Below are 72,089 nucleotides of genomic sequence, written 5' to 3'. Positions count from 1 at the left end.
CATACATATGAACATCACATCCAGGACCACGGATGCCATAGCTCTGTTGTACTCTACCCTTATCAGACCACTATTTGAGTACAAAGCTCCCTTCTCTCTGCACCTCACTAGACAACTGCAGCAACTGGAGAAAAAAATAGATGTTAGTGACTGGGAGAATGCAGGTTGTCCAAATATCACATACATGGAAAGACTACAAGACCTGTCACTGCACACAGTATCCTGCAAGCTGCTGAGAGGTGACCTATGCCTGACCTACAGAAAAGTCTCAGACAATGCCCTACTGGAAATGTTGGACATCTGCAAATCAAATGGGACAGGAATAACTTGGCCCAGGGTTCTCAACCTAGCCTGTGACATAAACAGAACATGCCGGGGAGACAGATATACCCCCAGTGACTCACAGTCATCTGTAATAGACTCCCACTGCATATGAAGCCATGCTTCTCAATTCCCTGTTCAAGCACCACCTTCACTACTGGTAAGGTTATTGTAAAGTCACCTCTGGGATGGCACCTATGTCCCTCATAGACAGGCCCAGTTGTTGCTGCTCACAAAATTGCTCTGCTAACAATGACCATCTAAATATGGTTAATAAGGGTACTTGTGTTTTTACACAGATTGGCTTCTGTTGCTTCATGTATACTGATACCCATGTACTCCTAAAACTTACAAATACAATATGTAAGACATGCAACTATACAATGAATCTGGAATAAATGCAGGTAACAACAAACCAGATATCAAATAAGTTGTCAGCACACACACTTCACCTTCTCAGTAAACCAAGTGCACAACACATAGCCCCACATACACAGAGGTACTCACTAGAAGCTTAAAATAGCATAGAGCTCAAAAATGAAAACTTTCTGCATATAGTATAGTTCCAATGAAACCCACTACACATAAAAACAAATGAATCAGTATGTCAGCCATTAAGCCCCTTAATTCAAAACACCTGAAAAGCAATGTTTTGGTCATAGGTAAATCCATAATGGTACATACTGATGTCCCACTCACTAGGTTGTACAAGTAGAAAGTCACAATCAGCTGCCTGTCAGTGCCAGAATCTGCAAAATCTTGCATGCACTCAAGTCTCTCAGCAATAAGCAGAGTTACACCTCTGTTGTACTCTGTGTTAGAGTAAATGACTTGAGACATACCTCACTGGACTATATGAAGAGAGATATGACTGAGCTCTGAGACTGTGTCCCAGACAGGTACGTCCGTAGCCCTAAGCAGCATTTTACCTTCACCCAGGATGATGCCGCAATACAAACAAAAGAATTATTGCCTTCAGCAATTGGCTTAGCTACTGGTGTCAGTCCAGGGAAATCCAGTATTTCTCAGCCTGGAATGATATGGTCCAACTAATTATAGGAAAGACACCCCCTCCACATCATTCTTAGCTACAAGTCCACCAACACGAACTATGAAAAAAACACAGTGCCTTCCTGGACCTACATGACTCAGTCATAATACAGTCAAAAACCCAAACACCAGAGGCATAGGTGACTTTAACTCATTCGAAGTAAGTGTGTCTCCAGGTGTTTCTGCAGTTACCTCCTACTGTGCCCCCAGGTGGGAAATATTGCTTGTTCATATCTGCATTAATAATCCCAAAACCATGCTACATACATGGTTTCAGAAAATTTTATCTTGAAGCATACATGATGGCAAACACAATTGTATTGATATTTGACCTCTGTCAATGAGTATTTGTTAGAAGCCACACCAACTAGAAGTTAAAGGTACATACTCAAAAGAGCTGTACTGGAGGCAATGGGTTAATTATCCCTCCATTGATTGGGATACATATATGATCTCAAACACACTCTCCTTAAGGTTGCTGCACTTTGTAAACACAAATGATGTGGAACAGTTAGTCAGCAACTCCACAAGGGACTGGAATGTCCTTGACCTAGTAGCCATCAACATGGGAGATTGCTGCACCAGCCCATGTGTGACACCCTCCCAGTTAAGGCCTGACCGTAAATCAGTAACATTCAATGTAACAATCGTACCTGACCTCCCCTCAGGATCCACAAGGTTGTAAAGTTTCTCCAAAGCAAACTATAGCCTCTTAAGTGATGGCATAAACAGTTTCAAACCTCCTGCCACCAAAAACAGTAATGGTTGCTATATGAAGGTGTACACAAATGTCCTATATACACACCTTTACAAGTGTACAGACTTAGCCATACCAGAACGGATTAAAACTTGCTCATGAAAAAACAAGCTACCCTGCTGGTCATCTAGCATAAATAGATTATACAACAAGAGAAAGAAACAGATGTCCAGGAACTAGAAGGAACAGTCTCAGTAGAAGAACATAGCTTGAACAAGCAAATGAGACATTTTTTAAATTCCTCTAAAGCTAGTTATGAAACTAAATTAGCATCCACAGCTAAGGATGATCACAAGACATTCCTTAGCTATGTCTGTAATGTAAAAGGGATGACCCAGCTTTGCACTGAATTCATAGTGGATAGTACCAGTCATACTGAACCCGAGGACTTCACCAACCAATTAGCAGACAGGCTTGACATAAATTCCACACCCCTGCCTCTTACAATCATACCCCAAAGAATACCTGACACCAGTTCTCTACCTATTATCTCCAAAGAACAGGTCATAACTGCACTCACTAGGGCCAAAAATGCAGCAACTATGGGATGGAATAGCATAGCAGGCTGCTTATTAAATGGTGTAAAGCAAGAGTTAGCAGAACCACTGGGTACTCTCTTCAACCACAGCCTAAGTACTGGCTTTGTCCTGGTGGAGTGGAAAACAGCAGCCGTAGTCCCCTTGCAGAGAGGGTGTCCCTCAACTGACTCAGGGAACTATAGACCCATAAGCCTGACCAGCCTAGTCTGCAAAGCCATGTAGAGTATCATCTTGGACCTTATCAACAAGGACATTGGTGACCTTTAAACCCTTGACCTGCCCTAGTTTGGCTTTTTTAAGGGCACATCATGCCTGTTAAACAAATTGTAATTCTTCAAGAGTGTCACCAAAGCCCTGGATGAAGCCAAGTCAGTACATATTGCCTGTCTGGAGTTGGCCACTGGCTCAGGCATCATTGAGAAACTAACCCAGTTGAGGATTAACCCATACGTAATTAGATGGGTAAGCAAATGGCTCACCAACAGAACACATACAGTCATAGCTGGGGATTCCACTTCTACCAGCAGACATGTTACCAGTGGTGTTCCACAAGAATGTCATAATGAGGCACATGCACAAACCAAGGTCATTATAGAGCATGTGTTTGGGATGCTCAAGTAATGGTTCTGTTGCCTTGACATATCTGGTGAAGCCCTGCAGTACTCTCCAGCCATATGTGCACACATGTTCATAGTATGTGCCATGCTACACAATATGATCCTGCACAAACAGCTGCAGCAGGAACAGTACAGGGAAGGGCCACACAGCCCACAACCATTGCCAAGGTCCCCACAGGCACAGAGGGGCTCACAAGAGGAGGCCACTGAGCCTGCTCCTGTAGGCAGACAGAGGCATGCCCAGCATGCTCAGGCCTTGGCAAAGAGGCAACGCATTGCACACACACTGACACTGTAGGGACCCCAGGGACTAACACCTCTCTCTGACTCGCACACATAGTAAAATGGATGACACACACATCACATCACCTGTAACTTACCATGTATAGGCAGTGTACTGTGTTCATCCAACATAGGCGGCTCTCAAGCACCGTCCTCACAACTGCCACAAGCACAAGATAAGTCAGTCCTTTAACAATAAATGAAGGAATTAGTATGTTCTGCTAGCATATCTATGGTACTATTGTATGCATCCAAGGGGATGGGGTGGCCTACTGGGATAGCAGCACACAACTGACAGCTATGTGGGACACCAGGAAATGTCTGGCCAAAACTGGCCTCCACACACTATGCAGTATATGTGTGGGGACAACTAACTGGGGGTCATAGGTCACAGGCATGGATGTCATGGTGGGGGTCCCATAACAACCCCTCACACCCACACAGTAAGTCAGCTGTAGAAAACCACAGAAAAATGTCTGGTAAAGGCACACAAATGGTAGCAATATTGAATTAACCCCCTACAGACTCACACAGTGATAGCACAGCAGGACCTGCAGTTGCAGTAAGGCTACGAAGGGTAAGAAGTCTGAACCTCAAATGTATGCCAGTACAATCGGACCTGGACTCTTTACTGATATGCCTCTAGTCCCCAAGACAGGGCACAGTAGTATGGTAAATGGAACCAAAATGTAAAGCAGTTATAAGCACAGCCTGTGCAAAGTGTACAGTTGACAGGAGTGCCCCCCATATGCCCACACAAATGCAGTAACATGTATATTTGCAGGGAAATAGCAGCATGGGACACATTGGCAGGGCTGTATCAATACATATGAAAACATGTTGCCTGTCCACAATATGCAGAGGTCAATGAATTATGTGCATGTGTGGTTAATACTGTCTGGATCTGGTCAGCAGGTTCTCCTGGCAGTCATCTTTTGGTGACCTAGGTACAGTGTTGCCTTTGACAGGACCATGTGCAGATAACTGCAGTGCCAACTGTTATGCATGTCAGTGACACCCACTGCTCTGCCACTGACATACATGGAAGTGAAAGTGCTATGTGGAATATACTACACATATTACTGACATCTTGAAGGATGTGTAACAGAGGTGCCAAGGATTTTGTGAATATAAGTGCTTTGTGGTACTGTTGCAGGGGTCATTCTCAATATTGCTTTTTTCTTATGTTTGCTTTTACATATAATGGACATGCCTGCACAGTTGAATGCATTCTGTACCAACACCCATAACTCCCAACCTTTGACAGCAAGATGTCTGGACAAGGGCAGAAATAAAATTGGAACAAAGGCACAATGATAGGCATGTGTTATAAATATCGACCTTACATACTGAGAAAGTTGGTAGGGTGAGGGGTTAGCAGTAGTGGGAATTGTCTGAAGGTTATGTATTCTGAAACAGTAATGTCTGCATTATTTTGTAACATCACACTTCAATTATATGTAACTAACTTGCCATAAAAACCCAAGTTTATGTAGAAAGGGTGAAACCTCTAGCCAAACACCTGGACAACTTGCCAAAAAAATGTACAGGTGAGAGGTATGCCCACACAAGGATATGACATCTCAGATTACAAAGATACCACACAAACAGGAGATCCCTAGACAATATATCAACAAGTTACTGGACTGTGTACACAGCCATGTGTCATTACTAAAATGGCTGTGGCCATACCTCACAAATGGCCTTGTTGGGCAAGAATTTCCATAGCTGACCTCATAATATTGGTCTATGCATCATACAACTAGTATTCTTCTGGTAAAGTACTATGATGATCTGAGGATGTTAGGCACTTGGTAATGACACAGTACATTGCAGTTTCAGACTACAAATATGTCAGAAAATGTCTCCTAAATAAAACAAGTACCCTGAGGAAAGTCTTGTGTACGCTTGAGAGATATTGTTGTAGCACACAAAACCCTGGACTAGAGTACACCTACCTCTGGAATGAAGTCCCACTCTGGCTGTAGAAGGCCACACTGGGCATGCTCTTACACTTAGAGAATCACAGGACATGTTGGGCCCCACATCGGAATATATGACTGCATTGTGTATATATGCCCATGCATACAGACAACTATGTACACCTCAACTGTCCACACACACACACACACACACACACACACACACACACACACACACACACACACACACACACACACCCACATACATCAGACAGGATTACCCTCAGCAAGCTGTAGGTGGCCCATATGTGATATATCTGCATCTTTTGTGTGAGATACATACACATATATATGGGCAACAGATAACAACATATGTCAAGCATATACACACATAGATGTGGGTAATTGAGAGACAGACAGTGGAACAGACACAGGGGAACACAGAGTGAGTCACACACATGGATACCCTGAATGGCATACAGTGATGTCCTGCTGTGGACAGTGGCATACCAGTTGTAAACAGTTGCATGTGGCAGTATAAAAAGTGAGCCCCATTGGGTAACAGTACTGAGGTTGGGTTTATAATATCGCATCACCTACCTGAGTGTGTTTGTGTGTGTCTGAAGGTCTTAATATTAGACTCTTCCAACTCAGTACACTTCACATTGCCCTACTTCACAAGATCTGCTGCTTTCATTCACCTTAGAAGTACAATTGGACACCAATCATCTCTATAAGCTCAGTAGCACATATGATAACTGTGTAACACTGTAATACAAATAACTAGATATGGGTTTCTTCATTTTGGCTTTAAACTATTCATTATTTAACTGACCATTAATCCCACTTGTTTCTTCATCAGTAATTTTGCTTCTTTATGATCTCAATACTGGCAATTGTGTGTGTGTGTGTGTGTGTGTGTGTGTGTGTGTGTGTGTGTGTGTGTGTGTGTGTGTGTGTGTGTGTGTGTGTGTGTGTGCGTGCGTGTGTGAAACAGTTGTGTATGCAAGAGTGAGGGAATGTGTTTTTGTTTGTTTGTAGGTGAAACAGTTTTAGGTCATTCCCAACTACAACACTTCCCAGTGCCACACTTTATCAGTCCTGCTGATGTTATTCCTGTTATTGGCACCTTTGGCCAATTGTCAGCCCAGTAAGCTCCATAGCGTGTGTGATAGCTGTGTAACAGTATAGTACAAATGACTAACTAGACAGGGGTTCTAATCTCAGATCTGGCAAATGGGTGTGTGTGTATGTTTGGAAGAAGTATTATGATAAGTCTCTCACCCACTGCCCTACTTTATTTATTTATTATTTAGTTTATTTATTTTACATTTGTTGACCGGGATAGTCCGACTGGATACATGTCCTTTTTCAGCGGAGGCCCAGGGAGAAAAGCTCCACGGAGAAAAACAAAATACAAGTAGGTTTACAAATACAAGCATGAGAAGGAGAGACAGATACTAATTCACATTAATGATGCTTTCCTTAGATTAGAAATAGTTAGCAACTAGTTGTTAAAATCCAACTCAAATATACAAAGATACAATTCAAGCAACAATAGTGTTACTATAATCAGATACAACATCACAGCCATTGTATGATTCAAAGGGATCATAAAGAAGCAAAATTACTGATGAAGAAACAAGTGGGATTAATGGTCAGTTAAATAATGAATAGTTTAAAGCCAAAATGAAGAAACCCATGTTTGTTCAAGTGTGGTAGGATAAGTTTGTAGATCAAGAAGAAACTAGTCTGGATTTATGCATGAACATAGCCATTGTGCTTTAAAGAATTGAGTAAGATTTTTTTTTTAATTGAGAAAGGGAGGTAGTAAGATGAAGATTATTTGGGAGGGAGTTCCAAATCTTTCCTATAGAGTTGGCAAAGAGAGCATCACCTCCCATATTATTAGATTTGATGGTTTGTACCAAAAGTCTGTTAGAGGAGCGAAGACTACTTAGGTTGGAGTAAGGGGTCAGTAGTTAAGGGGAATTTATCACTCCTGCTGATGTAATTCCCCTTATCAGCACCTTTGCCAGTTGTTAACCCAGTAAGCTCTGGAGTGTGTGTGATAACTGTGTAACACTATAGTATAAATCACTAGCTAGACAGGGGTTCTAATCTTAAATCTGGCAAATGAGTGTGCAAGTTTGTGAAAAGAAGTATTTTGATAAGTCTACCACCCACTGCTCTGCGCTATCACTCCTGCTGATGTCATCCCCCTTATCATCACCTTTGGCCAATTGTCAGACCAGTAAGCTCTGTAGCACATGGGATAACTGCATAACACTATAGTACAAATTACTAACAGGCAGCAGTTTTACTCTCAGATCTAGCAAATGTGTGTGTGGTAAGTGTTGTAGGAAGAAGTAGTTTCATATTTTTCCCACCCAGTGTCACACTTTATCAGTCCTGCTGGTGCCATTCCCCTTATCAGCACCTTTGGCAGTTATCAGCCCAGTAAGCTCTGTAGCACATGTGATAACTGCATCAGACTATAGTACAAATAACTACATAGGCAGGGATTCTACTCTCAGATCTGGCAAATGTGTATAAGTGTGTGTGTAGGAAGAAGCATTTTGATAAGTTTCCCACCCCCTGGCCTACTTTATAGGTCATGCTGATGCCACTCCCCTTATAGATTCATAGGTGTGTACTAGCCTAATGGCGCACCCATTTTGCTTCCCAACATTAGTTTCCAGTGCCTCCATCTAGTAGAACCACTGGAGTGATCCCTGGGGTGAACTTTCTATTACCAATCTACTCATCAAGATTTCACTGGAACAGGGTCATCTAGGTGCTTTGCTTGACATGTATGGGAAGTCTATTCCAGGGCATGTGCAGTCTCTGGGTGATAAACCTGTCCCTCCAGCATGTTGTGTTGCTTCTGGTAATGAGGTCGAGGTCCCTGCAATGTGTGGTGCAGAGGGATTGGTATATCTTTAGATGTAGCATTTCTAAAAGACGGCGCAGTGGTGCAGCGGGAGCATTGTCACATCACAGCAAGAGGTTTTCTGGTTCAATTCTCGGCTGGGGTGCCTTCTGTGTGGAGTCTGCATGTCCTCCTGGCATTCATGTGGGCTTCCTCTGGGTACTCCGGTTTCCTCCCACATTGCAAAGATATGCGTCTGGAGTGTTTCTCCCTGGGCCTCTACTGAAAGTTGGCTCATTCTAAGTCAGACTTTTCTGGTTAACAAATGTAAAATAAAAATAAATAAAAGAGCTGGGTCAGACATGGCTTTGCAAGTCAAGTAGAGATTGCCTCTACATAGGTGATATGAGACAGGGAATAGCTGGAGTCTTTTGAGTCTGTCTGTGTAGGACATGTGATTAATGCCAAGGATCCTCGTTGTGAGGTACCTCTGTGGCCTTTCCAGCTGTTGCAGGTGTCTAGTGAGGTACATGTCAAATGGGCCATTATACTTGATGAGTGGTCTAATGAGGAAAGAGTACACAGAGATGATGACCTCTTTCTTCCAGGATGAAAAACCCTTGGGAATGAAATGTGCCACATAGAAGGCTTCCCTGACCACAGTTGCAATGTGGTGGTTAAAGGTGAGGTTGTTGTAAACCTGTGTCCCCACATCTCTTATAATGCCTACAGTGTTCAGTGGGCTCCCATCGATGTGGCACTTAGTGGGAATAGAGTTTTAGCCAGAGGAGCTGATGATGCATTTTGTGGTGTTAAGCTTCAGGCCATGGTTTTCACACCAGTCAGTGGTCTCACTGAGACCTTTCTGTAGGATATCTGCATCACTTGTGGAGTTAATGATGGCTCCCAGCTTGCAGTTGTTTGTGAACTTGGTCAGCCAGAGTTCTTTTGTGTTGGCCCGTACTCCTGAGAAGTAGATGCTGAACAGGAGAGTACCCAGGAGTGATCACTGTGGGACCCCACTCATGACTGCCAAGCAGTCACGAGTGGAGTCCCACAGGGATCACACTCGTGACTGGTTGGCAGTCTGACTTGGAGCTCACTACTTTCACATGGTGTGTCCTATCTGTGACTCAATTTGCAAGCCCCTAATGATATAGGGGTTGAGGCCTAGTTTGGTGGGTTCATCAATAATACCTGACTGAGGAATGGTATCAGGAGCCTTGGCCAGACTGATGTAGGCTGCATGCAGTGCCTTACTGTCATACACAGCCCTGGTGACTGACTCAAAGAAGTCAACCAGGTTGAGCAGGCATGATCTCCCTTTCACAAAGCCAAACTGTGTGGGGTCCAGAGGTAGGAGATTACTTATATGTTTGTCAAACAGGTCCCTGATGATGCACTCCATAGCTGTACATATCAGAATCATCAGGCTAATGGGCTAATAATTCCCAGGGTCTGTAGTCACTACCCTTTTATGTAGAGGGATGACTGTAGCAGTGCACCATTTGGGAGGGATAAAGCCTGAGGTGAGGCTGTGACTGAATAGGACACACAGATGTAATGCCAGGTATCTTTGTAGTTCATGGAGAACACAGCCACGGATAATTCTGGGTCCCATGGAAGCTGTATTCTTGCCCATGGACGATGCAGGTTTAACCTGGGTGGCAGTAATCCTGGGTGCCTGGCATTCTTCTGGCATTCTGATTATTCACCTGGGGGGGGAGAGGGGTAAAGCTGGCACTGAATGTGTTGGGAAGAACATTGGAAATATCTGTTGGCTCAGTATAGGAGGTAGAATTGTGCAGTAACTCACAGCACTTCTGGGTATTGCCATGGAGGTTTTGGATGTAACTATCAAAGGTTTTGTGACTGTTGTCAGTGTCTGCTGCAATTCTGCTGTCATACCTGGCATTAGATGATTTCATGAGGGATCTCAAGTTGTTCTCGAGGCTAATAAGATAATTGTACCACTCTTGGGACTCCACCTTTGTCTGCAATAGTGTCTTCTTCTGTTGTACAGGTTATTAATGGCAGGGGACCACCAGATTGGCCTCCAGTGTTTGGAGGAGAGTGTCATGGATCTGTTGGGTATGGCTAGTTCCAGGTATTGATATACATGTTTGTACAGTGCATTTGTGTATGATTCGGCAGTCCTGCAGGGATATTCCATTGGCATGGGTGCTGTGAAGTTAGCCACCTCGGTTTTTAGGAGTCCAAAGTCGGCTTTGGAGAAGTTTTTCAAGGTGGTTACTTTTGTGGGGTGTGTGGGTGAGATGTGGATTTTCATGGTGATTACTCTATGTTGGATCTTACAAGGTAGGGATTTACTACTGTTGTCAAGCAACAGTCCCATATGTTAGTAATCAACACAGGTCAAGGATGGTGCTTCCTCTACTGGGTGTCAGAATGAGCTGGTCCAGGGCATTGAAACTGATGAATTCCAGGAAACATTGGGCCAGTGTATTGGTGCTTGAGTATCTTTCCCAGTTGATGGAGGGGTAGTTGAAGTCTCCTAGTATGAGAGTGTTGGGATGGACCTTGAAAGATTCCAGGGTGTTGAGGAATGTGGATTGAGAGTCTAGGGACATGGATGGGGATCTATAGCAGGCTATGACCTGGATTGCACTATTACCCAATACCAGTTGTATCTGAACTATCTCAGATGCATTATGCTGGGATACTAGTCTGGAGGCATGCATATCCTGTATGAATATAGAGACACCACTGCCTTTGGAGCTGTGGTTGATGTTTTGGGGCTAACAAGTGTGGAATGAGTTATAGCCTGGTAGTGCAGGGGCGCTGTTTTCTGCTGTAAACCAGGTCTCCATTACAGAACAAATGTCAATGTTCTCCATTTTAAGGAGTGCTTCGAGTGACTGCATCTCGAGATGTAGATGTCTAGTGTTGAGCAGCATGACCCTCAGATTGCATTTATGTATAGCTGTTAATGTGATAATTTGATTCAGAAAACCACCTAAAATGGCACTATAGGGGTGGCAAGACACTTAGCCAGTACCTGGAAACCAAGGGGTGACAGATGCAGGCCATCTCTGGCAAGCCATCGTATTTTGTCAATCATGTTCATAGGTTCATAGGTTAGTACTAGGCTATTGGCCCTAGGGCCTATACAATCCTAGCCATAACAATTCTCTGGCTATTTCTTCCCACAATGTTTACTTCCTTGGACCCCCTGTCTAGCAGGGTGACTGATGTGATTCCCCATGGTGAATTTCCTATCTCCCATCAAATCATCAAGGTTCCTTTTGAAGAGGACCAAAGAGGTGATCTGCTTGACATGTATGGGCAGTCTATTCCAGAGTCTGGGGAGTCTCTGGGTCAGGTACCTATCCCCTCAGCATGTTTTGTTCATTGTGATGACAAGGTTTAGATCCCTGGAGCATGTGGCTCTGAGGGATTGGGATTTCTTTAAGTGTAGCATGTCCAACAGCTCTGGGTTTGATAAGGCCTTGTATGTTAAGCAGAGATTGCCTCTGCTTAACATACAAGGCCTTGTATGTTAAGCAGAGATTGCCTCTGTGTAGACGATATACGACAGAGTATAGCTGGAGTTTTTTTAGATGGTCAGCATAGGGCATCTGCTTTAGGCCTATGATTCTTTTCGTGAGGTATTTCTGCGGCCTTTCCAGATGTTGCAGATTTTTTTTTTTATTTTCTAATGGGATTTTTATTCTTCCCAGTTCTTCTGAATGCTCTGTCATTGTTGACAGAAGATTTTAATACAAAATACCAGATGGACAAAACTTTATTCCAATATTTTCAACATATTTAATATTTACTCTGCTAATTAACTGAACACAATTTGGCCCTATACAAAGTCAGTTCTGTTTTGTTGCAATATTTTTCAAAACAATATATTAGATATTTATAAATTTCCACACGTGAAGCAGTGAGATGAAAGCTCTCTCACTTGCATGCACACACACACACATACACACACACACACACACACACACACACACACATATATATATATATATATATATATATATACACACACAAAAGTACACACTCATAAGCGTCCACACCCTCACACAAATGTTTTCCTGAACGACTTTCTATTGCAGTTGACAAAGTAAAAATTGGTCACTTTCAGTACCTAGTAGGAAGGAATGAACGTTTTGGTGCATAAAAAGATTGCCCCCCTGCAAAAGGCAGTCTAGGCCTTTTTGGGCCATAATAGGGTCCTTTGGGTCTGAAGTCTGGACGTGGGTGTCTATATGTCAATCCAGGATCCTGAGGTGGAAGTGGACCTAGAAGAGGATTAGAATGTGGTGGTAAGTGATGATCCCCTGAAGGTGGTGGTAAAACTATATTTTCTTGAACTCGTCCAAGAGGGAGAACATTTGGGTCATGCGGAGGAGGGGCCATATGGTCCCTTGGTGGATCCTGGTGCATAGTGAAATGTTCTTTTACAGTCCCTGGATGCATAGCAGCACCATGATCTTTTAAAAAATGGGTTTCCACTAAGTTCTACAGGAGGAGGAGGAGCTGAAAATGGAATGCCACCATGTTCCACAGTCAAATATGGGGAAGGGAGGGTGGTGGTGGCAGTGGTAATGGTAAAGGTAAAGGTGGAAATATAGTAATATGAGTTAAAGGAGTTGGAGTTTGTGGTTCATTTGAAAATGAACTAACTGGCTCCAATGGTGATGTGTGAGGTGGAACTGAGCAATCAAAAGTGAACAAGTTGCCAAGATCTATAGGTGGGATAGATGGGAGACCACCAAAATCTCTTTGTGGCCCTGGAGGTGGGGCATCTTGCTCTCTCTGATAGGGAGCACCATGTTCCACAGGGGAGCAACTGGATGTGGCAAATGATCCATCTAATGCTCAAAGGTAGAATTAAAGTTGCTGGTTCTGTAGTTGTTCATATGTTCCTGAAACTGTGGCATTGGATCTTCATACTGGGATTCAAAACCAGACATTACACTGCTCCCACCAACAGTAGGCAATTCAGAAGCTCTTGAAGGATCACTGTCAAATGAATTATCTTCACTGCTTAAATCAAACCAACTTCCTCTTGTACTCACTCTACCATCCACTCTATTTTCTTTACCAATTCCTTGTATAGACTCTACTGTCTGGATATGTTCTCTAGGAATTCTGTTTTTGAGTGGGTTATTGTAACAAACTGTCTCTCTAGGAGCTCCTTTTCCTTCAGTACTGTCTGGCAAGTCTAAGCAAGAAGATGACACTCTGGTCTCTATGGGGTACTGTTCTTATTCATGATGTTCTAAAGGAGAAAGCGAAGCACCATCATGTTCAACTAAGGTATCTTCCTCAATAAATACAGAACCCTGAACAACCTGTTTGCCATCAGATGGCTTCCGAGATGCATTTTTCAACATGTTTTTAAACTCATTAGCTGTCATTGCTGAAATAGGCAAGTTTAATAGTTTCTCTAAATTTGGTACAAGAGGTCTACCTGTAGAAGTTGCTAGGGCATTATGAGACTGAAATGTTTGTCTATGCTGGATTGAGTGAGGGGAATCATGGAACTGCTTCTGAGGTGCACCTGTGGAAGAAGCTCTTGGCAAATTATTCTGTTTGGAGTCTGATGTGAAAAATACATCATGTTTACTAGGTGATGCTGATACCTCTGATGCCTGGTCACTCTCTCTAGGTAGAAAAATCACTATAAATATCAGGTGGAGACTGCTCATTGGAAAAAATTATATTTCATCATGGGAAGACATCACTGGAACAGAATAATCAGATGTGACACTAATCTCCAGAGATCTCTGACTGAAGATGGTTTGTACTGGGTGGTATTCATCACGGATATCAGAATCTCTACTTTCCTTCAGTATTGATTTGACAGGCTTTTTCTCAAGATTTGTTAATGCAACTTCTGGTGGCTCAAAATAATCAAAGTTAGGATTGTCTTCATCTTCAGGAAAAGAAGTATCAGGAAAAAATCCTTCCTGCAGAGAGTTTATCAGTGATGAGGGTTTCTCCAAATCATATGTAGACCATCCATAAGCATTAGGAGATAAATCCACAACTTGGTCAAAAGAACTATAGAAAGCCACTGAGCTGGACAATTCCTGATTAAACTCAGTATCTCTGTTCTTAAGAGGTGACTTTGTGCTGCTGGGAGTTGTAGATCCAGAACTAATAATAAGTGATAAAGATGTGTCAATATTAGTTGATGTTGGCTTATCCATCATCTCATCTTGTGTTGGCATCCCACTTCTTTCATCTCGAACAGGTCTTCCGTCCACATTGTCCATAGATGTACTAGTAGGACCACTATGAAAATCAGAACAACGTTCAGCTGCAAGACCGCTGGATCCCAAGTTGTTAAGAATTGGAATATTCAAGTTTAAAGTATTAAAACCTGGATTTCCCTTCAAGAAGTTATGAATTTTTATTTCTAGACTTGATGGTGAAGATGATGATTCGTCCTTTTTATCCTGCTTCTGGTTTGTTTTAGGAGTCTCTATGAGATGCTGTAAATCCCTTGAAGTTTCTGCTAATAGAGGAGGAATGCTCTCCTGCAGAGAGCTAGAAAAGCTGACTAAACTTGACAGTGGTTCAAAACTGGTTGTTAAAAAGGCTGGGCTCTCTTCAAACAGTGGTTTACTCATAGATGTTAAAGACACTTCAGAAACTGAAGAATTAGGGGAATATGCAACAGTTCTTAGAACAAAACAGTGAAGACTTGAAGGGACAACTGTATCCTTAATAATGGAAATAGATGATGCTAATGATGTTGAGATGTTCCGAGCTGGAGTGTTACTTGAGGCAGATGCATTTTTAGCAACATTATGAAGTATAGGTGACAAATCTTGCAATGGAGGTGCAGCTGTTCCTAGTGTTATAGAGAGAGCAGAAATAATGGATTTGGGTGCTATCTCTACCTTAGTGTGGGCAGTTGTTACTGGAGGCTGAGCGACATAAGCAAGTCCTTGAACTGGTGTCTTTGGTCCACTGGAAAGTGTCATTGGGGTGATTGGAGTAACTGAAGATACTTTAGCCCCGGGTTTACTCCTGTATTCTTCATTGCAGAAGTCAGACCGCTGAGAAGGGAGCTGATTTTTGCTAGGTCTACATTGGCCAGGTTTGGAAGAGGAAGTGATGATGAATTAACAGAAGAGATTCCTGTGCTTTGCACCTTAAGAGAAGCAGTGGGACCAGCAGAGGAAACTGCAGCAAAAGATGATGTTGAATAGACAGTGCACCCAGATGTAGAAGAAGCCAGAAAAGTAGCTGTAGAAGAAGCCAGAGAAGCAGCTGTAGAAGGGAAAATAGAAGAAACAGTGAAAGGGACAGCAGAAGCAAAAGCAACAGCAACTATGAAAACAGCTGGGGTAGTCAGTGCTGCAACTGTGGACATAACAGGCACAACAGCTGGTACTGGATCAGTGGCATGAGGAACAGGATCAGATAAAGGTGTAATAATTGTATCAGTAGTAACTGCAGCAGCAGCCGGTGTATGAATTGGAGATACAGCTGATTTATCAACTGTTTGATGTCATCCCAAGTAGACAGATACTGGATCCCCTGAGAATGACTCCAGACACTTAAGCCAATTGTTGAAGTCAATTATTTGTTGTTTGTACTGTGGTATCATTCTGGGTGACAGTAGTATACTGCTCAGAGCTACTGTCATACCTGCCTAGCCCACATAATCTGAATGCCCCACCATGTCTCTTTTCATGTAGTCCAGGGAGGTGTGTCTCGGGTCATTCACACACACATGGACAATGATAGAGTGATACTTGTAGTTGTTTTGGAGTGACCTGACTGGGTGTGTTGTGTGTTGGATTCTGGCACCTGATAGTCAGCTGACTGTTACCGTCTCCATGTTCAACCTAGTGAGTGGGACATCTGTGTGCCTCACTATTGAGTCACCTATGATTACCGTATTAGGCAAGGTGGTTAGCTTTAGGGGCTTAGGTTGGGGGGCACACTGTGTAGGTGAGATATGTGTCCTGTGGTTTATGCTGTGCTGTGGTGGTCGAGTGGGTGTCTGTCTTGGTGGTCTCTGCTGTTTTGGGTAAATGTCTATTGAGTTCCTCTGTGAAGGTGTGTGTGTGTGTTTTGTTTGTATGTCAGCTGTGATACTGGGTGTTCTGGAGGAGTATGTGTTCCATGTGGTGTGGTGCAGGTGATGACCCTTCTCCTCTTGACTAGTTAGTCCAGCCCTCGCTGGGGAGTGCAAATCTTCCAGTTTGGTAATATAGGGGTATCTCTCACAAGTCTGAGTGTTGGGAGTTTAGAGGAGAGGGTTGTCTCTGTACATGAGGCAGTTGCAACAGTGCCTCAGAATGTCCAAGTGCACCAGGTTAATAGGCAAAAGCACAGAAAACTGCACTTTAATCATGCCAGGAGGGGTGATCATAACTACTAAGTACTGGAGCTAATTCTGTGAGGAACGACTACTGCTGATGGCTCTCAGGTGTGCTAGAATAATTGATTCAAAAACATATGGAAGTGCAAAGATATTAGGCTATTTGAAGTGCAAAAGAGAAAGAACTAGCAACATCCAAGGGAAAAACTGAAGGCAGACTTTCTGACACCTATAATAGTTTACCTCAGCTGTGTAGTGATCAGCACTTTTGGCCAGTTGTCAGCCCAGTAAGCTCTGTAGTGTGTGTGATAATTATGTAGCACTATAGTGCAAATACCTAGATAGGCAGGGGTTCTAATCTCAATACTGGCAAGTAAGTGTGTGTGTTTATATGGGAATCATATACTGTGTGGGTTATATCATTTTGATGTGTGTACCACCCTGTAAACTTCACATCACCCTAGTGTAGTAGACCTGCTGATGTCATTCACCTTAGAAGTAAATTGGGATGAGGTGAAATTATTTAGACTCCGTGGTGCATCTGATAACTGCAAAACACTATAGTAGAAATAACTAGATAGGTAGGGGTTTTGAATTCAATACTGGCAGCTGTTTGTGTGATAATCATATACTTTGGGAGGTTTGCCATTTTGAGTTGTGTACCACCCTGCAACTTTCCCATCACCCTAATTTACTAGGCCTGCTGATATAATTCATTTTAGAAGTACCTTGGGAGCAGGTGAAATTATGTAAGCTCAGTGGCACATCTGATAAATACTTAACACTACAGTAGAAATAACTAGATAGGTAGGGGTTCTAATCCCAATACTGACAACTATTTGTGGATGTGTTTCTGTGAGAATCATATACTGTGGGGGTTATACCATTTTCAGTTGTGTACCACCCTGTAAAATTCTCATCACCCTACTTTACTAGGCCTGCTGATGTCATTCACCTTAGAAGTATCTTGAGACTAGGTGAAATTATGTAAAACTCTGTGGCATGTCTGATAACTGCATAACACTATAGTAGTAATAACTAGATAGGTAGAATTTCTAATCTCAATACTGTCAACTGTATGCGTTTAGGTGAAGATCATATCCTGTTTGGTTGATACCATTTTGATGTGTGTACCATCCATGCCTGTTTACCACCTCCTGATGGCATTACTTTATATAGCATGGTAATGGCATCTTCCTCACATGCAGCATGTTAAACCATTGTGCAGGCCATACCAGTCCTCTGTACAGATGTGTATGGAATATCCAGATGTTTGCAACCTATATGTAGTCTGTCTCCCTTAACAATGCTCATGTTTGTGATACTGTTGCCAAATCAGCCACAGTGAATGTAGTGACACACATGCCAGCATCAGGTATCATACCTGACTGAAACATCATGCTAATACAATGTCTGCTACACTATCACTTATCCAGGCTTACAGGAGCAATACATGACTCCACATTCTATTTCTGGTGGGTTATCTCACCATCCATGAGAACATTGATGTGATGTGGAGAGCAACCCCCCTTCAGTAGTGCTGGTATCACTGCCACTATAGGAGTGTGAAGGTGCACAGCCCTGTAGACTCTCAGCTGTTGTTGGTGCTGTCGTACGTCCACATGGACAATGCCCATCTCCCACCACATGCTCTAGCACAGACCTGCCATGTTCAAGGATTGCCAAGGTCTTACCCCACCATTTATTCAAGACCTCAGTATTTTGATGTTTGCCCTCAACAAGGTCATGTATGTCACCACATAAATCAGGAAGAGTTGCATCCACCACCCTGGGTATTTGGTGTGGCATTCTCTATGTGCCTGTGCATCCATGACAGCCTGAAACATGCACCTGGTGACACCTGCTGTGGCACTTGTGACAGTGGCTTGATGAGCAGCAGTCCTTCTGTGAGCAAACCGGTCCATCTGCCTGTGTGGGACCTCACCTACACTCTGACTATGGACATTGTCTACACTCACATCTGCCATAGTCACCACACTAGCCTGTTCCATGCCACCACTTGCCAACTGTCCATCATCTGTGACCATGTGTGACAGGGTATGTGTGGGCATTGTGTACGGGAATGGTAAGGACAAGTGTGGGATGCCAACCAATGGCACAGATTCAGTTCCTGACAACCCCACCTGTGTCTCGCTATTCCTATCATTATTCTTACAGTCTGCAGAGACATTTCCAAGTGGGAGGGACCACAAACCCTATTGCCACCTGTGAGGGGAAGACAACATATGTAAATTAATTCCTGCACTTTGAGGTTGACTGGTACACACATGCTCACACACACACACACACACACACACACACACACACACACACACACACACACACACACACACACACACATACACATACACACACACTTACAGGTAAGGTGGCACAAATCTGTTACACAGACCTCACATTACCCAAATGGTGACATGCGTGACACACTGTCCTCAACATCATGCATTGCAGCCAGTTTTACTACATGTAACTAACAATATAGAACTCTGGGATATGTGATTAGTGTAATAGGTGATGGCCCTTTCCAAGCACAGACTACACCCGTGTACACATCATTGCTGTTCACATGTATAACACAGTGAGCAACTACTACAGAACATACCTCACAACTGTACAGATCCTCACTGGATGTGTAGATGTCTGGCTCATATGTTTACTCTGTTACTCATAGCCCCTGTGTTTGTCTGATACATAACGGGGATGATCTGAGGAGTGACATCACTGACTAATGACATACATTTGACTTTCAGACCTCCAAACCAGCAGTAAATGTGTGGTCACACAATTCCTGTTATACCACCAACCTTCTTTACAGTGGGTATGATAAGTGTACACAACCCTACTAACATGCCATGTTCTTGTAATATATAAGATGAAATAATTCTACTGGTCAACACTATTGATAGTATACCAAAGGAGTGAACTCAAGCCGACAAGCAATAATACCACCAATTTAATAAAAATAAAATAGCATATGCTCCAAATACATAACAGATTTAACGCTTTCATCCACTACAGTGTGGACTTCTTCAGAATCAATTAATTAATCAATCATTTGGCTCATTTATATGTTTTTAGGTGCCAAAAGTGTATTTCAAGCTTAAAGAAACATACTGAATAAAAACATTTAGTGTATAGTTTATATCGCAAAGCTGATCTACATGTAAATGCTGAATCATTGGAAATTACACTAATACTAATTAATTCATGTAATGATCAATAATTCTAAAAAAGCATATAAAAACTTTATACAATTCATTCATTTAAACACACAATACTAAATAACAAAAACCTAATTATGATACATTTATAACCCCTTATACTGCTAATAACTTCCTGTCTAATGTTATTTACTATATGTAAAGTACGATGAAAGTACATTTAATAATAAAAAAAAATTGCATTAATAATCCATTACATATAATATAAAAAAATTAATATAATATCTCATTTCAAATGAATGATGAATATATTAAAAAATTAACTGTATTAATAATGTTACAAATTAAATAATCTCAGTTTCAGTCTGGTCTATTTCATACACAAAAATGAACAAGTTATAATATTAAGTAATATTAACCTAATGTTAACCTAAATAATTCATATCTGTTGTTCACCTTTACTTATATGTACCTCTGTAACATATTTATCATTATAATTAACATTTATTGTTAAAATGAATAGCTAAATTAATTTTCCTAAGAAATAGTTTAATCTCAGTAAGACAACCCACTACATAAAATTTCTTTTTGGGTATATATTTGATCCCTTTGGAAAATAATTGTTTATAAAATGGGAACTAACATGAAGTTGACTTTAGAGAGGAGAATTTTAATAAAGGAAATAGTTCAGCGGAAAAAGGGAACTAAGAGATGTGGAAGCTGTGGACAATGTCATGCCATATTTGAAAAAGAAGATATCATATTGGAGAATATAAATAAGACCAAAGTAGTTTTCCATAATGGTAATTGTAACACCAGAAATATTATATATATGGCTAAATGTTTGACCTGTCCAAGTTTTTATATAGGAAAGACAGAAAGAATGTTCAAAAAAAAGAATTTATGATCATATTTATGCGATTAGGAAAAATGATATCACTAATGCACTTTCTAGACACGTAGCTGCACATGGGAGTAGTCATGAATTTCAATTTGTTATTTTGGAACACATAAATATGGGAAATAGAGGAGGCAATCATAAAGCCATCTTAGGAGAAAGAGAAGTGAGATGGCAAATATTAATGGATGCCTCAACTGCGCCAGGTTTAAATGACTACATAACCATAAAGCCTATGTTACAGAGGTACATATAAGTAAAGGTGAACAACAGGTAAATCCACAAAAAAGAAGGGAGAGGAGGCTACCAAAACAAGAACCCCACTTGGTCTTCCTGAGAACACTGGAAAATATGAAGGTCTCTCCAAACACCATTATATTGGGTGACTTCAACTACCCAACCATAGACTGGGAGCATTACTCTAGCTCCAACACCCTAGCCCAAAGGTTCCTAGAATTTATAAACTCAAATGCTATGGAACAACTTGTTACCCCTCCCACAAGATGGGAAAATATACTGGACCTGATCATCGCCAACATGGGGACTCTATGCTCCAGACCAAAAGTGTATCCCTCACTGGTAAGATCAGACCATAAACTAATCTCACTGGATATTCACATCCCGACCCCACCCCATGCCCAGAAAACCACAGTGAAAAACTTCTCTAAAGCAAATTTCACACTCCTCAAAACCGAGGTGGAATCCTTCAAAGCCCCCGGGCCTGTGGATAATATGGCCCAGACCGCAAAATCCTTTATAAACGCATTCTATGAACACCTTCAGGAATGCATGGATCATGCAATCCCAAATAAAACCAAGACCCAATCCTCCAAAGGCAGATGTCCTGTCTGGTGGACCCCAGCCATAAACAAACTATACAATAGAAGGAGGAAGCTACTACATGATAGAGCAAAATCCCAAAAAGAGAAGGCATCTCTGATCAGTATTAGCAAAAAACTACGGGCACTCATAAAATCGTCTAAGGCCAGCTTCGAGAGAAAAATTACACAGGACACTAAGGATAATCACAAGGCTTTCTTTAGTTATGTTAGGAACCTGGGTGGGAATTCCCAGATATGCTCAGAAGTAGTCCAAAATGACAAAAATACACCGAACCCACAGACATTGCCAACATCCTAGCTGACAGGTTCAGCGCAAACTTCTCCCCCCTCCCCACCAAAAGGGCTAATATCTATCCCAGCAGAGTGCTGCCCCCCTGACATCTCAGATGCTCAGGTAAGAGCTGCCCTCTCCAAAGCAAGAAACACAGCATCAATGGGAACAGACGGTGTTCCGGACTGTGTCCTACATGAACTCCAAGAAGAGCTAAACCCAAACCTAAAACTACTGTTCAATCTCAGCCTTACTACAGGATATGTACCCAAAGAGTGGCGTACAGCAACAGTGGTCCCTCTCCACAAAGGTGGTGCCTCAACATATCCTGGAAACTATCGTCCCATAAGTCTCACTAGCTTGGTCTGCAAAGCTATGGAAAGGATCATCATGGACCTTATAAATAAAGATATTGGGGATCTACAGACACTGGATCCTACCCAGTTTGGCTTTGTTAAGGGCAGATCCTGCCTCTTAAACCTGGTCAATTTCTTTGAAACAGTCACCAAGGCCATTGACAAGGGGAAGGTGGTCCACACAGCCTGCCTGGACCTCGCAAAAGCCTTTGATACAATACCCCACTTGGACATTATAGATAAGCTCACCAGCTTAAATATAAACCCCTATGTCACTAGATGGGTTGCAAACTGGCTCAAGGACAGAACCCACATGGTTAGAATTGCTGGAGCCATGTCAGACTCCAAACCAGTTACAAGTGGCATCCCACAAGGCTCAGTCCTGGGACCTCTCTTGTTCGGCATATATTTCTCGGAGGTACAGGCCAACATGGAAGGACTGTGGCTGACCAAGTTCACAGATGACTGCAAACTGGGAGCCATAATAGACTCTCCAGCCAACACAAGCATCCTCCAACAGGGCCTCATAGAAACAGACAACTGGTGCCAGAGCCATGGCCTCAAGCTAAACACCAAAAAGTGTATAGTCATCCCCTTTGGCAAAAACAAAGTTCCCACAAATTACCACATAGGTGGTAATCCATTAAGTACAGAAGAAGTAATTAGGGACCTGGGGACCCAAGTTAATAGCAATCTCTCATTCGACAACCACGTGGCCAAAGTGGTTAGAAAAACATTTTATATAGCCCACCTAATCATGAAGGGATTCACATCTAGATCAGGGGAGGTCATCGTGCCTCTTTACTCATCCCTCATCAGGCCCATAATTGAGTACAATGCCCCTTTTGGGATGTACCTTACCAGACACCTGCAGCAACTGGAAAGACCCCAAAAGTACCTCACCAAGAGGATCAAGAGTCTCAAACAGATGCCGTATGCTGCCCGGTTAAAGAAACTCCAGCTCTACTCAGTGGCATACCGCCTGCCCAGAGGCGATCTGTGCCTGACGTATAAAGCTATGTCCAACCCGGAATTAATGGACATGCTGCACCTCAGAAAATCCAAATCCCATCGAGCTACGCGCTCAAGGGACTTGAACCTCAGCACTGAAATAAATAGGACATGCTGGAGGGACAGATTCATAACCCAGAGGCTCCCTTCACTCTGGAATAAAATCCCAGTCCAGGTTAGGCAGAGTCCCTCATTGACTCTCTTCAAGAGGAATCTTGATGAGTGGATGGGAGATCGTAGGTTTACCCCTGGTATCACTTCTGTGTCACTGTTAGACAGAGGCACAGTATACTAACCTCGAAAAATGCATAGCAAAATTAATTTAAAATGGGTGGCGAAAGCCATACACACTCTGGCTAGGCTTATAAATGCCCTAGGGCAGATAGCCTAGTATGAACCTATGAACCTATAAGAAACCTTTATTCACAAAATGATGGTGATCGCTTTCACTGGCCAAAATGCGCCAGCTTCTTCAGACCAGACCAAAGGTGAACAACAGATATGAATTATTTAGGTTAACATTAGGTTAATATTACTTAATATTATAACTTGTTCATTTTTGTGTATGAAATAGACCAGATTGAAACTGAGATTATTCAACTTGTAACATTATTAATACAGTTTATTTTTTAATATATTCATCATTCTTTATTTGAAATGAGATATTATATTAATTTATTTTTTCATATTATATGTAATGGATTATTAATGCAAAATAATTTTTTTATTATTAAATGTACTTTCATCATACTTTGCATATAGTAAATAACATTAGACAGGAAGATATTAGCAGTACAAGGGGTTATCAATGTATCATAATTAGGTTTTTGTTATTTAGTATTGTGTGTTTAAATGAATGAATTGTATGAAGTTTTTATATGCTTTTTTAGAATTATTAATCATTACATGAATTAATTAATATTAGTGTAATTTCCAACGATTCAGCATTTACATGTAGATAAGCTTTGCGATATAAACTATACACTAAATGTTTTTATTCAGTATGTTTCTTTAAGCTTGAAATACGCTTTTGGCGCCTAAAACATATAAATGAGCCAATTGATTGATTAACTAATTGATTCTGAAGAAGTCCACACTGTAGTGGATGAAAGCGTTAAATCCATTATGTATTTGGAGCATATGCTATTTTATTTTTATTAAATTGGTGGTATTATTGCTTGTCGGCTTGAGTTCACTCCTTTGGTATCCTATCAATAGTGTTTACCAGCAGAATTATTTCATAGTAGTTTGAAAACAATATATAAGATGAGACCGCAATAATGCATTCCAATATATTACCTACCTTTCCTGTGACATATGATCTGTGCAATCCAGTCAATAAACAAACAAATGTGTTACGTGTAAAATCTAATGAATGAAATATGTACAATATGGTGGTTGCATAAGTGTGCACGCCCTTAACATTATACTTTGTTGAGGCACCTTGTAAGTGACTTACAGCATTCACTCTTCTTGGGAAGGTGTCTGTCAGCATGACACATCTTGACTTGGAATTATTTGGCCACTCTTCCTTGCATAGGTCCCCCAACTTGTCAGATTGCAAGGGCAGCTCATGTGCACAGCCCTTTTCAGGTCACACTGGGGTTTTGCTATCAGGTTTAGGTCTAGGCTCTGGCTGGGCCAATCAATAACCCATGTGTGTGTTCAGCTGGAGCCATTTTTAGGTAGCTTTGGATGTATGCTTCAGGTCTTTATCATGTTGAAGTCTGACACACCCTCCCCATCCTCAGCGTTCTTGCAGATGCCTGACGGATGTGTGCCACACATGAGTGTTATTTTGAACTGCTCAGAATTCCCACCACTGTGACTACAGGCCTAGTTCCAGCTTTAGAACAGCATCCCCACAGCAGGCTAGTTCCACCAGCATGATTCACCATGGGTATGGTGGTCTTCAGGTGAAGAGAGGTGTTGCTTGTGTACCACATGCACCTTTTGGTATTGTGGCTGTGAGGTCAATCCATAGTCTCATTACACCATAACACATTTTCACACATGCCTTTGGGAGACTTGATGTGCTGTATTGCAAGTTGTATCCACCCCTGAATTTTTTTGGTGTGGGGAAATGCTTCCATCTTCTGACTCTACCCCATAGGCCAGATGTATGCAGAATATGGGAGATTGTTCTCACATGTAGTACACAACACCAGTACTTTCAAGAGATTCTTGCAACATGCTCAGTGTTGCTGTATGTCTCCTGGCAGCCTCCCTGAACAGGTTTGGACATGTCTTTTCATCAGTTTTGGAGGGACATCAGGTTCTTTTCAACAACACTGTTGTCCCATATCCAATCCACCTTTGGATGACTATCTCCACTGTGTTCCATGGTATATGCAATGCTGTGGTAATGTTGTTGTACCCTACTCCTGAATGATACCTTTCAAATATGAGATCCCTTTGCTGCTTTGTAAGCTGTCTGCAAGCCATGGCTGTAGGTGTTGCAGGCAACTGAGCAAATGTCATAAATATCCTGCTTGGACAGCAGACTGTTGTTTGGTGTCACTCAAAGTGCCTTTACTTGATGGCAGATTTGTACCCAAGCAGACTGAATGCTGTCAGCAAATCACAAGCTGCTGAAATAAAATATTATCTGAAGGGTGTGCACACGTATGCATCCAGCTTATTTTAAGGTTTGTATACTCCATATTCAGTGCCCAACAGATTGGTTGGTTTTACAAGTGAATTGTTCATGTTATGGGTCACAGTAAAGGTTGGAAAAGGTGTGAACTGACATATTGTTGTCTCACTTTGATTATATATCACACCTGGCATCTTAACAGGGGTGTGTACACTGTTTATATCCATTGTATATGAGTAATGTTTCAGACATGTCCCTACCTTAGGCCATTTGTTCCCCCATTTTGCTGGTCTCTGTCCAGAAGTCTTGCACTGAAAGGTTGTGAGGTATTCTAAAGGAATGTTACACTCTATTCAGATAGTCCCCTGTGCTGACCACTGTGATGCAATACAGTTAACCCCACCACAGGTGAACATGCACATAAAGCAATATGACTATGACTGACAATTGTGTGCATGGAAAAATTGCATGCCCTTCACTTGCCTGGGGTATTGGCAAACCACAACAGAACAATTCTATGCTCACCAGCTTCAGGCTGCTGGCCCACATGTGGGAGAGAGGCATTGTCAGCAAACTCACATTTGTCATTGGTACAGAATGGCTGCAGCATGTCTGTACATTTACAGTACACCCCTAATACTACACAATTTGCTGTCCTTCACCATAGATGTGGACTTCTGTTCATTAGAAAATTCCATCCACAACTGCAATCTGACCTGACACATGCACGTAGATACTCTACAGACACAAGTATGTCTGATACACTAGTCTAGTAATCTCTACTGTGGCCTTACCTGCACCCTCCTCATCCATTGTCTGTGTGCCACCCACCTGCAGCATGTGGGGGTCTGTACCCAGATGTTGTACTGGGATGGGTGCCCCAAGGTTGGTGAGGAGCTCCTCAGTGGGTGTCAGTGGGTGCTGCATGGCTGGGCCCCAACCTGTGGCTGTGCAGTTCCTGGCTATGGCAGCAGGCCTTTGCCGTCATTACATATGAGGTCTGTTGCATGATGCCGGACCTGCTCATATGTTCGTGCATGCAGGCCGACATTGTTTACTCTGTGGACAAGGTCATTGCACAGGGCGGTCCTCTCCCACAGATGTTGTGGTGTACGGCCAGACATTATACCATGGTTATCAATGATGGTTGCGATAATCAGAGTTGCCTCTGCCTCTGTGAAAGGTGGATTCCTCGCATGCTGCATTTCACCTGGAAAACATAAACTGGGAAACACATCACAGGACCTCATACAGTTGGTAACAGTATGGATAGAAATTGCACATCAACAGTGGATATTTGTAGCCACCACTCACAACCACACCATACCCCTGTAATCTATCAGCACAGTATCAGTTTGCATTGCACTCATGGCCCTGATGTGTCATATTCCCCCCAATGAGGAACAGTTAACTGCATAATCCTCTATTCCTCATTTATTTCTGTGAAGAGGGATGACAGTAGCCATCTTCCATGTGGATGGGTGTGGATGGTGCCGAGGCTGTGTTTGACTATAGTGTGTGATGCAGCTGGGAGCACATGCTTGAGTTCATGTAGGATGCAGACAGGGATGTTATCAGGCCCCATGAAGACTTAGTTTTGTTGCCTTTCAGTAGGCAATATGTACCTGCTCACTGTTGATGAGGAGAGGGGTGCGGGTGATGTGCATATCCACCTATACAAATGGCGGGACAGGGGGGGGGTGTTGTTACCACCTAACCTGTTTGATGCAGGTTGCCTACAGCTATGGCATGTGTGTATGAGATGTGATTGACCACCAGCACAGGGTGAATTGTGTTGTTGCCTCCGTGACTGACAACATATGTAGAGACAGCCTTGTGACTGGACTTGGTGTTGTGGATGTGTCTGATTTGTACTCATCGTTAGCCTTACAGTGATTCACCTGTGACCTTATATGCTTGTTCAGATAGAGGTGGACATGCTTCCAAGTTGTTGTCTGCACCTATGTGGCCCTGTATAGCCAATATAGCAACCTATTATGTGGTTTGTGTATTGCTGCTGTCCACCAAAGTGAATTACTCTACCTTGGTGGAGGTGGGTTTTGCAGGTCAGGTATTGCTGAGTCCATACAGCTACAGTGGATATATAAAGTGTACACACTCCTGTTACAATGCATGGTCTTCATGCTATGCAAACATGACACCCCAATAACTCATTTCAAAACAATTTCCGCCTTTAATGTGGCCTATAGCCTGTACAATTCAATTGAAAAACTTAACCTGTTAGGGGAAAACATATGCAAATTAAAATAAGTACAATAAGCTGGTAGCATGAGTGTGCACATCCTTGAACTGATACTTTGTTGAAGCACCTGTTAAAATAATTACAGCATTTAGTCTTCTTGGGTCAGAGTCTATCAGCATGGCACATCTTTACTTGGCAATATTTGCCCACTCTTCCGCTCAACAGTGCTCCAAATCTGTCAACTTGTAAGGGCATCTCTTCTGCACACCCCTATTCGGGTCAACCCACAGATTTCCTATTGGATTTATGTCTGGGCTCTGACTGGGACATTCCCAAACTGAAATTTTCATCTGATGAAGCCATTCTTTTGTTGATTTGGATATATGCTTGGGGTCATTGTCATGTTAAAAAATAGGAAATATTCTCTCCACACCGTCAAACCAAATAACAAGTCTATTAAACCTGACAAAGCTTTCAGATAGTAAGCTATCCTTCCTCTGTGTCTTACATAAAACAAAAGTTATAAGCAAGCATTTATACAAAAAGCACATGACACAGCCATAATTCAATGGTAACAAGAAAAAACATTTGTTATTATTTTTCCTAACCTTCCTTTGTTTTCTCTTTATCAATATTATTATTATGATCATCCCGATATGAAAGAATATGAATGGATAGTGAGACCTGAAGCAGATAGAGCCCCTAGTGTAAATAAACAGGTTAGACTAAAACCAGTTTTAAAGAGAAAACAAAGGAAGATTAGGAAAAAAATAATAACAAGTTTTTTTCTTGTTTCAATAAGGCTTCCCTGCAGTTGCTATACCTTTTGAGGATTCTTGGTACAAATAAACAGGTTATATTTAAACTTGTTTAGAAAGACCAATACAAATAATAATAATAAAAAGTTTTTCTGGCTTGACTAAGGCTCCACTATAGCTGTTATGTCTTTAAGAGTCAACTATGCGTTACAATTGAATTATGGTTGTGTCATGTGCTTTTTGTATAAATGCACTTTCTAGACATGTAGCTGCACATGGGAGTAGACATGAATTTCAATTTGTTATTTTGGAACACATGAATAATAATATTTTTGTATAAATGCTTGCTTTTAACTTTTGTTTTATGTAAGACACTGAGGAAGGATAGCTTGCTATCCAAAAGCTTTGCCAGTTTTAATAAACTTGTTAATTGGTTTGACGATGTGGAGAGAATATTTTCTATTTTTTGCTGTTTGCCTTGAGTTTTTTCTCTCCGCTGTACCACTGGTTCTACATTTTACTATTTGGTCATTGTCATGTTGACAGGCAAAATCCCTATTCATCTTCATCTTTATAGCAGATGACTGAATGTTTTGGGACAAAACTGATTATTTGGAACTGTTCATAATTACCTCCACCTTGACTAAAGCCCCATTTCCAGCTGAAGAAAAGCAACCCCAAAGCATTATACTGCCACCACCATGTTTCACCAGGGGGGTGGTGTTCTTTTGGTGATGTAAAGTGTTGTTTTGGGCCAAACATACATTTTGGAATTGTGGGCCAAAGGTTCAACCTTGGTCTCATCAGACCATTACACATTTTCCAACATGCTTTTGGGAGGCATGATGTATGTTTGACAATATTTGTCCAGCCCTGGACATTTTTCTGTGTAAGAAAAGACGTCCGTCTTGCAACCCTACCCCATACTCCAGACATTTAGGGAATTCAGGCAATAGTTGTCACATGTGGTACACAACCAGTACTTTCCAGACATTCCTGCAGCTCCTTCAGTGTTGCTGTAGGTCTCCTGGCAGTCTCCATGGCCAGTTGTCGTCTTGTCTTTTCATCAGTTTTGGATGCATGTCCAAGTGTTTGCAACATCACTATTGTCCCATATCTTCTCCACTGTTTGATGACTGTCTGCACTGTATTCCATGATATATCCAATGTTGGAGACAGTTTTTTCTACTCTTCTCCTGACTGATACCTTTCCACAATGAGATCCCTTTGATGCTTTGTAAGTTCTCTGCAAAACATGGCTTTGGCTGTAGCAGGCAACTGGGTAAATGTCACAAAAATCCTACTAGGACAGCTGAACATTATTTGGGGTTAATCAGAGTCTCTTTAATTGATGGCATGTGTGTACCCAAGAAGACTGAATGCTGTGATTACAGCAGGAGGTGCTTCAACAAAGTATTAGTTTAAGGGTGTGCACATTTATGCAACCAGCTTATAGTAAGTTTTTTATGTTTTATATTTTCTCCCTTAATAGATTTGCTTGTTTTTCAATAGAATTGTACAAGTTATGGGTCACATTCAAGGTGGAAAATGTTTTGAAATGATTTTCTGTGGTCTCGTTTTTGTATAGTACACAAACCTGCCATTTTAACAAGGGTGTGTACACTTTTGACATCCACTGTATGTAGGTGCTCATATAGCTGTTTGTGGTAGGCATGGACAGAGGGTCACAACACAGTTGGACACTTTTCCAATTACAACCTGATAATCATGCTTATTCTAGTACCCATATCTGTGTCAGGGCAATGCAACAACCAGTAGCTGTAGACATATATGTCTATTGTATGCACTGAAACTGATATTACACACATGTACAACATGCACAACTTATTTACCTGAGTGCTTGCAACCCATGTCAGTTGTTTTGTGCCTTCCAGCTGAACATATGCATACATACATGTGTTCAGGTGATACCTGGTGTACATTTCTGTTCTATGTTAGTATGGCACATTGTATTTACAGTCTTGCTGCTCAGTTATACCTCTCAACCTGTTATAGCAGGGCATCTGGACAATGGCATACATAAATGGGTGGCAAAGGCACATCAATACTGACACTGTATTAATATTGCTGTAACATGCATAAGTAAGTTGATTGCACAGTAGGCTTTGCCATCACAGTGATAACCTGGAGGATGTCCAACATTCATAACTAGGCTATTATGTTACGATGTCAGCATTCACAGACTTGTCAATAGTTTGCCTGACATAACACAACTCTATGTGTAAACGACTACAGATATCAAGCACACATGTGCTTATTGTCCAGCGGAACACTGTACAGTTGAATGGTATTACCTCACTATATCACACGCAGTTCAACACACACTTCTGCAATAGTACTTTTCTATGCACTTGCTCTGTGCAGGTCTCTTAGATTTACAAGACAAACATGTGTATCATATCTATATTCACAGGTAACATATGGATATGTACAACATCCCAGTAGCTGACCTAGCAGTGACACAGTCAGTAGTGTTTGACAGACACTCCAGTAGTTGTCATATGTGAGCTGTCCTTTCATGGGGTGAGTCAGGGGCCGGAGCTGTGACATGTGTCACTGCAGACACAGTCAGATGCTATGGCCATAGGTGCTGTTCAGCAGTATATCAGTACAGCATGTCTTGTTGAGACATATTCTTTCAACTTCCTATTTCCCATTATTACAGACCACCTACTGCATTCAATTACATGCTTACTTCTTTCACATTCCTTTTTTTTGGAAGTGGATTGGGTAAGGTAAGATCTTTGGTTTTGACTGTTGATGTCTTTCTCTGTGTTTTTCTCTTAGTTTGTCTGTGTCTCTCAGCTAGAGGTATACACCTGGTTTGAATGGGCAGCAGCTTGACTTTTGAAGGTAATGCTCATGACCAGGTGATGGTCTGTGCACCAGTTCTTCTCCACTTGCTAATTGCATGCAGATCAGCTATGTAGCTATTTCAATAGCCACTGTCATAACAACACACTCCTATAATTGAGTAGTTCATGTGGGCATTGGCTTTTTACCTTGCCTGCGAGGAGAACATCCTGGAGGTGTGTGAGCTACAGCTTTAGAGACAGCAGGTGGGAATACCTCTTACAACAAGACTTGTGGAGACAAGCCAACTAAATGGTGGAGAAGGTTCCAGATGTAGGGACAGAATGCGAGTATTACTGTTATATGGTTTGAATACTGCTAGTTTAACAGGGTTTGTCTGAACTTGCTAGTTTTGTGTGGATTTCAGTCTGACAATGTTATGTGTTGGCATAGTTCTCAACTGTAGGGCTATCCACATAATGGCCAGAGGTTTGCCTGTTATGTTGGATCTGTTCCCCAGACAGTTGCTGTCCTTGGCAAATCAGTAGCATACTCTGGGGATTGCTGTCAGTAAATGTCAACATCCATTTGTGTTTCTGATTTCATATCCCATAGAAAAGATATGTTGCAACAAACCTTGTAATGCCAGCAACTTTCTCAGTGTATAACAGCAATATTTCAAATATCCCCCTGTTTTTGGGCTTCTGTCCACCAATTATGTCATGCTTTATCCATATGTCATGCAGTAAGAGGTTGATAGTTATGGTATATCATTATTTAGTGTTGTCATTCCTGATATCATCCCAGTGATATTGTTGAATCCCACACATGTTGTGGGGTAGGGCAATAGATATGAAGGCAAAGGCTGGACAACATGTGGAACTCTGTACAGTCAAGAGGTCAGTGTATAGAGAATGCTCTTAGATGCCCTTGTAACAAATTTTATGTGGGGGAGAGTAAGAGGTGTTTTAAAATTAGGCTGTTAGAACATGTGAGGGATATTACTAATAAGAAAGTAGGCAGTTCTATAGCCATACATTTTAATAAAGTTCACCATGGGGACAGTAGTGGGTTACAAGGTACTGTTTTGGAAAAAGTCTGCTTCTCAGTTTGATCTAACAGTTATAAAAGACCAATTGTAATGTAAATAATCAATTTATATTTTTAAATTTGATACTTTATCACCTAGGGGGTTAAATTAGGAGTGTAATTGGAGGCTGTGTATTTAAATTTGTATTAAGTGTTAATTACTGCTTGTATTTAAGGCAAGTATGTTTTGTAATGTTTTACTCTTTGAAGGCTTTGGCCAAGACTTCAGAGTATAATCAATTTGTGTGAATTACTGGCTGGTTGTTTTTCTCTTTACTATCTTCAATCATTTTAGTTGTTTTGCTAAGAGGTCAGATTATGTCTGGCCATTGTGTATGGCATATCATGATTTTGTAGCAGCGTACTGTTTACTTAATAGTTGGACTGTGTAGGGGCCAGATGTCAGTGTCATGTGTCCTTTTGTATCCAATTGTGCATGCTGCTCCAGTTATGGGTGGTCTACCAGCAGTATAAGTTTGTATGGGCATTTTGAAACATGTTCCATACCACCCCACAATTCCAGCTACACTGTGACCTGGCACAGTATATTTAGGGGTATTGTGTGCCACTCATTGAGGATATATCTGTCCACACAGCCATTATACTGTTGTATATGGTAGGCTTATCGATATGTAGCTGTGACTGTGGTGCAATTTTTTGTGTGTATGCACTTTCACACTGGTGTCTGCTTGTCAGTACAGTTCCATCCCTGTAGTGTATGCTGTAGTAGTTAATGCATATGTAATTCCCCAAAGCTGTTTTAGGGTAGTGGTGTGTTGTACTGACTGTAGTTTGGATGCTTGTCAGCTCAGTGTAGTTACATAGCTGCACTCATAGATCTCAACCTTCCAGGTGTTAATAGGATGTATAGATGACTGCCTCATATATTTGGGCTGCTCTCCATGACAGGTGTGTATTGCTGACAATTCAGTGGGATAATGTGTGGAATATACTCACTACATGATGACAGGCAATTGATTTCTTAGACATCTGATATTGCATTCAACATATGCTAGGACGGATGGTGTTACTGCAGCAACTTATGCAGTTTATCTACCCAATTATTTCCAATGTGTCCCTATTTCCATACCCTGGTCTCCCCACTTTTTGACTTGGTCCAGACTCCTTGTACTAAAGTGTTCTGAGGTATGACAGTGCTGCATGTTATAGGAAAATTAAAAAAAAAAATATATATATATATATATATATATATATATATATATATATATATATATATATATATATATATATATATATATATATATATATATATATATATATATATATATATATATATATATATATATATATATATATATATATATATATATATATATATATATATATATATATATATATATATATATATATATATATATATTGGTCGTGTTCGTTTTATTTTTATACATTCCCTTACATATAGCTGTATCCTGATATATATATATATATATATATATATATATATATATATACGTTATATATATATATATATATATATATATATATATATATATATATATATATATAAATACCAATCATTAGTGATTCCACAGTGTCCATTCCATAAGGTAAACTGACTGTACTGCATGAAAATACATCCTAACATCCTGCATCTAAGATGGCCTAGTGGTAAATTGCTGTGACTATGGTGTACAGGGTCTTGGGTTCAAGAGCTATTTATTTTCTTGCTGGGCAGAACAGAGGCTAATGGAGACAGAGTGATTAAGGCACTTTTAAGCAGTTGTATGTGGGTTTGTGTGACACTAAGCGATGCCAACACATGGTTAAACTAATAGGTGCTTAACCCGTGTAGGCTTGGCTTAGCAATGCTTACCAGTGCACAAATCCACTTAGCTGAACTACCTGCTGCTTACCATTCATGTGTGAGTCATGCTTAAACCTGTTAAGCTTAGCTGAGCATTGGTAACCATTGCTTACATTCCATTTTTAGAAAATAGCAGAGTAATGACTTCCTTTAGTATGTGTATATCATTTCCTTTACATAACATGTCTCCATGTGCTGGCATTACAGATCAAGGGGTGTGACTATACTGTATGGGACACTTGGGTATACATGGGTAGTTTCACATGTTATATGCACTCACACTTCCATGTTAGACCGGCTACAGTACACTGACTGGCAAAAATCATTTACCACAAATTTCACTATTAAAATATTACATTTAACACTGCTTTTCCATTTAAAATTGGATTGCCTGCCTGTTGCAGTACTCAAGCCATGCAATCCTGCATGCAAAGCTGGGACTCTGAGCACTGCACAGTCCTGTTCTGGGGATTAGGGTTATATATTCTTATGTATCTTCTATTGGATATTAATATCATATTATTATATTAACTGTAGAGTATTGTGTTTTTTGGTCACGTCATTGAGGACTGCTGTCATGTAATAATGGCATACATTTCAGTTTCAGACTTCTATCCTTCAGAACATTCATGCTAATACATAACCTGTTTTCTATATACTTTCTATCTGTCCTCTGTGCAGAAGGGATGACAATGGTGCTCAGGCTCTGGTAGACTGCACTGCAGAATATGCCTGAAAAGCCATGCCTGTGTTCATGTAGGGTGCAGCCAGGAATGGTATTAGACCTATGGAGACCTCTATGTGTTGCTTTGGAGAGGGCATTACAGACCTGCTTTGTGATCATGAGGGTAGGGGGCATGTGCTGTACATGCACATGTGTACCTATTGGGGGACAGGGGGGGTGATGTTTACCTGTCACCTGTCTGCAGCCGGTCACCTATATCCTTCATGTGGCCTTGCCCCTTTCCCTTGCCTGTGCGAGGGACATTACAGAGGTGTGGGGGCTACAGCTTCACAAACTGTAGGTGGGAATACTACACAGGACAGGACATGTGTGGACAGCCCAACAACATGGGGGATAAAGCTCCAGAAATGGATACAGATTGCATGTCAGTACTGCTGTCATACACATGAAGGGTTGCTAGATTGACATGGTTCATCTGGACATGCATTTACTAAGTGGCTTGATTTCTGACAGTGATATGTCTCTGACATACCTCTCAACTGGCATGCTGTCCACAGACTGGCCAGATGTTCCCCTGTTATGTTTGGTCTGTTCTCCAGATAGTAGTTGCCTTTGGAAAATCAGTAGGGGACTATGGGGAATGCAATCATTAAATACTAACATCCATTGCTATTACTGACTTCATATTCCTCAGAAAGGACATATTACAACAACCCCAGTAACATCTGCAACTGTCTCAATGTATAACAGCAATATGTCCAATATACGCCTGTGTTTGGGCCTCTGTCCCCAAATTATGTTGGGTTTTGTCCAGATGTCATGCACTAAGAGGCTCACAGGTATTTAGTATAATTATGTATTTCCTTCATTCCTGCTACCATCCCAGTGCTGTAGTAGACCCAGAGACTTGTTACGGGGCCTGTACATTCTGAGGTAAACCATACATTTGATATGTCTGCCCATTGTTAGACTGTCAGGATTGTGTAGAAGTGTAGTGTGTACATGTTATTTGGGCTGTGTAAGGAGGGGTGTACATGTGAGTATTATGGCCCCTTTCTATCTGACTGTGCATGCTGCTCCAGTTTCTGGTTCCCTATCAGCTGTTATATGTTTGCACAGGCAGACCATGACATGTCCCATAACACCTACAGATTCCCATTACACTGTGGCTTGGGGCAGTATATGTAGGGGTAATGTGTGAGTGGAAATGGGGTATGTGTGTTTACACTGTCATTATAGTGCAGTGTTCAGTTTGCTTACAAGTATGTCACTATGACTGTGTTGCAATTGTTTCTGGGTATGCACTTTCATACCAGTGTCTGTTTTCCACTGGTGTTATATCCCTGTAGTGCCTGTTATATTTTCAAATGCATTTGTACAGCCACAGAGCTGGATTTCGGTAGTGTAATGTCAGTCTGCTTGTAGTTTGGACAGTGCTTGGTAGCTCAGTGCAGTTTCCCTACTGGTGTGTTATGTCCACATATTGGTAGGATGTACCATTGTCGGGCCAATACCTTTGTTCTGGTCCCCATAAGTGTTGTGTATTCCTGATGCATCACTAAAATGACGTGAGAATTGGGGTCAATAACTAATGAGAAGCAATTGAGTCCTAGACCTGTGATATTTAAGTCAATACATGTTAGGACTAACAGTGTCAGTACAACAACTTTCTCATTTTAACTACTCACTTATTTTGGACATGTCTCTATTGTCATGCCTTTGTCCCCTCACTTTGTCAGGCTTGGTCCAGATTCATTGCGCTAAGGGGTTCTGAGCATATATTTCCACTGCCAGGCTTTTTACAGAATTTCCAGATATTTGGCTCATGCTTTGGTTCTGTTCCAGAGTTTATTTGTACTTGTCTGGTAAATCACTGTGATGATCCAAGGATTTATGTCAGTGAATAATGACATAACATGTCAGTTCCCATCCTCATATCCTTCAGATGTTTCTGGTGAAATGCACCCTGTTGTTGTACAAATGTTTGCTTATGACAGCAATATTTGGAATATGTCCCTATACACCCCCCCTCACTTTGTACAGCCTTTGTAAAGGTTTCTTGAACTAGGAGGTTGATAGGTATGGTTTTAAGGTCTGGCTGCAATATATATAGATAGATATAGATATAGATATAGATATAGATATATGTGTGTGTGTGTGTGTGTGTGTGTGTGTGTGTGTGTGTGTATATATATATATATATATATATATATATATATATATATATGTATATGTGTGTGTGTGTGTGTATTTATATATATATATATATATATATATATATATATATATATATATATATATATATATATATATATTCCTTCATTCATACATTTATATATATATATTATGTATCTTCATTTTCATATATATGTTTCAACAGAAATATATATATATAATATGTGTGTGTGTGTGTGTGTGTGTGTGTGTGTGTGTGTGTGTGTGTGTGTGTGTGTGTGTGTGTGTGTGTGTGTGCATGTCTATATACAACACATGAATGATTCCACAGTGCTTTCTCACTATTGTTGTATGCCTCTGTTGCATGATAAGTTTGAAAAAGCAGCAGTACTCCCTACGCCTCAAATGGTGTAGTGGTGGTGCATTTTTCTGACTCTAGTGTAGTGAGTCTTGGGTTTTAGACTTGGAACTGATGTTTTTTTCATTAATGGTAAATGACCAGACTGCATGATAAGTTTGAAAAAGCAACAGTAATTACCCCAGCTGAGATGATGTAGTGGTATGTTGCAGTGATTATAAAACACAGCATTCTGGGTTTGAGCCTTAGCAGGGCTGATTATTTTGTTGCTGGGCAGAACAAGGGCTGTTGGATATAGAGTGATTAAGGCACTTTTAAGCAGTTGTAAGTCGGCTTATGTGGGTTTGCATGATGCTAATTAATGCTAAAACACTGTTAATCCATTTTAGCTTCACTTAGTGGTGCTTACTCCCGCTTACCCCACGCTAATTTCTTTGAAAGAAATGAAAAAGGGGTGATAGGAAAGTGATGAAAAAAGGGGCATGCAGAGGGACGTACAGTATTAAAGGTAGCTAGGGATGTGCAGGACGGGTGTAGGAAAGGTCTTTAGCTGTCCATTTCTTCTACAGGAACAGATGTGAATGTCTACAGAAGTTTGAAGTGAATTTGAGCACTCAAACCCCTGAGAGAGGGGTGAGGACAACAGTAATGTGTCATCATGCCCAATTGGACAGGATTACATGTGTCCAGTGGACACGTGCAAAATGGACAGCTATGTTTTTTTGTTAGGTGAGAGTGGGATGTTGGGGAAGGATAGTAGGTACATTTTGGGAGGTAAGTTGGGTAGGAAGACAGACAAGACAGCCGACAGAGGAGGTATATGACACATGTGGGGGGGTAAGCACCTTGGATGGGGAGGGTGCTTGGGAATCAGACACACATGAGCTACCAAATGGATACAGTGGGACTGAGGTCTCCACCCATGGACAGTCACCACTGCACTTTCATGGCCCTGAAGGTGGTTGTGTTGGGGGCTGAATAGGAGGGGTAGGCTGTCCCTCAAGTTGCGCCAGGCAGCCCTCAAGCTGGCACAGTTGAACAATGAACTTCGATTGAAGGACACTGCGCACCAATCTCCAGACCTGACTATGGGTGACGGTCTCCTCTACACACCTGCTCCTGGGGGGGCAGGTGAGCCCCATCCCCTGAGGTGGTTCCACCCAAAGGTGGTGCAGGACCAATCAAATAGGAAGGCCTGGGTTGGGTCCCAGACATACTGGGGCCCAGTGCCATGGCCAGATGAGGCGGGAAAGGCTGACACTGGGATCTGCCTTCCCAGATGTGCTATGGTGTTCAGGTTTTAAAAAATATGTTGGTTAGTCATGCACAACACATTTCAAGATTAGTTATAACAGCATGCATGGGTGTTCCAATTGACCCCATAACAGAGTTTTGAAACAGTTACATAGCAAACAGAACACATGCATACATGGAACCACAGTGGGCTTTATAGCAGCATGCAAGTTACATTGACAGCAACAGGCCACCAATTATAGTATTTGAACAAGGTTCATTAATGCAATTCAATATTTGTAGAACAATAAAACACAAGTCCCAACAGTAGGTTTGGAGAAAGACATACCCATTAGTTATGTGTATACATTATTGACGCAGATAGAGGTGGGAGAGAGAGAGAGATGGCAATTAACAACTGTATAGGCTTCTATTTTTAACAAATATACTGATCAGTACTCTACTCATTACTGTCCAGGTCAGACCTCACTTTACATGTACCTATGGTCTAGGGTTGGACAGTGGAAGTGTTGTACACAAAGTATATTAGTAATGCCTTCTTACGGCTACTACAAACATTTTCTTACCTGGCAGACCTGTGGGGGAAATTTTTGCTAACAATACCTGACTTTTTCTATACATAATCACATATTCAGGGTTACATATGTGACACTGAATGGGGTATCCTGTACTCATGCTGTGTGCATGTGTACTGACATACTTTGCCGGGATTTCTATCTGTCACTCTGGTTATTGGCAGCGGTGACCACTAGCCATGATAGCATGACAGTTGAGGGACATGTATCGGAAAAAAGCACTTGCTGTATGTACTTATCTTGCTGTCATTTGCAGCCTTGGGGTTGGACAGTGGAAGTATTGTACACAGTATATTAGTAAAGCCTTCCTACAGATACTACAAACATTTCCTTAGCTGGCAGACCTGTGAATGAAATTTCTGTTAACAATACCTGACAATTTCTACACATATTTTTGAGTGACAATATACATTCAGCTTATTACCACTGCCGGGATTCGAACAATGTCTATTTGTGCTAAAAAGGTACATCACATTTGTGTTTCATCACAATGAGATATTGAGGAATTGCTATTTCCTGCTTGCCTTTTTACTTCATACTACTCTCTGGTTTGCACAATCTGACCTTGTAGTTCTGACATTTGTGCGTGCCAGATAGTTCTTGTACTGTGTATTCAAACTTTGACATATTAAAATCTGGAAAGCAATGGTTAACAAAAAGGACTGCTGCAGGGGATAAAAGATTAGATTTTGCAGCTTACTGTTCAGGGTTCAGATCTTGGTGCATGGCACATTTCATATAGTTGTTCACCTGTTTTACAATCTTTATAAGATGAGCCTCACTTCATTCTTGCTGTCAGAGCCATGGTTGTTGTGCAGAATCTGTACACATTTATATTCCTACCATAACATAACAAAGTAAACACAACAGTCTGGAGTTTTTACTTTTATTGAAAGTTATGGATACCTTTATTGTTAAATATCCTGCACATCACTATTAATCTGCTAACAGTCATTTATTAATTACACACAGTACACACTTTACCTACTGGTAGTTGATATTCTACTCCTTTCTGTTTATTTGCCCTGAATACTGTACGCTAAATTTGTACTCACCAGCCTCCTGGCACAGCCTTAGCAGCCTGTTTGAATGTGTGTCCAAATTCACGGCCCTCTCATCTACAGCTGTACAGGAGATAACGAAATATTTATGCATACCTATCAATCACATATGCAGGCTGTACTTTGGAAACAAGTGATACTGATACTTATACACTTCTGGGACATTCTGTGCCCATACTTCTTGGGTCCACTTTTCCAAGAGCTCCCTCTTCCTACAGTTGAGGTCAGCATAATGGTGCCGGACCTGGTCACCAGTTCAAGGGATGCCAGTAGCACTGGTGAGGTCACTTATGAGATGGTCCCAGGCCTCCACTTTGTATTGTGAGCCCTGGTACTGGTCCTGCAGCAGTCTCCCCTCAAGATCTTTCACAGGGATTCCAACTATGACCCTGGACTCCTGAATGCCCCAACACTGTGCCCGAAAGCACATAACCTCACCAATGACAGCCACAGTGCCTGCAGTGATCGAGTACAACCTATTATGGCTGTATTCCTGCCTGTGAGGTTTAAATAGAGCCAAATTCCTGCCCTTTGCCATCATTGGACCATTTTGAATATGCTGAGCTAAGCTGAGCGATGGGCAAACCTGCTTAACTAAGGTTGGCAGTGCTTAAAGGGATAGATGTTGAGCACTGCTTACCAATGCTCAAATCTGCTTAGCTGGGCTACTTATTGCTTAGCATTTACATTTAAGCAATGCTTACACCAGGTTAGCATAGCTGAGCACTACTTAGCATTGCCCACATTTCATTTTAGAAAGTATAGGTTCATAGGTAGGTACTAGGCTATCGGCCCTAGGGCATTTATAAGCCTAGACAGAATGTGTTGGCCTTCGCCTCCCTTTTAGACTAGATTCCTGAGCCTCTGTCCAGCAGGGCCATAGAAGTGATCCCAGGAGTAAATTTAAGATTTCCCATCCACTCATCAAGATTTCTCTTGAAGAGGGTCAGCGAGGAGCTCTACCTAACATGGACTGGGATTCTATCCCAGAGTGAGAGAAGCCTTTGGGATATGAATCTATCCCTCCAACATGTCCTACTTATTGTTGTGCTAAGGTTTAACTTCCTGGAGCGTGTAGCTCTAATGAATTTGGTTTTCTTGAGGTGGAGCATGTCCAACAATTCCTTGTACGTCAGGCAGAGATTGCCTCTGAGTAGGTGGTAAGCAACTGAGTAAAGCTGGAGTTTCTTTAGTCGAGCTGCATAGGGCATCTGTTTGAGACCCACAATCCCCTTGGTGAGGTATTTTTGAGGTCTCTCCAGCTGTTGCAGGTGTTGGGTAAGGTACATCCCAAATGGGGCATTATACTCAATTATGGGCCTGATGAGTGATGAGTAGAGGGGCACAATGACCTCTCTTGATCTAGATGTGAACTCTTTTGTGATTAGGTGAGCTATATAGAAGGTTTTTCTAACCACTTTGGCAATGTGATTGTCAAAGGAGAGGTTACTATCAACTTGGGACCCCATATCCCTAATTACTTCTTCTGTACTTAGTGGATTACCTGCTATGTGGTAGTTTGTGGGCACTTTGTTTTTCCCAAAGGGGATAACTATGCACTTTTTAGCATTTAGCTTGAAGCCATGGTATCCGTCTCCGTAAGGCCCTCCTGGACGATGCTTGTGTCAGCTGGTGAGTCGATTATGGCTCCCAGTTTGCAATCATCTGCAAACTTGGTAAGCCACAGTCCTCATGTGTTTGCCTGTACCTCAGAGAAGTATATACCGAACAAGAGGGGTCCCAGGACTGAGCCCTGTGGAATGCCACTTGTAACCGGTTTAGAGTCGGACATGGCACCCGCGACTCTGACCATGTGAGTTCTATCTCTGAGCCAATTTGCAACCCATCTTGTGACATATGGGTTAATGTTAAGCTGGTAAGCTTATTTATGATGCCAGAGTGGGGTATTGTGTCGAAGGCCTTTGCGAGGTCCAGGTAGGCTGTGTGGACTTCCTTTCCCTTATCTATGGCTTTGGTTACTATTTTGAAGAAGTCAACTAGGTTTAAAAGGCAAGATCTGCCTTTAACAAGGCCGAATTGGGTAGGGTCCAGTGTTTGGAGGTTTCCAATGTCTTTGTTTATGAGATCCATGATGATGCACTCCATAGCCTTGCAGACCAGGCTAGTCAGGCTTATAGAATGATAGTTCCCGGGATCCATTGTGGCACCACCTTTGTGGAGCAGGATCACTGTAGCTGTATGCCATTCTTTGGGTACATAACCTGTGGTAAGGCTGAGTTAGAACATGAATTTATGTGAGGGTTTAGTTCATTTTGGAGCTCGTGTAAGACGCAGCCCTGGATACCATCCAGTCCCACTGATGCTGTGTTTTTTACTTTGGAGAGGGCTGCTTTCACCTGTGTGTCTGTGATGTCTGGGGGACTGCATTCTTCTGGGATAGACATTGGCCCTTTTGGGGGGAAGGGGGGGTAAAGTTTGCACTGAACATGTCTGCCAGGATGTTGGCAATATCAGTGGTTTCAGTGTATTTTGTGCCATTTTGCACCAGCTCAGAGCAGATCTAAGAGTTGCCACCCAGATTCTTGATGTAGCTAAAGAACGCCTTGTGATTATCTTTAGAGTCTTTGGTGATTTTTCTTTCAAAGCTAGCCTTTGATGATTTTATGAGGGATCAAAGTTTCTTGCTAGTACTGATCAGGGATGCCTTCCCTTTTTGAGATTTTCCTTATCATGTAATAGTTTCCTCCTTCTGTTGTATAGTTTATTTATGGCCGGGGTCCACCAGACTGGTCTCCTGTTTTTGGAGGAGTGAGTCTTGGTTTTACTTGGGATGGCACGATCCATGCATTCCTGTAGGTACTCATAGAGTGCATTTGTAAAGGACTCTGCGGTATCAGGATTGTGGGATTGATTCCGCATTACTGACATATTATAATTTTATGTTTACCTTCCATGACACCCCCCTATGTGCTTTCATTAATTTATATTCTTGTGTGACTATACTGTATAGGGCACTTGTGTTTATATGGGAATTTCACATCTTTTCTAGACTGTCATCTCACTTTTGGACCTGCTACACTACCCTGGTTGACTAAAAACAGTTGCTACATAATTTAAATTTATAAAAATAATTTTAGCACTACTTTCCCATAGAGAAGTAAGTTGCCTGCATTGGTACTCGAACCATGAATGCCTGTATGCAAAGTTGGGACTCTAACCACTTCACTATCTCAGCTTAGAAACTTTATCTGTATATTTGCATTTATGTCCTAGGGGATGTTTAAGCTATGCTAAGCAGATGGCCATAATGCATACACCCGCTTATCTAAGCTTAAACATTCCTTAGGCTTGAAAAAAAAAGTTTATATTATTTTCATATTATTATGTTATATAAGTGAGTCTTGTGGTGTTCTGACAAGTCATTGAGGACTGCAATCATTGATTTGGCTTTCAGGCTTCTATCATTCAGGGACTCCTGCTAATACATATCCTGTTATCTATCAACTTTCTAAGTGTGTGAGGGAAATTTTTCAGGTGTGTCCCTAATGTATTATTTATTCTCCCCATCATTTGTGTCTTTGTTAACATGCACTGCTGTAAGGAAATATTGGCATACATTTGCTATCAGACTTCTACCCTTCCATAATTCATTCTAATGCATGACCTGTTCTCTATCAACTTTCTGTTTGTGAGGGCTATATGTGAGTTTTGTCACTTTTGGGGGATGTATCCACCATTATGTGTGCATTTGCACACATTTCCTGCTTTAGCAGGTTGCAGAAGTGTTGTATGGCACCTGTCACACATCCCTGCATTGCTTCCCTGTTGCCTATGATTATTTCAGTGTCCGCGGACACTGACATTATAAATTTTTCATTTAAGTGTCCGTGGACACTGAAATACTGGTATAATATTAGAGTAAAGCTCTAATATTATGCCAGTTTGGCTTAGAAAGTGCCGTACATCACTTTCTGAGTGCAGGAGGTGTGTTTAGTGTCTGTACACGACTTGGACACGCCCCCTGCACTCATTCATGGTTCATGTCCTTATAGGAAGTACAACAGTGCACCTTCATGAATATTTAAGTGCGCTGCTGTTCTAAACAGACACAAACCACTCCTTGCAAGAACAGTCTTATTCTTGCACAGTTTGTTGAACCTGGGGGTGTGAGCGCTCTTGCTTGTCATTACAGACAGCCTTTTACTGCAGTATGTGGGACACTGTTATTACCATATTCTCAACAGATACTGCTGATGTCATCACCTTATCAGATTTTTGGATATACAGTCATTCTACCAAGGCATGGTCAGACACTGGTCTTGAGGCCAGCAGATGTCACCTCATCCTATACAAGACAGATTACACTGACATGGCTTTTAATCTATCAACATACATTATGGCATGATTTGTAGGCTTTGTGTTATCTTGCTGAGAAAACCCTATGGTGTCTCCAGCTGCTGCATTTGTCTGTTGAGGAACATGCAAAAGAGAGCATTATACTGTATTACTGTTCTGATGAGGTTTGACTACAATGCTGTCATGCAGTCCTAAGATGTGAATATGATGGCATGACTTATGGTGTGCACCATATGTTTGTACTGGAAAATAATTAGAGAAGTTAGAAAGTAATGATACATGTTGCCGTTTCTGACTTCATAGCCTTACAAGAACATTCACTATACAGTTGTGAAATTTTGATGATATCAACTGTTTAACTTTCCAAGGCCAATATAACACAAAGGTACCATGAGCTATTCAAGAACACAAATGAAGATATAATAAGCACTAACTTAGCTACGCACGCTGAGCATCAGACACAGCTTTTGTATCCCTGAATCTAAAAGATCTAAAACAGGAATATGGCAGTTATCATCACTTGCACAGAGTGTTTTGGGGGTGCAGGAAGCCTAGGCTGACACAAAATGTCATTGAGTGTGTGTGAGTAAGAAGGAGAAGAAGGCAGATATTGGGATAAAACAGCAAATGGCCAGTAAGACAAAATGAGTAACTGTTGTGTGTGTGTCTGTAGGGGTCTTCAAGGTGAAATTTGTGTGTGAGTGTCTGCATGAATACAGCTAAGCCCTGTGATAGCTCTATGTCTTGGTCTGTTGGACAGGTGTGAGTCATGCATGGTAGAGGTGGCAGTTCATAGTTGTCATCCCCGACCATGAGAACTGCCTCTTTGGAGTTGCACTGGCACTGCCACACCCAAGGTCAGATGTAGTGCTGCTACCTGAACATGACTGATGTCTGCTGGATGAGCTCTCTTCACTGGCACATCCAGGACCATGACCCCACGACCTGCCACAGATGGGTGTGGACAGCACACTCAATGACGGAGCCGTGGAAGTACTGCCACTATAGGAGCATGGTTGTGCATGGCCAGGTATGCTGAAAGAAGAAGATGTTGCTGACCTACATGCACAAGGATGCCGTTCCCCTCCCAGCAGATGTTTCATTACAGACACTGCTCATTCCATGACAGACATCCCTCGGTCCATCACACAGAGACACCCCTCATTCCAACATGCCATTCATCCAATCCAGTAAATTGGCAACATGATGGAAGCAGGCACACATGTCAGAATGTGGCATATCCTCAACCCTGAGCATTTGTCTGGAGAAACTATGGGAACATGCCTGTGCCTCCATGATGGCCCTAAACATGTGTTTAGGGAGGTGAAACATGGACCAGGTGGAGGAGGGACAACAGGCCCCCTCCAACCATTCTTATCAATCCTCCTGTGTGGCACATTGTCCAAACTCTGGCTACGGCCAGTCTCAGGAGGCACTGAAGCCACAGTAGCTGCACTTCCCTGATCAATGTCTTCACTCTCCACCTGTCTAATATCTATGGGCTCAGTGGACTGGGTAGGCATAGGCCTATTGGCTGTGTCTGATGGAAATGCAGGGAATGGCTGTATATCAATCCCTGTGTCAGATTCAACCTCTGCCACCATTGGATGTGCCTCAGGTTGGCTGCCATCATCAGAGTCTGCTGATACACTGACAGCCAGGTGGCACAGGGCCCATACTCCCACTGTCATGATCACCTGTGATAAAAAGCAAGAAACACAGGAATACATTACTACTTGTACAACTATAGTGGAATATATGCTAACAAACTAACAGTGCTGTCACCATTACAGACAGTACAGCAATACACACAACAGGCCTGAGATCAAAATTAGATACTACAATATTTCTTTAAATTGTTCAGCAGTATTGACATAAAAATAATTGGCTTACCATCTGCAGAAGACCTACTGCACTGTAGTCCAGATGGTCCTGGAAGAAGTTAAGCAAGAGATAAGGGCAACATTATCACAGTTAACAGTAACTCAGTGGGTAATACATTTACCCCTTTATATGTGCATTGTCTGCTTTCAACAAGAATATGGCTCAAAACTCCAACCTAAGCTTATAACTGTAGCAATCTTAACCCCCCCCCCCCAAAAAAAAAGACACGACACAGAATTAACTTATTTATTTGAACTGTTTTACTATGCAACTGTATTCAACTGTTCAGATAACAAAGCCTACCTGGAAGCTCCTCCTGGGACGTGCATGCTGTCTCAGAAGGTATTGCGCTCACATCCAGTACATGCTGTCCTACACTCTCCTGTGAACTGCCTGGATGTCTGATATTGGCCAGGAACTGTTCATTGGGGGTTAGTGGCAATTCCCTAGCAGGCCCACCCCCCAGTAGCCATTTGGTCATGGCCCACTGCAGCTGCTTGTCTGCATGCAGTTGTGATTATATCAGTGACCCTGTGTTGCACCTGTTCTTTCACATTCTGGTCAATCTGCTGCCATATTTATATCCTGTGTGCCATATTTCCACATCCCCTTTCCAGGAGGAAAGCACCATGTTGCCAAAACCTGTCCACAATAATTTGATTTTCAGCATCAGTAAAGGGGGTTCAATGTTGATTGACACACCTGAGTGGCATACTTGTAGGTGTCCTAAAAGACAACAGAGGTATAATATACATAAGTATCACATAACTACAAAATAACTGTTTCCAGATAAAACAGAAGAAGTAGCCAGTTGATACTACCCACTGGAGAATCATGAAACAGTCTACAGATACTAATAGCAGGCAGGATGCAAACAAGGAGAATAAAAAGAGCAACATATCCTTGTTTGTGCCATAACAGTAACTCACCTTTGCTCCCCCTGAAAAGAACAGTCCATTCTTCTTTGTGCCATATCAGTAACTCATCTTTGCCCCTCCCACACAAAAGAACAGACAAATGACCCATTTTGCTAACAAAACATCTTTGAAATGCTAAAACTGCTATCAAAGGACCTGTACCTGAAAAATGTGTACATATTTATGACACAGCATTCCATTTTCATGTATTGGCAATCATGTGTAGCTCTGAATTGGCTTGACAAACATGCCCTTGCCATTAGTACACTTCTAACTAATGCATACAGATAAAAGTTTAAAAGCCTTTGCTTCACACTACTCTTAAATACATTCCAGCATATGCAGTATGTAGTTGACAAAATGGGAGCATAACTGCTGAAATTCATTTCTCCTCTGTAGAAATATATTCTGAAGAAAAAGCATTTTTGCAGTCTTTTAAATATATACAACTCTCCTCACCATATGTTTGGCTAACTACAAGGTTTCCTTTTTATATAGAGAAGATATTATTAATGGAATGTATCTGTCTTTGTCTGTGTTTCATAAATGCTAATTACAGCATAAGCAGCTGAACTGCATGCTAATCAACCAATCCAATACGGTGGAGCAATTCAACAAGCTATAAAGCATCCATTTAGATTCCATGCTGGTTTTTCCTGTAGATTTCAAAACCTTTGGAGTACAGACAAGGAAAGTCTACACAGACAGAATGTTAGGGGCTGCAGCTGCTTTAATACATCTGTATGTGCTAGAGGCTGAAGCCACTGTTGTAGCTGCTGCTGCCAATAGGCCTAGGCCTAGGCCGAGAAAGAGAACAGTTTTTAGGCCCCATTTAACTTTTCACAACCTACATAGTGTGGACATTGTAGAGCACTACAGGGTAGACAGGGATACACTACAGGAACTCTGTGACCTCTGCTGCCATCATCTCAGAGCCAAAGCCAACCAAGGGGAACCCATCCCAGTGGAAACTAAGGTACGTGTAGCCCTTAGAATATTAGCTACAGGTACCTTTCAGAGACCAACAGGGGACATAAAGGGGGTCACAAGCATCGACACCCAGGATCCTCCAACAATTCCTCGATGCTATGCTCCAAAATGCCAGTGAGCATATATCATTTCCCCATAGTTCTGAGTAGATGGCCAGAAATATGCAACAGGTCTACTGGGTAGCACACTACCCTGCAGTACTGGAGGTCACAGATTGCACTCATGTAGAAATGAAGGCACCACCTGGGGAACAGGGTAGGCTCTACATTAACAGAATGGCTTACCACTCTATAAACTGCCAAGTCATGTGTAATGTAAAGGGAATCATCTTGAATGTGTGTGCTGGCAGCCCTGGCAGTTACCACAATTCATATATCTGGTACACCTCCTAACTTTACCAGATGTTTGCTAGGGGTGATATCCCACAGGGCCATTTATTGGGGGATGCAGGCTATGCTCTGGAACCATGGCTGATGACACCCATCAGAAACGTACACCCACCCATGGAAGAACACCATAATGAGGCATACAATCAAACCAGAAATGCCATAGAGTGTGTGTTTGGACTGCTGATGTCTAAGTTCCAGTGCCTAGATGCATCTGGGGGAGCCCTGCAGTGCAATCCATGAACATGTACAGAAATCTTCACAGTATGTAGCATGTTACACAACATAATCCTGAGGAAACAGCTGCAGCAGGATCAGCAAGTGGAAGGGGCACACATTCCACCACCAGTGCCAAGGTCACCACAGCCACAGGCAGATGAGGCATCAGTGGGGGAACCACCAGCTGTTGTGGGTGTAGGCAGACATAGGCGTGCTCAGTATGCCTTTGCATTGGCTAAGAGACAATGCATACCACACTCACTCATCACCTAGGGATGTAAACTTTCCTCCTACTTACATCCATATAGTAACATTGATGTCAGGCAGCTCACACAACCTTTACCTCCCCATGTATTAGCTGTTTACTACTTGCATCAGACAGAGTCAGCTCTAAACTAACACTGTGGTAACAGCTACATTTACAAGGTAAGTCCTGAATGTGGAGTGTATTGTTTAATAATATTATGGCATATCCTTGTATTTCATCACTTGGTACAATAAGCAAGTAAAACGTGGGAGATTTGTACAGAAATGACCTTAACATGTGACAGCAGAGACTTATTTGACTTATATGTGTCCATTAGTAAGTAGTATGCCTCAGGCATCAAAGATTCACACAGTTATACCTCTCAAAAGTACTGATGATCAATGTATGCCCTCAGTTTAGTACCATACATTTGTCCTGGAAAATCATTAAAGAGAGAAGTTAGAAAGTAATGATACACATTGCAGTTTCTAACTTCACAGCCCTCACAAGATCAAACAACAGGTGGGATGCAAAACAAGGAGACTAACCAGTGCAACATATTGTTTGCACCATTGCAGTAACCCAACTTTGCTATCCCCCAAAAAGAACAGTTTACTATTGTTTGTGCCATAACAGTAATTCACCTTTGCATGACCCAAAAGAATAGTCTATCCGTCTTTGCGCCATAACAGTAACTCAGCTTTGTTGCTCCCCTCAAACAAACAGTGTACCCTTATATGTACCATAACAGAAACTCACCTTTGCTCCCACCACCAAAAGAGCCTTCTATGCTTCTTTGTGCCATCCAGCCTATGCTTTAGTTGTTAGCAACTGCATATCATATTAGTCCCAGTTAATATTCTAAGCCATTTAAGGCCAATGAAATAGAATGCCTTATACACTGCAGTTGTCAGAGTACTGGTCAGATAACTGATGAATGACCAAGAAACATAAAAAGGTAAGACAGACATGTATATTTCCAAGCAATAATCATAACATGATGTGTGATCACTAAGCCTACAACATCCAAATATAATAAATTTAATAACTGTACAAATAACAGTTTATGGTTTGATATCAGTGTGTATTCTGTTGCAGTTGGTTGTGTGAAGAATGACTTCAGTTCTTTGCTGCAAAGCTGTTTGCATGACAAAGAGAGTTAATGCATGCATCCTGCTTTCTGAAGGTGCATTGGAGAGAGAAAGTTGAAATCCAGACCTATGTAGAAATATTTTATGTGTACTAACATTTTATACTGTGTATGTCACAAATTGCTTTCCCTCACTTCAACTATTTCCCCCTTATTTCTTTTTATTTTTTTTTAATCTTATTTTTGACCACTGTTAGTACAAACACAGGAACTGGAGAAAAAGAATGTCAGGGTTAGCTGTGCTTATCTCATTTGCACAAAGTGATCAGTGTGCAAACTGGATAAGTGGACCACCCAGAAAGTAGGCAGCCAAAAATAGAAACAAGATGCAGTCAACCCATGCTATTGGCTGTGGCAGCAGGTATAAGTATAGGGGTGGAGTACAGATGGTCCTAGGTTCTAGTACAGCATGTGCAACTTCTTTTTCACTGTTGTGACTCTGCAGTTTATAGCAATGAACTGAAACATGAACAGCTGTTATTTCAACTCTCTTGCAGCAACAGGTGTTCATGGGTTCAAATACAACATAGCCTATACACTTTTACTGTTGTTCCACTTCCAATTATAGTTACTCTCACTTATAACACTTGACATAGTGAACAATATATTATTTATATGTATAAGGGCTGAGACACCAATATTGTGTCAGTTATTTATTTATTTATTCATTTATCAATGTATTATCACATTTATTATCAAATGTATGACTGTGGGTATACTTTGTGCTATTTTTCTGTAAGTATATTTCTGCTCTCTGGACTGCCATGACCTTTACATTTGTCAAACACATATACACAACTGCCTGTACATCAAATAACCTTGAAATTGCATTGCTTGTCACTGTTATGCACCACTTATCATCTTGCAAACAAGTTGCTTGACAGTGTGACCCCCGAGTACCATGTTCATGCGATGGTAAGTGGTGCGCAACATTTTCAAACAGTGTGCACACTTCCAGTAAATGCAATTACTGGAATTGTTGGGAAACCATCATTCTCCATTGCTCTTTATCCATGATAGACATGGCAGGCATTCATGGAGAGGATGTGAGACTTAGGGCTCAGAGATGGGGTGTCCAGCAGTCTAAGATTTTTTTTTACTACTAGTGAAATACTGCAATGCTAGGTTGCTGCAGGTGGACTATTCTGAGTCCCATTATAAGTCAGAGGCTTGGGATAGCTTGACATGGGCTGTAAGCAGTGCCACCAGTATTCCCCACATTGTTGGCCAATGTAGGCATTACTACAATGACCTCTGGAGGAGGAAGAGGGGTAACCTTGATGCTTGCAGTGAGTAATTTAGGACAGTGAATATCCCACAGATGTGTAAATATCAACTGTAGAGAGTACTTGTAAGGCTTAAAAGCTGACTATAGGCAAGAATGGTATTCATAAAGGTTTTCCACAGCTGCCATGGAAAGGGAGTGCAATGTTAGGACCCATGGCATTAGATTGGTGAAGATGAGGAAGGCATGTGGTATATATATGCAACAGAAGAAGATAGTGTTATTGTCACATTAAAAGTTAAAGATAAAACTTGTTTGGTATTGTATACAGTTGTATCAAATTGAGCATGCATATCCTAACTGTAAAAGCAATATGCATGCATCAGTCTGTAGCACAAACCAAGAATACAATATTAGACTTTAGTCAGAAGTGGTGGGATCAACTACCACTCCTCCAGCTATGCAATACTTTTTCAATTATGTGTAACATAAAGGTTTAAAGTAAAATCTCTATACCAGTGGCACACATGCCCTGCTGTAAACTGTAATCTGTATAACTGGAACATGCATATGTGCAATATATGCACATGTAAAGGGGTACTTGCTGCAATCTGTAGTATAGTGTGCACCTGTTAGGAGCTGGTAGTCTTAAAAGGAATAGTTATCCATTAGGGGTAGTGGTAGTCTTTTGAGTAAAGGTTAATATAATAGAGTCAAATAATTGCATTAATGCACTGTATGTTACATACGAAAGTACTAATCTTATCTCTTTTTTTCTCACCCCAACCCTTATCTCTCTTTTTGTTTGTTTTTTTGTTTTATATTATTATCTGTCACCAAAATGTGTCCTTGTCATCCATGTGTACCACATCATGAAATGCTCCACAGCACAGCAGAGTAGGCCTGCCCCACAGGACCCACCTGTCCCCACTCCACAGGTCCCAGCACCCTTGCCCAGCATACCTGGGAGCCAACCTGGCAGCACCACATCTGCTGCCCCTGCACTACCTGCCACCTCAAGTAGTTCTGCCCCGGAGGATATTACAGTGGTTCTGTTTGGGAGCAGTGGCAGAGGTTGTGAGTTTATAACCCATGCTAAACTGCCAGTGATGGTGCATAGGGTTGGCCGTCACACAGGTTCATAGGTTCATAAGTTCATAGGTTCATACTAGGCTATCTGCCCTGGGGCAATTATAAGCCTAGCCCGATTCTGTATGGCTTACGCCACCCCTTGATTTGAGTATACTGTGCCCTTTTTAAGGTTTAGTTTACTGTGCCTCTGTCTAATAGTGACACGGGAGTAATCCCTGGGACAAACCTACAATCCCCCATCCACCTATCGAGATTCTTCTTGAAGAGATTCAGTGAGGTGCTCTGCCTCACATGAACTGGAATTCTATTCCAGAGCGAAGGGAGCCTCTGGGTTCTGAACCTGTCCCTCCAGCAAGTTCTATTTATTTCTGTGCTGAGGTTCAAGTCCCTCGAGCGTGTGGCTCTAAGGGATTTAGATTTACTGAGGTGGAGCATGTCCATTAATTCTGGATTTGACATAGCTTTGTATGTCAGGCATAGATCGCCTCGAAGTAGGCGGTATGCAACTGAGTAGAGCTGGAGTTTTTTTAACCGAGCAGCATATGGCATCTGTTTGAGACCCTTGATCCTCTTGGTGAGATACTTTTGGGGTCTCTCTAATTTCTGCAGGTGTCGGATAAGGTACATCCCAAAAGGGGCATTGTATTCTATGATGTGCCTGATGAGGGATGAATAATGGGGCACGATTACCTCTCTTGATCTAGATGTGAAACCCTTCGTGATGAGGTGGGCTATGTAGAAGGTCTTTCTAACCACTTTGGCAATGTGGTTTTCAAAGGAGAGATTGCTATCAACTTGGGTCCCCAGGTCCCTAATAACTTTCTCTGTACTTAATGGGTTTCCGCCTATGTGGTAATTTGTAGGCACATTGTTTTTGCCAAAGGGTATGACTATACATTTTTTGGCATTTAGCTTTAAACCATGGCGCTGGCACCAGTTATCTGTCTCTGTGAGACCTTTTTGAAGGATGTTTGTGTCAGCTGGAGAGTCGATTATGACGCCCAGTTTGCAGTCGTCTGCAAACTTGGTGAGCCATAGTCGTCCCACGTTTGCCTGTACCTCAGAAAAGTATATACCGAACAAGAGTGGTCCCAGGACAGAACCCTGTGGGATGCCACTTGTGACCAGTTTTGAGTCTGACATGGCTCCAGCAACTCTCACTCTGTGGGTTCTGTCTTTGAGCCAGTTTGCGACCCATCTTGTGACATAGGGGTTTATATTTAAGCTGGATAGCTTATCTATGATGCCCGAGTGGGGTATTGTGTCAAATGCCTTTGCAAGGTCCAGATAGGCTGTGTGGACTACCTTCCCTTCATCTATGGCTTTGGTGACTGTTTTGAAGAAGTCAACCAGGTTCAAAAGGCAGGATCTGCCTTTGACAAAGCCGAACTGGGTAGGATCTAGTGTCTGTAGGTCCCCAATGTCTTTGTTTATGAGCTCCATGATGATCCTCTCCATAGCCTTGCAGACTAAGCTAGTCAGGCTTATGGGGCGATAGTTTCCAGGGTCCGTAGAGGCTCCAACTTTGTGGAGTGGGACCACTGTTGCTGTACGCCATTCTGTGGGCACATATCCTGTAGTGAGGATGAGATTGTATAGCTGTTTTATTTGAGGGATTAGTTCCTCTTGGAGTTCATGTAGGATGCAACCTGGGATGCCATCTGGTCCCATGGAAGCAGTGTTTTTTGCTTTGGAGAGGGCAGCCTTCACCTGAGCATCAGAGATGTTTGGGAGGCAGCCCTCTACCGGGATAGATACTTGCTCTTTTGGGGTGGAGGGGGTGGAGAAGTTTGCGCTGAACCTGTCTGCCAGGATATTGGCGATGTCTGTGGGTTCAGTGTATTTTTTGTTGTTTAGAATCAACTCAGAACAAGTCTGGGAGTTGCATCCCAGGTTCCTAACATAACTGAAAAAAGCCTTATGATTGTCTTTGGTGTCCTGTGCAATTTTTCTCTCGAAGCTGGCCTTGGAGGATTTTATGAGGGATCGTAATTTTTTGCTAGTACTGATCAGAGATGCCTTCCGTATTAGGGATTTTGCTCTGTCATGTAGTAGCTTCCTCCTTCTGTTGTACAGTTTATTTATGGCAGGGGTCCACCAGACTAGATGCCTGCCTTTGGATGATTGGGTCTTGGTTTTGTTTGGGATAGCATGATCCATGCATTCCTGGAGATGTCCATAGAATGCATTTATATAGGACTCTGCAGTTTGGGCCGTAGTTTCCACTGGCCCTGGGGCCTTGAAGGATTCCACTTTGGTTTTGAGAAGTGAGAAGTTCACTTTTGAGAAGTTTTTCACTGTGGTTTTCTGGGCTGGGGGTGGGGTCGGGATGTGGACATCCAGTGAAATTAATTTATGGTCTGATCTTACCAATGAGGGATATACTTCTGGTGTGGAGCATAGAGTCCCCATGTTGGTAATGATCAGGTCTAGTATGTTGTCCCCTCTTGTGGGAGTGGTGACTAGTTGTTCCATAGCATTTGAGTTTATCATTTCCAGGAACCTTTGGGCTAAGGTGCTGGGGCTTGAGTAGTGCTCCCAGTCAATGTTTGGGTAGTTGAAGTCACCCAATATAATGGTGTTCGGAGAGCTTCATGTTCTCCAATGTTTTCAGGAAAGCCAAGTGGGACTTTGAGAGGGTGGTCTGTAGGATGCTATAAACTGAAAAGCAGTCTTGCCCACTGTTAGTTGCACATGGATGGTCTCCAATACTTCGTGCAATGCCACTAACCTGGAGGTGTGGATATCCTTGATAAATATGGAAACTCCCCCTCCTTTTGTGGTTCGGTCCGGGTTGTGGGGCCGAAAAGCATGATATGAGGTATAGCCTGGTAGTGCTGGGGTGCTCTCTGGAGCCTTGAACCAGGTTTCTGTCACTGCACAGATATCGATGTTCTCCATACTGAGGAGAGCTTCGAGTGCATGCATCTTGAGGTTAAGACTTCTGGCGTTAAGCAGCATTACCCTTAGTTTCTTGTTCCTTGTGCTGTCTATGGGGGTGGGTTTGACTTTTGAGCCTTGCCTAAAAAAGGCACTATGGGGGTGGCAAGAGCCTTTGCCAATATCCAAAAGCCCAGTGGTGACAGGTGCAAGCTGTCCCTTTCGAAGCAACGTGGCTTGTCGAGCATGTCATCCCAGGCTGACAGACACTGGATCCCCTTTGAATGACACCAACATTTTAGCCAATTGTTAAAATCGATCATTTTGTCTTTGTACTGCGGCATCATTCTAGGTGAGGGTAAGATGCTGCTCAAGGTCAGGGTCATACCAGCCTGGGCTACATGATCAGAGAGCTCCTCTATGTCTCTTTTCATGTAGTCCAGGGAGGTACGTCTCAGGTCATTCACACCAGCATGTACAATGACTGAGTCATATTTGTATTTGCTTTGGTACTACACTGTTTTCACATCCAACTGTTACACTGTTGGTACTTGCCTCTGCCAATTGGAGGAGCTGTTCTCCCTCATTTTACATAGGACCAACAGGAGGAGAAAGAGATGTCAAGCACTCCAGGCAGTGGCAGAGTGTGGTGACAGTGATGAAATTAAAGTGGGTGAGAACTCGATTCTTACTGTCACCCAGCTTGACAAGCATGGATCCTGAATGTCCCACCTTCACCTCATCCATGGTGTCCACTGACCTCTTGTGTCCATCACCATCCCTGTGTTTTGTCTTGCCTTCTCTGTCTGCAATTGCTTCCTCACCTACCCAACTTATTAGACCCAGACATACCTGTGTCCCTTCCGCAACATCCCTCTCTCCGTCAAAACAATATGGACATCTGTCCCACAAAAAACAATTTTACTATACTTAGCTGTCCATTTCACACGTCTTCTTGGCACACTTGATTCAGTCCAGTTGGTTATACCACATGATCGTGCTCTGGGCACTCTTCTCTCTGGAGGTAACAGTCCAAATTCAGATAATATTCAGCATATATTCTCTGTTATTACTATTGGATAAATTAATAGCTATGGTTCTTTCCTACTTCCCTCCTGCACATTCCTGTATTGCTTTCTATTTGTTCTTCCCCCTACTTGCTCCCCATTTCACTACTGTCCTATCTTCCCCATTTGTTTTCTTTAATGCATTATTGGGCGATGGTGCACATCTCACACCAACAAGCAACAGCGGTAGTACAAAAGTACTTAAAAGTGTTAGATTCAGTTGTATTCGAACACAGTACCATCTAACCCAAAAAAGGAATGTATCACTGCATTAGCATGTACTGCCACAGAGTCAGTTAAGTGGTTAGGTGTATTCCAGAGACTCAGTACTAACTGTTAGCATCCCCGTTTTACCGCTGTCCTATTTTCCCCATTTATTTTCTTTAATGCATTATTGCATGATGGTGCACATTGCACACCAATGCACAGCAATGGTAATATGAAAGTACTCAAAAGTGTAAGCTTCAGTTGTATTAGTACCCAGTACCATCTGCCTCCAAAAAGGTAAGTATCTCTGCATTAACTGCATTAACACATGCCACCACTGAGTCAGTTAAGTAGCAGATGTATTCCACAGACTCAATACTAACTGGAATATTTTAGCAATGCTGCCACTGGAATAGTTACATGACATTCCCTTATGTAATAGTCATTCTTAAGGTCTTCCTTTTGCCCATTGTGCAACACCATGAAAACAATATAAGCACAGCCATCCATTAAACGCAAACACTGAGGGAGTTCCTGCACTATGTTTACATCCCAAGGATTCATCTGTGGGGGGATTCAGCAACTCTAATGATTTCAGACCTCATCTGCATATTCACTGTGCTGACAGCTCTGTATCTACACCAGATAGCAACCGTGTAGCTAATGAAACTGAAGGGGAGACAAATTGTTTATGAGTTGAACACACTAGAGAGGATATTACTTTGGGATATATCTGCACAGAGGAGTACTGATTTTTAAATGATATGCCTGCATGTTATCAGCTACATATTGTATATGCTGACATATGAATAGTCTGTTTAATGTTTTTTATATTTATTTTGGTTAGGACACACTTTTACACTTTTATCTGGCTGCATTACTTACAAGTGTACTGTTCATTTGGGGGTGGGGGAGCAAAGCTGCATTTCTGTTATGGTACACAAAAAGGATTATGTTGTTATTTTTACTGTCCTTTTCTTGCATCTGTCTTATGCTGTCATATGTTAAGGTCAGTTCTATACAAATCTCACACCTTTTACTTTTTATTGTCTGTGTAGACTCCTTTTAATGACTGTATTCCAAAAGTTTTGGAATTCACGGGGAACATCAGCATGGAGTCTACACAGTTGCTTTATAGCCTGTTGAATAGCTTCACCATGTTAGATTGGTTAATTGACATGTAATTCAGCTGCTTATGCTGTAATTAGCATGCCATGGTGTTTACCTTATTTACGTGGGGGTAAACGCCTCTGTACCGGTCTTTCTGAATCTTTAAGTTTTCACATCCATGAGTATACAGTGGAAAATGTCCATGTAGGCTTTATTGAATCCCCCTGATAGTAATTTTCATTTTTCTACCCATGCTATATGCAGCCTCTGCCATACTATTTTATACTTTACCTGTTACTGCATTCCTTAATAATGTAAACAGTATCCCAGTCATTGGGCAACCCTAACATATATTGAATTATACTAATCCATCCATTTACCAATGTTTTTATATTATATTTTTGTTACAGGCAGACTACAATAATTTCAATATTTTCCTTGGAATTCCATAATCATCTAGTATCTGCCATAATACCTTTTAATCTACATTATGAATTTTTTTAATATCTCCTACCATAATCTTTGGTTCTTCTTCTTTGTTTATGTCATCACTGCCGTGCTGAATGTACTTATCATATCCTGACTTCCCCTTACACTATATATTTTTGGCATGAGAACTTCTTAAATGACATTATCATATGTTATCTAAATAATTTTCACAATTATGTTTGTAATCATTACTGTTTAAAGTGATAGGTCTCCAAATTTCTATATTTGTTTTTCCCCTTTCTCCATAACTTTATCACACCTACACAGATTTCAGGTCTATATAGAAAAACAATGGCCATCCATTCATTTAAGAGGAATAAGAAAATTTTTAACTCCCAGACGTCTAAGTTTTTGCAAATTCCATATCCAATGCCATCTGCACCAGATGTCCTTGAATCTTGTTTAATTAATCATAATAGTTTTTTTAACTCACATAATATAATGTTCCCCATTAAAAACATATACTTCACTTGACATTTTCTTCACCCACCACACCTTTACATGCAGTCTCTTTTTGATATTATACTTCTTCCTGTAATATTTCACAAATAGTCAAATAATGTCTTTCTGTTTTGTATTTAATTTCCCATCCTTGTTTTGCATTTCTCTTATTTTCTTCCTTACTCATTTTTACTAGAAAGGGACATATTTTTCATGAGCCGTGCAAGTAATATTTTGCTTCTATAAGACATTTCCAGTTTTTGTGCATTTCTTTTATAAATCTGTTGCTCTTTTTCAAAAAAAAAAATCCTTCATTATTTTTCCTGATCTTGCAACATGTCATTGCTAAGCTTATTATAAGCATGTCTTCTGTATTTACTGCCGAATTTTATATACAGCCTTTTATTATTTTTTTTTTCATTTAAAAACTAAACACCATTCTGTCCAGGAAGAAATAAAACATTCTCATGCTTACATGATCTTCCAGAATACTTTTTTGATGCTCATCATTCCCATCGCTGCAGTAACCTTTAGACTATATGGGTTGTATCCTGCAATAATCCTACAATAATCAGCCAGCTTCACAAAGTTCTGCTTCTCTCCCACACCTTTACTCTGACTGCTGATTGGGCAGCTCTGTGGAGAGAAATCAGCAGAGTGAAGATTTCTTCTAAAACGTTCCTGCTTCCATGAGAAGAAACAGCTCTCACACTTCACAGGAGCAGCAATCAGTTTCAAGCTTTTGTTCTGGCAGGTAAGTTCCCTTTGAGGAACCCTTCCACACATAACTGTTACACCTTTAAGAAAATACTGCTTTACTTTTTATTTAGAATATTTTGCAATATTTCCCTTTTAAGAAATCCTTTATTCTTTATGAATATTGGAAGTCTCGTGTGAACTGCCTTTGGCTTTTTTTTTAGATTTGTGGTTAATGTTTATGTGGTAATATACTGCTTGTGTAAACGTTACTGCTATTTTATAAAAGTTTAATATCACAAAGTGTTTTAAACAGGCAGGTGACAAGTTTTCTGTGTATTATTGCTAGTGTACATTTTGTGACAATGTACCTGTCATATTTTATGTCATTTCTGTCAGTTAGTTCTACACTTCAGATGGGGACAGTGTATGAACTGTAAGTGTAAGAGTGCTGCTTTTGAGCACTTTTTGACAACTTACCTTCCAAATGACTTGTTCCAGCAATGCTTACCACTTTTGGGTCCCCCTCCTCAGTAACAGCATGGATACTTATTCCACTCCTGCTGGTTTCTCTTCCATTGTACCTAGAAAGAAAAAAAAAAATTACCAAAGAGCCTCTGCCAACACCATGGGGATAGTCAACATCTGAGCTGATGGTGGTTGAATCTTTAGAGGACATTTTTCATTCCACAGACTGCTCACTTGCTTCTCTGGCCTGCTCTGGTGTAGTATTTTCAACTATCATGAACTGAGGATCAGCCGTGTCTTCTTTGATGGCAGTGTGTAATATATGTATGGGAGAATCATCTTCTATGTGTTTGCGAGATGTTGTTCAGGGTAACTGGGTAAAGAGACTTCTAGATAGGGTAGAAGTGCTTTCTCTAGGTCAGTCTTCAGACAGAATCTTTCTGCACAAAGAAAAAAATATTAATCATTGTTCATCTAAAGATATGATGTCTTTTAGAAAAGGTGATTTTCTTAATTTGGCTATGCCATTATTATAAGCTGTCAATCTTAGTCATCTGAAATCCTTTCCTCACATCAGTGTCAGTAAAGAAAATTCCTAAGGAAAATTTATCAGAAGATCCTAACATAGACAGAGAAAGGGATTATTCTCATGTAGATTTCTAAGTGCAGTATGCTGATTGTTAGGAAACTTTAGGAAACTTTTCCAACTCCTATGAGGAATTTTCTTTCTCTGAGACAATAAGTCAGCAAGAATCAGGTGTTTTTTGTTGGAAGAAGTGGACATTTCCCTTTAATTGAGAACTATGATAAGTTGCAAGTGGATATGCCTCATTCTACCACCATTACTCATATTTTGCCAGCCTTGGGGTTGTGTTTAATGCTACCTGTATTAATCCTAATTCTCAGATTTTAGTTCCCATAAAGGTAGATAGTAGATAGACTTTATAAAGTTACTTTAAGTAATAAATATTGCTCACTCATCCTAGCTCTGACCATGCTACCATTTCTACATATTCACTAGCTGGAAATAGACTACTGGTTGCTACCGATCCTTCCCCTTTGAACAAGGAAGGCAAGGTTCTGGACAGATTTGGTAAAAAAATATTTTCTTATTTCACTTTGGTGTACAGAATTCTGTAGAAGTTTATTCTCTTTTTTGCAGGCAGTTTGAGGGAATTATCTGCCACACTTTATTCAGAAGGTAGTTGCTATTTAAATCCCTTTATTCTATTCATTCACAGGGATCTTTACATGCACTGAAGAGTATGTATGAGTGTGCATATACACTGCCTAGAGTCACTGCTGCTGCTGTGTTGAAGAGACATGCCTGCGTATTTATTTTCCATTTGTTTACCGGGAAAGTCCAACTTGGAACAAAGCTAATTTTCAGCAGTGACCCAGGGAGAAACACTCCAGACACATGTCTTTGTAATGTGGGAGGAAACCAGAGCATCTGGAGAAAACCCACACAAATGCAGGGAGGACATGCAGACTCCGCACAGAAGGCTCTGAAGCTGAGAATCAAACTGGAGAACCTCTTGCTGTGAGGTGACAATGCTACTGCTGCACCACTGCACCATCCAAACGTATGTAACAAAAAGTTTGCTGATGAGGTAAAGATTGAAATTTTAAATTCAGCTTTTGATAAGGAGGTTTTGTTTGGGCTGTATTCTATCTAGATCATCATACAATTTGATGAAATATAGTAATTAATTCAGGTAGTTTCTAAGATTTTTCAAGCCCCCCACCTTTATAAATCTCCACAATCATCTTTTTCATTTAAAAAGCAGAACAAACAATCCCAGGACAAACAGGGAGGGAACAACAAGAAAAAATGATCCTTTCCAAAAAGAGAATAGTCTAATTCTATAGAATGACTATGTCCACATTCCATCCTCCTCCCCTTCTATCATCTCACAAAATCTGTCACAGAAATTCTCCCTTTATATTCCCCTTTGGAAACAGATTGTGTCAGACTCTTGGAAGTTAGAAGTGGTGCAGGAGGATTACAGATGTCACTGGATACTCTTTTTAGGGTAATTCATCCTGACCCTCTAAACCAAACATCATTTTTTTCTCAGGTTCTTTAACAGTTTTTCACCTTAGGAGTCATATAACCAGTACATTTATATCAAAGAGGAAAAGACCTTTTCTATTCCTGAATATTTCATGTACCAAAGAAAAAGCTTCTTGGAAATGAGTTCTAGATCTGTCTTTTTCTAATCTATACATGACAGTACCAAGTTTCAAGATGTTACCCTTCAGAATCTGTTGCCTCTCATCCAGTCAGGAAGTTTTATGGTAACATTAAATAGAAATATGCTTATCATCAAATTCCTACAGCTTTAAGCTTTAGGAACATTTTCAGATTCTTTGTGTCTGGGTTAAATTATCAGTTATCCGCATTACTTTAGGTTAGCTGCAACTCCCATGGCCTTTACAAAAGTCTCCTGTAATAGCTCATAGCAGACTGCATAACATTCACATTTCTTTATTTAAATTATTTACTTATCTTTACAGAGGGTAGAATTCAATAAAGCCTACAGGGAGTGATTCTCCGTGTAGGCATAATGTTACGGCCCAAGCACAGTACATGGCTGACCGAGTGATCCAGGAAATAGGGCTGAGGGGTGTGCACAAGTGTGCAAATCACCTCGTAAGCTGGTGAAAACCAACCAAATGAGGTTGATTTGCAATCCAAAAAGCAGAAAGGCACCCATGTAGGTGCCGTGTTGGTGGAAGAAATGTATGTGGATACAAACTGTGTACTGGACTGCAAAATTCACACAGGGGTTCTAAAAGGCTAGGAAAAAGGATGGATATGGTGCCGTAGCCATGCAAATGGCCATAACTATGGCCAGTGAGTCCTGAAAGACAATGCAAATCAATAAAATATTGTAATTTTTTTAACACATATAATACTTTTGCATGGTGCTGTGCGACGCTCAAACACGCCATTATGGAAAAAAATAAAAAGTGTAAAAAAGTGAAAAGTACACATTTGCCAATATATTGCATTATAGTGCCCAGCATGCAGCTCATTACAATGAAAGGGCTCAGTGGTTGCTATGGAGGCAGGCCATGGAGTAGTGAAGTATCCAGGGTATACTCAATTAGCTGTATGCTAATGAGATGGGGTAACTGAATAGCACAAAGGGCTACAGTGTCTGCAGATACAACCCATGGCTGGGCTAGAACTGTATAGGTAGTAGTAGTAGAACAAGCAGCTGACATCAAAAGGATGTATGTTATACTATGTTAAAGCAGATTGCAGCTTAGTGGCGCCTGTTTCTGCTCAGCTAAGCACAGCTAAGCAGGGGGTGTGTCTGATGCTGCTGAGCATGTTTTAGCTAGTTTAAGAAAATCTGAGCATGGCCGTGGTTGTGGGATTGTCAAAACTGCTGAACACCTGTTCACACTAGCACCACGGGTTTGCGTGGCATGTCACACTGCTTAGCAGTGAAAGAATTAGAAAAAAAAAATAAAAAAAAGAACCTGGGAAAGCCAGTCAGGTAGAAATGACTGATAAGCCCTGTTCAACAAACACTGGCCCATTCAAACCCCCCAGTGCTATACCTATCAGGTGGAATGCAGCATAATGAGCCAATCACACAGGCTGCAACTGCAGCACACCACTATAAAGTATGCATGCACCCTACAATCTGATTTTCCCACATACTCTGCACCATTGGTGTACACACTTGGGAATTTTAACTGACAAAATGCTTGGAGCTGCTGCTTCTCTGCTACATCTGTAGGTGCTTGAGGCTGAGGTCAGTGAAGTTGATTATGCTGACAATAGGCCCAGACTGAGAAGGAGAAGAGTGTTTAGGCCCAGGGTGACCTTCCAGGGGATACATGAGCTGGAGACTATAGAGCACTACAGGGTGGACAGGGTCATATTATAAGAACTCACCAAGCTCTGCCACCCTCAACTCAGACCCAGAGCCAACAGAGGTGAACCGGGAACCCACCCCAGGTGAAACAAAGGTATGTCTAGCCCTTAGACTATTAGCTACAGGTACTTTTCAAAGACCAACTGGGGACATAATGGGGATCTCTCAGGTATCTGGGTCTAGGGTCCTCCACCAGTTCCTGGATGCCAAGCAAGCACATGCCAGTGAGCACATTTATTTACCCCGCACCCCTGAGGACAGGGTCAGCAATATTCATCTCTTCCACAGTGTATCACACTACACTGAGGTACTGAGTGCCATAGACTGCACTCATGTGCACATCAAGGCAACACCCAGTGAAGAGGGCAGGGTCTAGGTCAACCACAAGGGGCATCACTCCATCAAATGCCAGATCATGTGCAATGCCCAAGGCATTATCATGAATGTTTGTGCTGGCAGCCCTGGCAACTATCAGAACTCCCACATCTGGCACACCTCACAACTGTACCAGATGTTTGCCTGGGGACATCCCATACGGTCATGTACTGGGGCATGCTGGCTGTGCACTGGAATCATGGATGATGACACCCATCAGAAATGCACACACCTACTGAAGAATACCATAATGAAGCACATCCACAAACTAGGAACATCATAGAGCATGTGTTTGGGTTGGCTCAAGTCATGGTTCTGTTGCCTTGATATATCTGTTGGAGCCCTGCAGTACTCTCCATCCACATGTGCACACATGTTCACAGTATGTGCCATGCTACACAATATGATCCTGTGGAAATAGCTGCACCAGGAGCATCACAGGGAAGGGAAACAAAGCCCCCCACCAGTGCCAAGGTCCCCACAGCCACAAGGGGACTCAGAGGAGGAACACCCTGATCCTGTCCCTGTAGGCAGATGTAGGCATGTCCGATATGACCTGTTCTTGGCAAAGAGGCAATGCATAGCACATCCACTGATAATATGGGGTCGTAGGGTCTGACACTTCACTCTGACTCACATACATAGTAAACAGGATGCCAGCCAGCTTGCATCAGACAGAGACAGCCCTAAAGCACTGTTATCTCAACTGCTGATGGCACAAGGTAAGTCACTCTTATTTATAACAAATGAATGGAGTAGTAAACTGTGTTAGCATATGTATGAATCTGCCCCATGTATGCAAGAGAATAGAGTGGGCTATCATGATAGCTGCAGACAACTGACAGCTGTGTGGGACAAGAGGAACTCTCCGTCCAATACTGTCTGACCCATAATATGCATCAGTCCCCAAGCCAGCAAAACCCAATGCACTATGTGAGGGAATGACATACAGTGGGGTCACAGGACAGATGCTTGACTGTCAATGCTAGAGTCCCCTACTCCTAACATACCTGTGTTCCCATACAACTGCAATCACAGTATGTTTGCAAGGTAATAGCAGCAGACTGCACAATCCCTGGGCTGTCCCAATAAACCTGGTGACAGGCACTATTTCCCCAATATGTAGGGGTCAAAGTGTCATGTTTGTCTGTGGTTGATAGTATCAGGAAGTAAACTGCACTGTCTGGTGGCTGTCCTGGCTTAGTGGATAAGTACATTACCATGGTTGATGGGGTACATGGTTCAAGACTGGCTGCATCTACTGTTTTGTATGTGTAGCTACACCTATGGTAGGAGTTCTACAGACTGTCCATATGTCAGCATTTGTTACTGCAAGAAAGCTGGACAAACACAGACACAATGGAGGGAGAGAGGGCCACAGATATGGACAGTACACAGCCCTGAGTAACCTAGCTGGTGGGTAGTAGAACAGCAGGTTGTAACAAATCAGTGTAGCACCAGGATATAAAGGCTGTCACGTAACTGTGTCAGTACTTGCAACAAGTCAGTGGGCACCATCCATACCTCATAATCATAACATTTTCAGTTTTCTGGCAAACTACTGGTAAGTCACTAAAAGTTGCTATGAGAATACCATTCCACCAACTGTCTAGGTTTGTAAGAGCAATATTAAAATCCTGTCCCCATGTTTGGGCCTATTTCCACTGTTATATATGGCCCTGTCTACATTAATGGTTGTAAGAATTTGAGAGGTATGGGCAACATGTAGCCTTCTAATAACAATACAACACAAACTGTCTGAGGACCAGAGCAGCTGTAGGGGCACTATGCTGGACAACCTGCAAAACAGGTACAGTCAGAAGTGTGAAGTCTGTAACCATGTGTGTGGTGTTATATCTCTTACCCCAGTCACAGCATACCTACAACTACATAACCACTAAAAAGCAAAAATCACAAGAAAAAAAATCAGGCTCCTCGGTGAGAAAACACAAACTCCTTTAATAGTCAATACAAATACAAAATGTATCACAAGTTAAGCGCTTTCACCCAGGAATGTTCTGAGCTTCATCTGAACAAGTTATCACACAAAAAAACGGCACTTTTAATGAATTAAATAATTACTGAACCAATCACATAAAACCCCTCCTAATTAAACCAATATCTTTGTTTCAATGTCATAGGCATAGTTAGTTAGAAAACAATGAATGTTGTTAAAATATTGAAGGCATAATATAAAAACTGCAATGTAATAAAACATTCACTTTGTCAGTAAAAACAGCTCAAAAAAACAAGAAAGGAAAATTCACACTTTTGCTGCCCCTAACTTAAGAACACTAGTAATACTTTTGTTCTCATTTAACCCTGGATTTTTAGCTGCATCCAATTTTATCTGCCATAAAAGGACTTCATGCTCAAGTTTAGCCTCCCAAGGTCCAGCCCTTGGATCTTGTGCTACCTGTTGTATCACATAAAATTTAAATTTACTGTATGCACATGCTTTATGTTGTCTGAACAAATTCATTAGTTTCTTTCTCTTGCATAATGTCATATAAATGTTCATAGACACATTTTCTTATAGTTCTCTCGGTCTTTCCTATATAAAACGTGGGCAAACATCACAAGTAACCACATAAACCACACCTTTACTATTGCAATCATGGTGTCCTTTGGCCCTCAAGTGCAAGAATACAACAGTTCATGTAGTAGCATAGGTTCCCTGCAGCGTATGGAGTCGGTAACCAAAATGTCTGTCAGTGTTTCCTCACATCAATCTATAATGATCTGCCACTGACGTACCATGAAATCACAGTGCTATGTAAAATGTACCAGACATATTATGCAAAACTCTTTTCAGTCCAATACACACTGCACACACCCTAGATATGGGTCAGATATTATAGACAGCACACAGTCAGGAACTCACTCAGGCAGTATATCAGGCAGTATATCAGGGATGTAAAATGTTTTGTTTTTTATCCACTCAGTGACTGCCTCTACTAGCTTTGTTTTGAGCTATATTATTTTATTTTTATTTTTAATATATATATTCCTTCTTGGCCATTCAATTTTATTTTGGTTTTATTTAGTCCATGTTTTTTTATTTTGCGAAGTTATTTTCATTATTACGTGATTACTATTACAACTTTGGAGATATGGAGCAGTTATTAGTACAGCACCTTGAACTGACACAGCACCTTTTGAAAGTTTTACAAGAAAGGGGAGAGAAAAATTGTGGTGATGCAGACACTTTGATTACAGACTCGGAGGAGCGTATACTTACGCTACATTCTACCCCTAACACCAGCGTACACAAGCCGCCAGCTAGTAATGGTTCGGGGAGCCTGAGAGGAGGTGACACCAATGCAGGAAGTGCAAGGGTTATCATAGCATCTCCCAGAATGGCTCAGAACACTAGGGACGGTCATGGTGAGAGAGGCGAGATTGCTGTTGGTCCTGCTATTAACTCTGAACTCAACTATATAGATTTAAAGGCTTTTTTGACTGCACCTACTTTTTCGAACGGACTACACTATAATGTTAGAGACATGGGCAGTATTAATCAACAATTCAAGGAGTTTGAAAGGATTTTAAGAAGCTTCAAATCACTACAGATGGACAACGTATTTCTGGAGAGGTCGCTGGAACTGGGACAAGTTCCCAAAGGACTTTGTGTATTTAAATTGCCATTTGGCTTTACTGAAGGTACTGTGTTTTTTGAACAGTTACTAGAACTATTTGACAAAATGGGGTTGGACTTGATTAAGCTTATTATTCGTAATAATAATTCTAAGTTAACAGTTTTATCAGAACAACTTGTGTTACTGGATAAAAATATTAAACAGGATTTGCTTTTTGAGCACAACAAGTTCCATTTGGAACATATTTTTAAAGATTTGGATAAGTTTACCAGTAGAGGCTTAGATATTAAAAATGATAAATTACAACGTGACTCTTTTGATTACAAGAATAAAAAAGTGTTCTCTCATTTTAAACAGTTTAAAAGTATGAAACACAATGGTAATGGAGGTGATAGTGATGTGTATGATAGAGGTCAGGTGGTCATGGGTAATAATAATGTACAACCAGATATTTATAGTAATGGTAACAATCCTGATTATTGTGATTCTAACTATGTTGAAGGGCAACTGGATTTTTTAGAGGAACCGACTTTGAGAAGGTCAGAGAGATTACGCAACAGGTATGGCCCAATACAACAGAACAGTTATTACAGGAACACAACACACAAGAACAATGTATGGTACAAATAGGTCCTAGAGAGGTTAACAGTTTACATGACTCTCTTGGTTGTGGTTATGATTTTAATTATGATTTTAATAGTGATGTTTCTGTTAACCATTTGTTCAACAATGTTACTAACATGTCTAATTTTGATATACCTGATGATAGAGAACTTAATTTGACCGTTGAGAACCGTTCTGACATTAATGATGTTATTATTACCGAAGGTGGTTTTAGTGTTTATAACTACACCGACATACAGTTTGGAAATGATTTTTTAGTTCTTTTTAAAAGAGGTTTTAGATTTGTTCCTTCTTTCAAACTTGACATTGGTAAAATTTTAATTAATTTAAAAATGTACACTAGATTATTAAACTTAAAAGTATTTTTTGCTAACAATCACTTGGTTGGTCATAGTGGTACAGCACATTTGACATTAAAATGTAGCAGTACATTTATTCCACCAAGTAATCCCATGATTCTGATTTTTGAAAAACTTTGTGAGATCCAATTTAGAAAGGCTTTAAAGAAAGAAAATGTTATGACTGAAAATCTTACATCTGCTGAAAAATTTTGTCTTAAAGAAATTGCTACCTCTGACAATTACAGAATTATGAAGCCAGATAAGGGAGGTGGAGTGGTTATTATGACCAACACAGATTACTATAATAAAATGACAATTATGCTGAATGACACTACTACATACAAAAAAGTGACAAAATATGAGATGACAAGGGCCTATATGAAAGTAGATTGGTTAATATATGAATATTTGATGGAAGGTATTATAGCAAAAGATGAGTATCGCTATCTAAATGTGGAATTCCCCATCACACCAACCATTTTTGGTATCCCTAAGATACACAAAAATATACAAAATCCACCTTTTAGGCCTATTGTGTCTGCAAAAGGGTCTAAAACTGAGGCCCTAGCATCCTTTATTGATGTCAATTGTAAAAACACTCTTGTTAAATTACCACATATTTTAAAAGATTCTTGGCATTGCCTGGATCTAATCAGACAAAATAATGTCATGAACACTTCTGATTTTATTATGGCTACTATCGATGTGGTCAATTTATTTTCAGTTATTCCTCATAAGCCGGGTCTGGAAATGTTTGAAGCAAGTTTACTAAATTATAGTGATATGGATGCTAATAAATGCCGGCTTTTAACAGATTTAATGGAAATTGTGTTAGATAATAATTTTATTTACATTGATGGTGAATTTTATAGACAAAGTACTGGTGTTGCAATGGGTGCCAGATGTGCCCCTATATACGCAAATTTGGTGTTAGCTAAATGGGAAAATGATTCAGTGTTTACATCTATATATTGGCAGAATGTTTCTCTTTATCTGCATTACCTTGATGATATTATTGTATTTTGGAAAGGTGAAAGAGCTGTTTTGATTGAGTTTATTGAATATCTGGGGATGACATCTGACTTTCTTAAATTCACTAGTAACATTCAAGAGAAGCAATGTGAATTTCTGGATCTTACCTTGTCCTTTGATGGTGATGGTTTTCATTCAAACATTTTTTAGGAAGAAAACCTACTCTAATTGTTTTTTACATTTTGATAGTTGTCATCCTATGTATCAAAAAAGAAATTTGATAAAAGGACAAATGGTCAGATTATCAAGAATTATTAGTGATGATAGTATTTTCAAACATGAAATCGAGAATTTATCTAAAATGTTTATGGATCGAGGATACCCAAAGAATCTTATTGACACTATTAAAAATGATATTTACATCAAAAGGAATATACGCTATAAACCTATAATTAGATATGGATGTGATAACCTGTCCAATAATAGTGCTAGTTTGGTTAGATATGATTCCTTTATTTTGCCCTACAATGATACATCATTTTTTTTAGCTGATATTATAAAAGACACTTGGACAAGTGTTTTTGTTAATAACGCTGAGCTATCTAAATTGTTGGGAAGTCAGCCAAAAATATCTTTTAGAAGAGGCAGAAATCTAAAGGACATTTATGAGTCCAACAGTAACAGGAATTTATATAAAGCTTCAAAAATGAGTAAATGTGGTACATGTCACACCTGTAAGTACATTAATGATGGCCCTAATGTAGCAATACAGGGTTTTAATAAGACTATTCGGTGTCCTGGTTACTGTAACTGTAACACTAAGATGGTGATGTACCTGGCCACTTGCTCTACTTGCCCAGCATTTTATGTCGGAAAGACTATTAGGAAGTTAAGGGAACGAATAGTCGAACATGTTAGGGACATTAAGAAACACAAGACCACTAGCTCACTATATATGCATAGCACTAGATGTCCAAGTTTTAAAAGATTTATATTTTTTGTTATAGGTAGAATTCCACACAATATACACAAAGGTGGTGATGACAAGGTTATGCTTGAGGCTATGGAATGTTTATGGCAATTAAGATTAAATGCCTGTATGTTACCTGGCATCAACGAAAACATATCTATTTCAAGTATTTTAAAATATAGGTCACATTTTATATGACCATATTTTAATTTGATATTTAATATTGATATTTAATATTGTATTTTATTATGTATAGTTTATAATTTATTGAATTCATTTTAATTACATATTTATATATATATATATATATATATTTAAAGTAATTTTTAAATATCTAATTTAATTAATTTAATATAATTTTGTTACATATATTATATATTAACAAGTATTTATTTTTTTATTTATTACATATTTATTTTACTATATATGTATTTTAAATGTGTATTTTAAATATGTTTTTTATTGATGTCAAGTAAAAATATATATTTTTTCTATAGTGACATTGTTTAATTAATTAATTAATTTTATGATGTTAATTGGGTTATTGAGTGATTAGGAAATTATGTATGTATATATAAGAATGGCCAGTTGGTAATTTCTTGTACTCTGATGATGCCCTGATGTTTGGGTGAAAGCGCTAAGTACTTTTCATTTTATTTTGTGTGTGGTTCAGTAATAAAGCAGGTTGATGCAGTTCACTGTGTGGGTTTTACATTTTTACTAGTTGACACTTTTTTCAGTATATCAGGGATGTGCTGGACTGTTCCACCAGGCCCAGCAGACAATTGACTGTCGCACAAAAAATCCTGGACTGGTGTACAGGTAGGATTGGCCTGGAGTCCCATTGTAATTAATGATGGTCATACTGGGCATGCTCCTACACTTAGCTAATTT

At 40.9% G+C, this 72,089-nt stretch overlaps 1 pseudogene; it reads right to left on the bottom strand.

Moving 5' to 3' along the window:
* Positions 1-12,473: 12,473 nt before the first annotated feature.
* Positions 12,474-66,218, bottom strand: LOC122792574 (annotated as a pseudogene).
* Positions 66,219-72,089: the final 5,871 nt, after the last annotated feature.

The sequence above is a fragment of the Protopterus annectens genome, chromosome 1.part0 (genome assembly GCF_019279795.1).
Source record: "Protopterus annectens isolate FY-2018-M chromosome 1.part0, PAN1.0, whole genome shotgun sequence".
NCBI lineage: Eukaryota > Metazoa > Chordata > Ceratodontiformes > Protopteridae > Protopterus > Protopterus annectens.
This window is presented reverse-complemented; position numbering and strand designations above follow the sequence as displayed.